Raw genomic sequence first — 63,774 nt, forward strand, 5'->3', positions numbered from 1 at the left:
CCACTTCCCTCTCCCACCTTCTCACCTCCCCCAATCTCTTTCTCCTCCTGTCTCTCTCCCTGCTTCTGAGCTCCTCCCTCTTCCTCACTTTCTCACCACCTCTCTCTTCCTCTCTCTCTCCCTTTCCCTCTCTCACCCTCCGCCTGTCTCACTCTCCCCTCTCTCTTCCTCTCCTGCTCTCTCAACCCCTCTCACCCTCTTTCTCTCACCTCTCTCTCTCCCCCTCTGTCCTCTCTCTCTCTCTGGTCGCTCCCTCCTTTATTTCCTCCTCTCTCCTTCCCCACTCTCTCTTCCACCTCCCGCTCTCACTCTCTCTGCTGCCTCCCTACCTCTCTCCTCCCCCTTTCCCTTGACACCCCTCTCTCTCTACCCCATCTCTCTAGATTCCGTCTCTCTCCCCACTCTCTCTCCCCTTTATCTCTCTCCCTCCCACTCTCTCTCTCTCTCTCTCCTTTCGCTCTTTCTCTCTCATTCCTCCTCCTTGCCCCCCTCTCGCTACCTCTCCCTCTTTCCCTCCCTTCACTCCCTCTCACTTGGCCTCCACCTTCCCCTCTCTCCCCTACTCTCTTCTCCCCACCTCTTTCACTCTCCCCTTCCTCTAGCTCTCTCCACCACATCTCTCTCCCGTCATCATCCCGCCCACTCTCCCTCTTCTGCTCCGCCCTCCACTTCTGGCTTCGTTCCCCTCTCTTCCCACCCCCCCCCCCCTCTCTCTCTCTCATCTCTCTCTCTCTCTCCCAACCGTTTCAGAATCCTACTCTCTCTTATTCCCGCCCATCTGCCCCCCACCTCGCTCTATTCTGCTCTCTCCTACTTCTGGCCTTCTCTCTCTCTCTCTCTCTCTCTCTCTCTCCCCCCGTCACTCTCTCTCCACTCTCTCTCTTTCTCTCTTCCACTCTCACTCTCCCTCTTTCCCCTGTCTCATGGGCTGTATGGGAGTGGCTGTACATAGACCCTCTTCACCCAGTGCTGAAACGGCTCACGGGCAGCTGGTCAGAGGGGCATAGAGTAAACAAAATGACAAGCCCATATTGAACCGTGCTGCCCCCTGTGCCAGTGCCCACTCTGGCGACTCACAGAGTTACACTGCTCACTTTGCCACACTGGATAGTGGATGGAATCCAGTGCATAATACAGAGGAGGGGGATTTGGATGGAATCCAGTGCGTTATTCTTTCCTTCCTTCCCTGTTAGATCTGTTAAACTTCCAGCAGAAGACTGATGGGTGGAATGGTCTCTCCGTATGTTGTATTGTGTTGCTTCACCCACATTGTGTGCCATCCATTTTTATTCATTGGCAGCTTTTGCTTGTTTCTGTTGTGCTCTTTCACAGCTCTCTCTGCTTTCTCCACCTCCCTCTCCCACCTTCCCACCTCCCCCAGTCTCCCTCTCCTCCTGTCTCTCTTCCTGCCTCTATCCTCCCTCTTTCTCTCATCCCCTCTCTCTCATCCGCTCTCACCTACACCCTCTCTCTCTCATCCTCTCCTCCTGACTTTCTCTCCCCTCTCCCTTCCTCCCTCTCTCTCTCATCCCCTCTTTCTCCCTCTTCTCCTCTTTCTCTTACCCCTTTCTCACCCCCTTTTTCCCTGCCTCTGTCCTTCTCTCTCTCTCTCCCTTGCTCTTTCTCTCCTTTCTTTCCTCCTCTCTGTTTCCCCCTTTCGTTCCCACTCTCTCTGCTGTCTCCCTCATCTTCCCTACGTCTCTTCTCCCCTCTCTCCCCCTCTGTCCTCTCCCTTTCTCCCTATCCCCCACTCTCCCCACTCTCTCTCTCTCTCTCTCCCCACTCTCTCTTTCTCCCTTTATCTCTCTCCCACCCACTCTCTCTCACCCTCTCTCTTTCTCTCCCCTTTCGCGCTCTCTCTCTCCCTTCTCTTTCCCTGCCTCACTCCTCTTCTCACTCATTCCTCCTCCTTGCTCCCTCTCCCTCCGCCCTCTTTCCCATCTTTCTCCCCCTTTCTCTCTCCCTCTCCCCCTGCCTCACTCCTCCTCTCCTCTCTTCCTTTCTCCCTCTTGCTCCCCCTCTATCCTTCTCTCCCTCTCCCCGTCTCTTTCACTCTCTCCCTCCCCGTCTCTTTCACTCTCTCTCTCCCCCTCCCTCTTTCCCCATCTCCTTGCCCCACCTCTCTCTCTTTTGCTCTCCCTCCTACCTCTGGCTCGATCCCCCTCTCTCCTCCTCTCTCTCCCCCTCTCTTTCTCCCCCATCTCCCACCTCTCTCTCTCTCTTCTGCGCTTCCTCCTAATTTTGGCCCTCTCTCACTCTCTCTCTCTCCCTTGTCTCTCTCTCTCTTCCACTCTCACTCTCCCTCTTTCCCCTGTTTCATGGGCTGTATGGGAGTGGCTGTACATAGACCCTCTTCACCCAGTGCTGAAACGGCTCACGGGCAGCTGGTCAGAGGGGCATAGAGTAAACAAAACGACAAGCCCATATTGAACTGTGCTGCCCCCTGTGCCAGTGCCCACTCTGGCGACTCACAGAGTTACACTGCTCACTTTACCACACTGGATAGTGGATGGAATCCAGTGCATAATACAGAGGAGGGGGATTTGGATGGAATCCAGTGCATTATTCTTTCCTTCCTTCCTTCATTCCCTCCTCCCACCCTCCGTCCCTCCCGACCAGCTTTCCTCTTATATTCCTTCTTCCTTCTATACTTCCTTCCTCACTCAATTCCTCCCTCCCCTGACCCCCAACCTCAGAAGAGAGAGGAGGCTACCAGAGGGCTGGCCTGGTTTATACCGGGTAGGATTGCCTCATGTCAATTCTGTTGCGATCGGAGGTTCACTTGGAGGGGATACTAAGCTGGGGGGCTGGTGGAGGGGGTTCGGGATTTTCTAAAGAGTAGAGAAGGCGAGGTGTGTTCATGTAGAGGAAGAATGAGCTGGTTTCCAGAGGGTTGGGGGGGGGGGGGGTTTAGGATGGCACAGTGCAGACCCGTGTGATTTGGTCCCTTATCCATTGAATACTTGAATTCTGGGCACAGAACAGTAGATGCACAACGAACGAGTTAACAATAGTTTGGGGACTGAGATTGTGCAGTTCATCTCATGGCTGAGAGATTTCAGATCATTATCTTCTCAAGATTCATCCTTCTTGTGATTTTACATAGTCAGGACACAATGCTTGATATACGAGGTGCTTCATTGATTTAATAAACATCTTTATGAGGCAGTTATTATGGAATCGGATTAAGTTACCAGCGGACATCTGATTATGACACCTTTGGCAGCCGTTACTTTTATTATTGCGCAAAACCAACTAGATTGGATTAAGATGCCGCATTTAAGCAGTGTTTATACTATGTTCAAAAACATTTGACAGCAAATAACTGGACTGCCAAAGGGCAGCCCTTATAACGGGCGGCACGCTAGCACAGTGGTTAGCACTGCTGCCTCAGCACCAGGGTCCTGGGTTCAATTCCGGCCTCGGGTGACTGTGTGGAATTTGCACGTTCTCCCCGTGTCTGCGTGGGTTTCCTCCCCGTGCTCCGGTTTTCTCCCACAGTCCAAAGATGTGCAGGTTAAGTGGGCTTACGGGGACAGGGCGGGAAGTGGGTCTAGAGGGTCAGTGCAGACTCGATAGGCCAAATGGCCTCCTTTTGCACTGTAAGGATTCTATGGATTTAAAAACTACCAGAGGTAGGTACTGAGCACAGCATGATCTCGCCAATTAGCGGCAAGAAGTTTAATAAGCAGATTGTTTGATTTAATCCACCCTCCAATTCCGGCCTCTTGAGCATCCTCTGATTCCCATCGCTTCACCATGGGTGGCCATGCCTTCATCTGTCTCTCTCTGGCTCTCTCTCCTCCTTTAAGATGCTGTGTATATGTTTGTAACAAAATACACAAGATACTGTGAAGCACCATGGGACATTCTGTCAGACTAAAGGTTTGAGATCAATGTAATCGGTTGCTTTTGCTTTTATTGCCTCCCCTTTACCTTCAGTGTCTGGATCATCTGTTTCACACCTTCCCCCCACCCCACCCCCACTCTCTAGAATTATATTTTGCCGTCTTTCGTCTGCAGGTGACCGAGGAGGTTAGAGTTTAGAGGTCACAGCCAATGGCTGCTCCCAGTATGGTGGCCCTGAATGACTCGCAGACGAGAGGGCTGGGACAATGGAGCAACGGGACCAGCGAGCCATGGCGACACCATTATAATTACTACGCGGCCCTACTCAGCCTCCTGATCCTCGTGGTGGTATTTGGCAATGTGCTGGTGTGCATGGCGGTGTCCCGGGAGAGAGCCCTGCAGACCACCACCAACTATCTCATAGTCAGCCTGGCTGTGGCAGACTTGCTGGTGGCCACGCTGGTGATGCCATGGGTCGTCTACCTGGAGGTAAAACCGTCAGCTAGGTCCGCCTGTCAAAACGCCCAAGGGGAGTGCAAATAAGGGCCCCAAATCCCCATTTCCACTTCTCTACCTGGAACCAGTCAGAGCCAGGAGAAGATTTTTTTCTGCATTGCTTCCGATACCTGGTCACGTCTGCCTATTGGCGCCCAACACAAGAGCAAACCCAAAAGCACTCAATGCATTCAGGACAGGGGAAGGCCATTCAGCCCCTCGGGTCTGTCTCACTTTTCACTTGGGTCATCTTGGGATGGTCCAGCACAGAAGGAGATCATTCGGCCCATTAAATGGCAAGTCAGTGGTGTAGTAATAATGCCAGTGGGCTAGTAATCCCGAGGCCAAGTCTAATGTTCTGGGAACCATGGGCTCAAACCCCACAGGGGCAACCTGTGGAATTTAAATTCAAAAGCAGCGTTGTAGTGAGGAGGAGGAGGCTATATGAATAGGGAGGGTTGTAGGGGCTGGAGGGGGTTAGAAATAGGGATGGATGTAGGAGCTGGAGGAGGTTAGAGGTAGGGAGGGTTGTAGAGGCTGGAGGAGGTTACAGAGATAGGGAGGGTTGAAGAGGCTGGAGGAGGTTACAGAGATTGGGAGGGTTGAAGAGGCTGGAGGAGGTTACAGAGATAGGGTTTGTTATAGGGGCTGGAGGAGGTTACAGAGATAGGGAGGGTTGTAGGGGCTGGAGGAGGTTACAGAGATTGGGAGGGTTGAAGAGGCTGGAGGAGGTTACAGAGATAGGGTTTGTTATAGGGGCTGGAGGAGGTTACAGAGATAGGGTTTGTTATAGGGGCTGGAGGAGGTTACAGAGATAGGGTTTGTTATAGGGGCTGGAGGAGGTTACAGAGATAGGGAGGGTTGTAGGGGCTGGAGGAGGTTACAGAGATTGGGCGGGTTGTAGGGGCTGGAGGAGGTTACAGAGATAGGGAGGGTTGTAGGGGCTGATGGAGGTTACACGGAGGGTTGTAGGGGCTGGAGGAGGTTAGAGAGAGTGGGAGAGTTTTAGAGGCAGGGGGATCTTATGGAGATAGCACAAGGAGACATTTGAAACAAGGATGAGCATTATAAAATTGAGTTTGGATGATCATAGTGGCTCGAACCAGTCTCCCCATCAATTCTGATGAGCATATTTGGCAGTGAGTGGCAAGAGTGGATGGGGTAGAATCAATTGGTAATCCTTGGGGTGTGTTCTCCCAGCAACAACCCCACTGTCAAAGTGGTCAGCAGGTAAAAATGTATTTGAGCCCTCTGCTCTGAATCACCGTGCGCCCAAAGGAACAAAATTCTATTCCAGTATTTATCCAGTGTCCTCCCTTTTGATGGTTCCTGTTGAATCTGCTCCCACCGCCCAATCAGGCAGCACCTTCCAGATCACAACTCGCTGTGTGTGTGATTTAAAAACAAGTCCTTCCTCACCTCACTTGCTTTACTGATGGAGCTGGCTTGCACTGAAGATTTACCAGTCTCCGCAATATGCTTCCCCGCTCTGTCGCACGTGAACCCTCGACCTCTGTACGATGGTCACAGATTGGGATATTCATGCAGCCATGAGGCCTCTTCCTGAGGCTCGTGTGGTCCATCCAAGTATGAATCTTGCAATCCCACCTCTCAATTGCTTTCATTAGTACTTCAAATAAAAAAGCAAACATTCTGTCAGCAGGTGCAACGAAGGCCCACAAATGATAAAATATTCATTCATTATCATCCAACCGCGAGGGGAATTAATTTTGTACAATGTCGTCTCCGGAGCGCTAATCGCACTTTTCTCGCACAATTAAATCTGGGGCAAAATTAGTTTTAATGGAAAATTAGAATTACTGTAATATTCCTGCTTGTAGTCCTTGTCAAACTACTTTATATTTCATTATATCTAGATGTCAACGCGTGTTTAATCTCTTGGAACACTCCTCATCTCCAAACTAACCCGAGCTACAATTTCCACGCATTATACTCTTTCCAATAAAGATGTAATGTCTCGATGTGCCGCAGTGACAAACGCATAAAACGACCCAAGTGTTCGGGCAACGTTCTCAAAGTTTGATTAATGTGACTGCTGGAAGCAGAGGATTGTTACAATGATCTTATAACACCGATGTGAAAGAGTGAATTCAACACATTCTCTCCGTGTATTTTGAATGTTCAGAATGTGAACATTTCTAGGCTTTTTTTACTAGCTGGAGTTAATAATTTACTCATGACAAATAAAAATCAATGTAGCTACTGCTGCTAACAGCCAAAAGTTTAGAATTTCAACAACTTATTTTGCCACGGTGTCTTCAATATAGTGAAATGTCCCTGCTCTGTTCAATGGAACGAGTTAGAAAGCCGGGCAGAGAAGTCTCCAGTCTCCCAGGCCCCCTGGTTCTCGGCTGGCGGAGCGATTCTCTCTTCCCGCCGCTTGTCAAAGGGATTTCCCATTGAAGCCACTCCATGGTGCCGGGAAACCCACGGTGAGGGGGTGCCCTGCCGGCAGGACCAGAGAATCCCAATGGTCGCAGAATTCCGGGCCATAATCGGAACCCGGAGATATGAGGGGCTATTGAGGAGAGGTGATCAAAAGCTCAGTGAAAGAGGTCAGTTTTTAAGGAATGTCTTAAATGAGGAGACAGAGAGAGGGAGGGAGAGCGACAGAGAGAGGGAGGGAGAGCGACAGAGAGAGGGAGGGAGAAAGACAGAGGGAGAGATGGGTGAAGAGGTTTAAGGAGGGGATTCCAGAGCTCAGGGCCCCCAGGTAGCTGAAGGCACTGCCGCCAATAGTGGAGCAATGCGAATTGGGGAGTGCTCAAGAGGCCGGAATTGAAAGAGCACAGAGATCTCGGAGGGTTGTAGGGGCTGGAGGAGGTTACGGAGTGATGCAACCATCAATTCACACGAGACAGAGAGTTGAAGTGAACAGCGGCTTTAATCGACTAGAACAGTGCCTGCCTGCGACTGCTCTGCAAATGAGAGCCACCTACAGGGCAGCTGCTCTTTATACCTTCCCTCAAGGGGGCAGAGCCAGGGGCGGAGCCTACAAGGGCACCAACATGATACAATCAGTGTAGTACAGTACAATGGTCCATAGGTGGAGCCCACATGGGCAACAGCGTGATACAATGTAGTACAGTGGTGAATGTAGTACAGTGGTGAATGGTTACTATAATACATTCACCACACAAAGATAGGGAGGGTTATAGGGGCTGGAGAAGGTTACAGAGATAGGGAGAGTTGTAGGGACTGGAAGAGGTTACAGAGATAGGGATGGTTGTAGGGGCTGGAGGAGGTTACGGAGTTAGGGATGGTTGCAAGGGCTGCAGGAGGCTCCAGAGATAGGGAGGGTTGTACGAGCTGGAGGGGGGTTACAGAGATAAAGAGGGTTGTAGTGGTTGGAGGGGGTTATAGAGATAGGGAGAGTTGTAGGGGCTGGTGGAGGTTACAAGGTAGGGAGGCTTGTGGGGACAGAGGAAGTTACAGAGGTAGGGAGGACTGTATGGGCTGGAGGCGGGTACAGTGAGAGGGAGGGTTGTGCGGGCTGATGAAGGTTACAGAGATAGGGAGGGCTATAGAAGCTGGAGGAGGTTACATAGATAGGGATGTGTGTATGGGCTGGAGGAGGTTACAGAGAAAGGGAAGGTTGTAGGGACTGGAGGAGGTTACAGAGGTAGGGAGGGTTGTGGGGGCTGGAGAAGGTTACAGAGATAGGGAGGATTGTAGGGGCTGGAGGCGATTACAGACAAAGGGAGGATTGTAGGGGTTGGAGGAGGTTACATAGAGCTGGAGGGTTGTAGGGGCTGCTGGAGGTTACAAAGATAGGGAGGTTTGTTGAGACTAGAGAAGATTACAGAGATGGGGAAAGTTGTAGGGACTGTTGCAAGTTACAGAGATAGGGAGGGTTGTTGTGGTTGGAGGAGGTTACAGAGATAGGCAAAGTTGCAGGTACTGTTGGAATTACAGAGATAGGGGGGTTGTGGGGACTTCAGGAGGTTACAGAGATAGGGAAGGTTGTAGGGACTGTTGGAAGTTACAGAGATAGATGGGTTGTAGGGACTGTTGGAAGTTACAGAGATAGGGGGGTTGCAGGGACTTCAGGAGGTTACAGAGATAGGGAAACTGGAGGGACTGTTGGGAGTTACAGAGCTAGGGAAAGTTGTGGGACTGTTGGGAGTTACAGAGATAGGGAGGGTTGTGGGGACTGTTGGGAGTTACAGAGATAGGGAGGGTTGTGTTTGGAGGAAGTTCGGCACAAGGAGAGATTTGAAAACAGGGATGAGAATTATAAAATTGAGGTTGGATGATCACAGTGGTTCGACCATTCTCCCCATTAATTCTCATCAACTTAATTGGTCGTGGCAAGTTTAAGTGGGTGGGGTAGGATTACTTGGTGGTCTTTGGGGTCTGTTCTCACCAGCAACAACCTACTCCCAACACCACTCCATCTTCGAACCCACTGCTCTGAATTGTCATTGGGGCAAAGTGACTTCACTTCCCGCAGAACTCATAGAAAGTCAAGGAAGAAAATAATGTGGATGCTGGCGATCTGAAATAATCACAGAAAATGGTGAAAAATCTAGCATCCATGTAGAGAGAACCAGAGTTAACCTTACAGCTCTGAACCCATGTGGAAGGCACTGTCTAAACCCCTCAAGTTCTGGAATGTCAGTATGGCTATCGGGGACTCTGCCATCTTGGAACAGGTTGGGTTTGAAGGGAGGACGCTCTGGCCATGAGCTGCTGCTCCTGATGTTCTTTGTGCTGTTATTGTAGGTGGTCGGTGAGTGGCAGTTCAGCTGGATTCACTGCGACATCTTTGTGACACTGGATGTGATGTTGTGTACAGCCAGCATCCTCAACCTGTGTGCCATCAGCATCGACAGGTAACCGGTAACCGTTCAGTCATATTCAGCCCATCTGCTCCATGCCAATGTTCCTGCTCCACACCAATCTCCTTTCCCAGCCCTCTCTCCATCATTCCCATCACCATCTCCTATTCCTCTCTCCCTCATTGTTTATCCAGCTTCTCCCTTAAATACATCAACACTATTCACCTCAACCACTTCCTGTGGGAGCGAGTCCCATATTCTTCCTACTCCCTGTGGGAATGAGTCCCACATTCTCCCCACTCCCCATGGGAGTGAGTCCAACATTCCCGCCACTCCCTGTGGGAGCAAGTCCCACATTCTCCCCACTCCCTGTTGGAGCAGTCCCACATTCACCCCACTCTCTGGGTAAAGAAGGTTCTCCTGAATTCCCCACCGGATTTTTTTTTTTTAGGGATGTGGGTGTTGTTGGCCATGTCAGCTTTGCCCTTGAACCCGGAGTCACTGTTGAATAATAAGGAGTCGCCCATTTAACATAGAGATGAGTTGAATTCTTTCACTCAGAGGATTGAGGGTCTCTTTCCACAAAAGGCAGTGGAAGCTGAACCTTTGAATATTTTTTAGGCAGAGCTGGATATATTTTTCATTAACAACGGGAGGGTGAAAGGTTACCAGGTCAGTAGGATGCAGGTTTGAGGTCACTATCAGATCAGCCATGATCTTGTTAAATGGGGGAGCAAGATTGAGGGGCTGAATGGCCAATCCTGTCCTTGTTCATATGAACTGAGTGGCCTTTTCGGGTTAGAGTTGACCTCATTGCTGTAGGCCTGTAAAAGAGTTCTCTCTTCTGAAGGCCCTTCAGTAAAACAATTGGAGTTTTTATGGCCATTACTGAGACTCGCTTTTCATCCCAGATTTAATTGGTTGAATTTAAATTGAACCAGTTGCCGTGGGTCAGATTCAAACCTGTGTCCCCCAGGGAAATAGCCTGGGCCTCTGGGATTACCAGGTCTGAGGTTACCACTCTGTCACTGTCTCCCCCTTTTAGTGACCATCTAATTTTGATGGTCCTCTAGTTCTGGTCTCACCTCCCCTACAAGTGGAAACATCTTCTCTATGTCCCGATATATGGAAACCCTCTTTCCTCTCAGCTTCCGGCATTCCTAGGAAATGCAGAAGCCAGTTTGTGCACAAGCAGCAACATGAAAATGACCCAGATTGTCTGGATGAGGGATAAATATCGGTCCAAGGCGAGGGAGAACTCACCATTTGGTGCAGATTTAAGGACCTCCCCACCCTCTCTGAAACACAAGATGAAGTAAGATGTCTTCAACACCAGGTTAAAGTCCAACAGGTTTGTTTCAAATCACTAGCTTTCGGAGCACTGCTCCTTCCTCAGGTAAGACTTCTTACTGTGCTCACCAACGCCGGCATCTCCACATCATGGCTACTCTCTGAAACACAACCAGCCCATCCTTCCCCCTTTGCCAAATGTGTGCATAGTTGTACCATGGTTACTCTCCGAGCCGCCTGTGCGACTAGTTCAGGCAGGGGCGAGTCCAACCCTGGGAATGTCGGCCTTCAAGACTATCAATCCCTCATCTGCCAGCAATGGCACGCACCCCACCCCCCATATGTTTTCCGTCAGGTGAGCCAGGTTGACCGGTCAGGATGTACGTTGGATTCTGTCGGAGGCTAACTGGGCAGGTGGTGGGAAAGGAATAACCTCCGTTGCTGTGAGATTCTGAGGGGTTGGGAAAAATGGGTTTAATTTGCTCTGCCCAGTGGACATTGCCGGTATCAGAGCTCAAATAGGAGCGGTTGGGTTGCCCTGGCTCTGTTGTCATTGGATGCCCATCTGGAGTCAAGCACATTGAGGCTCCGCAAGGGCACATGGCTCACGTGTGCCATTGTCATGGAGTGCCCGCTTAACTGCACAAGAGTGCAGGTAACTAGATCTTTCCTCCCTCCCTTCACCCGCTGACCCCTGCTCAGGCCCACTGCCCCCTTTCATCCCCACCCCACCTTCCTCCTTTATTTAATACTTTCCCTGGGCTCCCTAGTTTTGGGAGGGGTGGCATGGGTTCGGCGAGGCCCAATGGGCAGTGAGATGCAGACTCATGGTTCCTGGCCCTCCTATTGTGCATCGTCCAGGTTTCCTCCACACCCCACATCCCCTCCCCTCATTTCGAGACCAAACAGGCCCTCCCATGAGAGAAGCTGCCCCACTCATGATCTTGGGTAGAAACAGGGGACAGAGTGATTTGGATGTCCTTGTACATGGAACACTGGAAGTCAACATGCAGCTACAACAAGGAACCTGAAAGGTCGATGGTATGTCAGCATTTATTGCAAAGGGATTGGTGTATAAAAGTAAAGAAGTCTCAGTGTAATTACACAGGGCTGTGGTAAGACCGAACCTGGGGAACTGTGCACAGTTTTGGGTCTCTTAGCATACCGCCAACCCTGGCATCAAACCCGAAAGCTGACCCCAACCATAAATCCTGACCCCTAACTCCGAAACCTTAACCCTGACCCTTAACCATTCACTCTGACCCTTATTCCAAACCGGAACCCTAAACCTAACCTGTAAACGCAGCTCCCTACCCCTAACCCTATCCCCAACTCCGAACTCTGTATCGCTAAACCCCCATCCCAAATTCCCTTCCCTAACACTAACACACTATCCCAAACACCCTATCCCCCTAAAGCCCTATCCCTAACTCCCTATCCCTAACTCCCTATTCCCTAATGCCCTAACTCCCTATTCCCTAACTCCCTATCCCTAACTCCCTATCCCTAACTCCCTATTCCCTAATGCCCTATCCCCTAACTCCCTATTCCCTCATGCCCTATCTCCTAACTCCCTATTCCCTAATGTCCTATCCCTAACTCCCTATACCCTAATGCCCTATCCCTAACTCCCTAATGCCCTATTCCCTAACGCCCTATTCCCTAACGCCCTATTCCCTAACGCCCTATCCCTAATGCCCTATCCCTAATCCGAAACCCCAAGGCCAATTCCTTAACACTAAACCCTAAGCAAAACTTCATAACCCTAAACCCCCTAAACCCAACTCGTTAAACCCCGCCCCTCAGCTCCTGAATCCCCCTCCGCTCCCGAACAACCCCCCCCCCCGCCCCCGAACCTTCCCCCACTCCCAAACTCCTAGCTCCCTACCCCCAATCCCCAACTTCCTAAATCCCTAACTCCCTATCCCAACCCCTAATTCCCTAACTCCATCCCAACCCCTAACTCCCTAATTCCCTGACTCCAGCAGTGAAAGCCTGTTTCCCGCTCCACAGGCCAGAGAGTAGAGACCTCAGTGGGGTGGGGGAGGGGTCACACTCTCAGTATAAGGTGTCAACCATTTTGGATTGAGATGAGGAGAACTCTCTTCACTCAGTGCGTGGTGAATCTTGAGAATTCCTGAGCCCAGAGAGCCGTGGTGCTCCGTCGCTGAGTATATTCAAGATCGTTGGCTGCCATGGCATGGGAACTTTCAGGCTGGAGAAGGATATTTGGCCCATTGAACTTGCTTTCCTTGGCTTCACTCCTCGCCTAGCTTGTTGAAGAATGTTTCGCTTCACTCTGCCGGCTCTAACTCGTTTCTTGTTTTGCCACCCTCCCCCTCGCAGATACACAGCGGTTGCCATGCCGATGCTCTACAACACCCGTTACAGCTCAAGGCGCAGAGTCACCCTGATGATAACCACAGTCTGGGTGCTGTCCTTTGCAATCTCCTGCCCGCTGCTCTTCGGGATGAAGAACCACCCGGGTAAGTGGAGGACCAGTGGGATGAAGGGGACATGAGAATTCTCGCTGCATTCCCAGCCACCGGGGACTTCAGTGAATGTTGGGGAGACTGGGAGAAGCTGGGATTGTTCTGGGGGAGATTGAATGGAGGCTTGCAAAATCATGAGGGGGGTTTGAATAAAGTCAATAAGGAGAAACTGCTTCCCAGCAGCAGGAGAAAAGAACCAGAGTTGGGGCTGGGGGGCAGGGGGAAGAGGCCATGCAACGGTCTAATGGCTTCCAGGTTTACTGACAAGTGGGCCTGCCAGCGGCGTGGACATCCCATCCTACCCGCCCGCCGCCATTCCCTCCCATGAGCACCCTCTCAACCCCCACCCCCCGATTCCTATCTGCCTCACTACAGGGTGCAGGCTCTGGGTTGGCAGTAACAGCGGGTTTGGTACATGTGAATGGAGGGTGATGGTGACCTGCTCTGCGATGACAATGTCTGACTCCTGCCTATGGTAACACTCTCCCCCGTCCGCCTGTGGATTCCTTGCATGCATACTGGCCATTCCTTCACAAAGTCCCACCGAACCCCTGGAGTGACGGAGGGTGGGTGAGCGGATGGGGATGGTGAGCAGGTTTGTGCTCGAGTCCCTATTGCTTTGCTGTATGCTGCACCCATGCCAACCTAACTGGGGTCTACCTTTCTGGCCTTACGGGCCCGAGGTAGATCCCCAGGCGGTACATCAGGAATGGAGGTGGCCTGCTGTGATTTCCGCCCTGTGATCTAGGTCCTTTTTGGAGACCATCTTCTGGCGATCAAGCCTGGATGGGTCCGGCTGCTGCTCGGGTGTCCCGGTTCTGCCGACTGCCCAGGGACAGAACGGTGAGGGCACAGGGAGTATGAGGCACTGTGATGTTCTGGCACCTCCGCTGTGGGAGTCACTGGCATGGGCCCCATCACCTCCACCTCCCTTGGGGTGCCTGATTTGTCTGAGCTATTCCATGGGGCGGGACGGGGGTGTGGGCAGAGCTATCGCCACGTGGTGCTGCCAGTCCTGGAGACCCGCTCTCGTTTTGTCTAGGATCTCCATTCTCACGGCCATGGAGCACAGGGAGTGGATCACATCACACTGTGACTGTGCCACCACCTTCTAAGTCTGTGCCACATCAGCCAGTGACTGCACCACGTCCCTCTGTCTGCGCAATGCTGGTTAGTGCCCAGGCAATGCCGCCGCTGACACCCTCTGCCATGGCCTTCTGTGACTGGGCCAGGCTCTGGAGCACCGCTGCAGTGTCCATGTGGCTACAGTTGCTGGATGCTCGCTGACAACCCCGCATGTAGTCCCTGATCAGCAACTGAATCTCCACAATTGAGACACTGTTCGTTACAGAAGCCCAAAACCCGTCTGGACGGCAGCAAGTCCCTGGGGTCGGCCTGCCCTCCAACCGTCCGCCCTCCCCCGTCCGCCCCCCCCCCCCCCCCCCCCCCCCCTTGACCTGTTATACCGCAGCACGTATGTGGTGCGCACCAGATAGTGCCCTGGATGCCCAGCCGAGGTGAGTGTCTGGGATGATGGAGAGTGTTGGAGACAGCTGTGACGGGAAATCAGTGTCATCAATGGACTCAAGCTCTGGGGTGTCATGGGATGCGGGTCGAGGGCTCCCGTTGCTCTCCGTGCCCCCATTGTCGCTGCTCTCCACTTGTGGTTGGGGGCAGGGGGCACAGAAGGGCCCACTTCATCGCCAAGAGCTCCTGCTAGACAGAAGACAAGGCGCATGATTGGACCGCGGCCATGGATGGTTGTGGTGGTGGAGTGGGGTTGTGGGGGAGGTGTGAGTGGAGCGGTGGAGGTGTGGTAGTGGGGTGACACACGTGCCATGGGGAACCGCAACTCAGAGGGGTCTCACCTCCTCGCCTGATGCTGACCTCTGCCCCGTTAACTGCCCTTTCATTGGCCCACCGAACACGCCCAGTGCTCTCTGTTCGGGTGCAGTGAGGAAACGCTGTCTCCCTCCAGTCTTCCCCCTCTCACGGCGATTGTCAGCAACTTTCTCCCGGGGGGGGTTTGGCTAGGGTACCCGGCCATGACGGCCTGTATGCGTGCCGGCATGGGTGAAGGTGGGGTTCGATCTCTCTCTGGGGGGGGGGGTCTCAGGAACAGAGAATTCTGCCCCTTATCTCTGTCAACCCCTTTCATCAATTTAAAGTCCTCAATCAAGTCTCCCCCCTCACACCCCTCCTCAGAGAAAAGAACCCGGCCTGTAAACTCTGGTAACATCTTTGCTATCCTTGAATTACAACTCCTTCAGAGACCCAATACAATTCTATGTTATTATGGAGATTATAAATGTGCTCTGTCCTGTTCTAGATAAAAGGGATGAGACCATCTGTGCCATCGTGAACCCTTCTTTTGTCCTATACTCCTCTATTGTCTCCTTCTACGTTCCCTTCATCGTGACGCTGTTAGTTTATGTCCAGATCTATGCGGTGTTGAGACGCAGGAGGAAGCGCGTGGCCGTCAAGAGGATCAACGTTGCCTTGGAGCAGGAAACCCTGCCGCCCATAAAGGTGAGAAAACTAAATAACAGGCACAGTGTAAGGGAGCTTTACTCTGTATCTAACCTTGTGCCTTTCACAGTAACTTCATTGAAGCCTACTTGTGACAATAAGCGATTATTATTATTATTGTGCTGTACCTGTCCTGGGAGTGTTTGATGGGGACAGTGTAGATGAAGCTTTACTCTGTATCTAACCCCATGCTGTACCTGTCCTGGGAATGTTTAATTTTGACAGTACAGAAGCAACTTTACTCTGTATCTAACCTTGTGCTGTACCTGTCCTGGGAGTGTTTGATGGGACAATGTAGAGGGAGCTTTACTCTGTATCTAACCTTGTGCTGTACCTGTCCTGGGAGTGTTTGATGGGGACAGTGTAGAGGGAGCTTTACTCAGTATCTAACCTTGTGCTGTACCTGTCCTGCGAGTGTTTGATGGGGCCAGTGTAGAGGGAGCTTTACTCTGTATCTCATCCCGTGCTGTACCTGTCCTGGGAGTGTTTGATGGGGACAGGGTAGAGGGAGCTTTATTCTGTATCGTACCTCATGCTGTCCCTGTCATGGGAGTGTTTGATGGGACAATGTAGAGGGAGTTTTACTCTGTATCTAATCTTGTGCTGTACCTGTCCTGAGAGTGTTTGATGGGGACAGAGTAGAGGGAGCTTTACTCTGTATCTAACCCTGTGCTGTACCTGTCCTGAGAGTGTTTGATGGGAACAGAGTAGAGGGAGCTTTACTCTGTATCTAACCCTGTGCTGTACCTGTCCTGGGAGTGTTTGATGGGGACAGAGTAGAGGGAACCTTATTCTGTACCTGGTGGCTCCCCTCCAAGCCACTCACCACACTGAAATATATTGGCCATTCCTTCACTGTCGCTGGGTCGAAATCCTGGAATTCCCTCCCTAACAGCACTGTGTGTGTATCAACACCACATGGACTTCAATGGTTCAAAAACTCTGTTCACCACCACCTTTGGAGGGGCAATTGGGGATGAGTAATAACTGCAGGCGTAGCCAGCGAAGACCACAATCTCTGAACGAATAGTGGAGTCGGACACTTTAGGAACTTTCAAGCGGTTATTGGATAGGCACAATAGCACACCAGAATGACAGGGAGTGGATAGCTTGATCTTGGTTTCGGACAAGGCTCGGCACAACATCGAGGGCCGAAGGGCCTGATCTGTGCTGTACTGTTCTATGTTCTATGTAAATGTAACCCTGAAGTTAGTCATTTTGAAAGCATTTTACTGCTGTATTTAATTTACATAGAACATACAGTGCAGAAGGAGGCCATTCAGCCCATTGAGTCTGCACCGACCCACTTAAGCCCTCACTTCCACCCTATCCCCGTAACCAACCTTTTTTGGTCACTAAGGGCAATTTATCATGGCCAATCCACCTAACCCGCGCGTCTTTGGACTGTGGGAAGAAACCGGAGCACCCGGAGGAAACCCACGCAGACACGGGGAGGATGTGCAGACTCCGCACAGACAGTGACCCAACCGGGAATCGAACCTGGGACCCTGGCATTGAGAAGCCTCAGTGCTCATCACTTGTGCTACCTTGCTGTCCACTTGGATAATGACGTCACTGGAATTGTAAACAATGGATTTTCTATCCTACAACATGTAATATTTGTGCTTACACTGTTGCCAGGGTCAATCATTCCATTATTTTATTTTATTTCAGAATAAGTGCACACATCCCGAAGATGTCAAACTTTGCACTTTAGTGGTCCAATCAAACAGGAGCACCACTGTAAACAAGAAGAAACTGGTAAGAATGGACTGGGTAACATCGGAATACTCCAGGCAGATGGACACATTCCCACTGCAATCTAAATCATAACTAAGATCACATCCCATTCCAAAGGTCATTGATCAAACCCCTTTTCATTCTCTATCACTGTACACAATCTCAATGGATCAAACCCCTTCCCATTCACTCCCATTGTACACAATCCCAATGGATCAAACCGCTTCCCATTCACTCCCATTGTACACAATCCCAATGGATCAAACCCCTTCCCCTCACTCCCAATGTACACAATCCCAATGGATCATTAACTCCCATTGGAGAGACCCCAATTCCCTTCACTTCCATGGAGAGACTGGGAGAAGCTGGGATTGTTCACCACTGAGCAGAGAAGATTAAGGGGGAAATTAAATAGAGTTGTTTAAAATCAGTAGGGGTTTGGATAGAGTAAATAAGGAGAAAGAGTTTCCCGCGGCAGGAGGCTCAGTAACCAGAGGGACACAGATTGAAGGGAATTGGGAAAAGAATCTGAGGGGGAGACGAGGAGAATTTAAAAACATATGTATATTTTTATTCAAGGCATTTTCAGATATACGAAAAGAATCAGAACAATTCAATAAACAACCACACCCCACCTGCTCCCCTGACGCCACCACCTCGCATCCCGCCTTCCCCATTTTAACCCCCTAACCCCCCCCCCACCCCCGCCAACACTATCCCCCACCCCCCCCACCCCCTTGCTTTCCCCTCAAACCTTAAAGAAATCAATAAACGGCTTCCTCCTATGGGTGAACCCCTCTGCTGACCCCCTAAACTCTGAGTCCCGCCACCGAAGCAAAATCCGTTTCCAGGCTTTCAGGGAGGCAAAGGCCAAAACATTGGCCTCTCTCACCCACTGGACTCCCGGGCCTTCCGACACCCTAAATATCGGCACCTCCAGACTCGGGACCACCTCCACACCCAACCTATCAGACATCACGTCCGACAACCCCTGCCAGAACTCCCTCAGTCTTGGACACGTCCAGATCAAGTGGACATGATTTGCGGCCCAACCGCGCACTGCCCACATCTATCCTCTACCCCCGCAAAGAACCTACTCATCCTCACCACCATCATATGCGCCCTATGTACAACTTTTAACTGGATGAAGCTTAATCTCACACACGATGAGCTGATGTTCACCCTCCACAAGGCCTCTACCCACGTCTCAGCCCTCACCTCCCCTCCCAGCTCCTCCTCCCATTTACATTTGATAGCCCCCACCAGGGCTCTCTCCCACTCCATCCCACTTATAGACATCCGGCAACTTCCCCTCCCCTACTTCATCCTTCGACAGCACCTTGTCCTTCAACCCCCGGGGCGACAGCCCAGGCAAGGACAGCACCTCTCTCCTGCAGGTACCTAAAGCCATTCCCTTGGGCAACTCATACACTTCCTCCAGATCCTCTAACCCCGCAACTTGCTCCTGATAAACAAATCACCAAAATGCTCAATGCCTGCCTGCCACCACCCCCTAGCAATGTTCGCCGCTGAATAATAGTTCATCATGTTCAGCAATGCAAGGCACCCCAACCCCACTCCTCGCTCCAAGAAATCCCGCCGCATCCGCAGGGTCATCCCCTCCCCCACAAACTGGAGATCAGCCCATTGACCTTAAAAAAAGCGACTTGTGGGACAAAGATTGGGAGGTTCTGAAATACAAACAGAAACCTCAGCAGCACCGTCATTTTCACTGTCTGCACCCACGCTGCCAGCAACAGCGACAGTACATCCCACCTCTTAAAGTCCACCCTCATCTGTTCCACCAACCGAACCAGGTTTAGCTTGTGCAACTGAGCCCAACTCTGCACCACCTGGATACCCAAATACCTGAAACTTGCCCCCACCACCCTCAACGGCAACTCTCCTGGTCTCCTTTCCTGCCCTCTGGCCTGAATCAGGAACTCCTCACTATTTCCCATATTCAATTTGTATCTACAAACTACAATCTACAAACCACTGCCCGAACCCAAACCGCCCCCACTCCACCCTATCGAAAGCCTTCTCCGCGTCCATCGCCACCACTACCTCCATCTCCTGTCCCTCCGAAGGCATCATAATTACATTGAGTAGCCTCCTCGTATTCGCCGACAACTGCCCCCCTTCACAAAATCCATCTGATCCTCACCTGTCACCCCTGGCACACAGTCCTCAATTTGCGATGACAGCACCTTCGCCAATCACTTGATATTGGGTGGTACGACCCACGCTGCTCCAGGTCCTTATCCTTCTTTAAAATCAGGGAGATGGAAGCCTGCAGTGATGTAGGGGGGAGTTCCCCCCTCTCCCTTGCTTCATTATACATCCTCACCAGCAGTGGCCCCAGGTCCACCCCAAACGTTTTATAAAACTCTCCAGGGAATCCGACCGGCCCCAGAGCCTTCCCTGCCTGCATTGTCCCCATAACCACGCGTTACTTCCTTTAGCCCAATTGGGGCCCCTCCTCCACTTTGGAAAACTAACCCATTCAGGAACTGCCGCATCCCCTCCTCCCTGGTTGGGGGCTCCGACTTGTAGAACCTCCTATAGAATGCCTCAAACACTCCATTCACCCTCTCTGGGTCCATCACCACCTTACCCTGATCATCCCTAACTCCACCAATCCCCCTCGCCGCCTCCTGCTTTCTCAACTGATAGGCCAACATCCTGCTCGCCTTTTCCTCATACTCATACACTGCCCCTCCACAGCTGTCCCACCGCCTTCCCATAGAAACTAGCCCAAACTCCATCTGGAGCCTCTGCCTCTCCTTCAACAACCTTGCCTCCGGTGCCTCTGAATACCTCCTGTCCACACTCAAAATCTTGTCCACCAGTCTTGCTCTCTCCTCCCAGGGTGGCGACTGTGACCTCCTCCATGCTGTTCAGCTCCACATAGCCCTGAATGGCAGCCCTCACCCTCTCACACAGTGATGATGTGCATAAATAACCATGTATGCAGTGACAGAAAAGACCTCCAACCAGCAGGTTGCAGTAGAGAACAACCATGTGATACTGTTACCTCAGGGAATCTGGGGATAGTCTTTGTACATGTATGTAGTGATAGACAAGATCTCCAACCAGCAGGTGGCAGTAGAGAACAACCACATGATCCTGTTACCTCAGGGAATCTGGGGATAGTCTTCGTAGTGGAGAGTCACAATTTGTAGTAGCTCTTAGGTTATTTTGTTTTACCAAGTGCACCACTGCAATATTTTATGAAAACATGGATTAACAAGCTTAAACAGCAATCACACGAGTAAGTAAAAACAACTTATATTTAGCCTTCCCCACCAGATCAAAATGATTTTAATTTTACAGTCACCTCATGAAAATCAGAACTAATAATGGCATATTGCCGAGATATGTTGTCATTCTTACCAGGGCAGTTGCAAGAATACCAAATTTCAAAGGGAGCAACAATTTATATGGCATGGCATGGTAAAAGGGTGCTAATTGGTTTGCAAGTGGAATCAAATTGAAGTGTTGCCATGGAGATTGTGCCAGAGGACCATTGTCCCCCATTCTTATAATTCAAAGACGGCACAATGTCTGGTCATGTTCTCTCTGCTTGCAGAGGTATGTATTATGATATATATATATGTATATATATAGGAACAGCTTTGTCTAATCACAAGTGATCAAATGTGGTTCCTTCCTTTAAAATCAATCACTAGAAGAATGTGCTTTTAGATGTTTCCCTTCCAATTATTGGAACCTTTGAAGCCTAATGCGGTTCACTTATACTTGATCAAACCTGCCCTGATGAATGCATCCTTTTTCAGCAATGCTCAAGCAACTATAAGTAATCGTGTCCAAATGTTCTAACGCAATTAAATGCTTAAGCAGGATCTGAAGACCTATAAAGATATGATCCCAGATCTTCACCATTTCAGGTGTAGCCGTTTAATTGGCAGTAATAGAAAGAGATTACCTTTACCGAGGGAATTATTCCCCAGTTAAGTACTGGCATTCCTCTCGCACTATCTAGATGATCAGTCATGCGGCAAAGCAGTCATATTACTGGTTTATTAATTCAGAGGCCTAGGCTAATGGTCTGGAGACGTTCAAATCCCAGCAAGGCAACAGTTAGTTAAAAACACTCTGGAATAAAACAATGGTGACCATGAAACTGCTGGATTGTCATAAAAACTCACCTAATTCACTAACATCCTTCAGGGAAGTACATCTACTGTCTTCACCTAGTTTGGAGTGTGTGTGACCCCCCCCAGGCCAACTGCAAAGTGATTCATTCTTACCTGATATGGCTTTGGTCACTCAATTGTACCAAACTGCAGCAGGAATCACTCTGGGAGTGCACATTCAGCACACAAGTATTACAGCAGTTCAAGACAATTGCTAAACATCATCTTTTTAATTTGGGACGAGCAAAAAATGCCGGTCTTTCCAGCAATTTAACAAGTTCCCATGAAGGTGGGACTGGTCCCAAGCACAAACAGCTCATTTAACAACTACGCAGGACAAGCTAATTAAAACTTCCCTTTATTATGAATCACATCAAGTCTTTTACAAGTTTATGCACTCCTGGTAGCACAGCTGCACTTTAGATTGTTCGGCTGAGTGCTATAGACCGGTTTGTTCCTTTTGATTAAGAAGCTGGAGCAGTTGCGGAACATCATCCATTGGAGATGAGCTGACATCGTTAACCACCTGCTCCGCTCACCACCACCGCCAGAAAGAGCAGCTCTTGGGTTATTTATAATAGTTAGTAGTTTTTGATAATATTCTTATGGTTATAATAATAATAATAATCTTTATTGTCACAAGTAGGCATACATTAACACTGCAATGAAGTTACTATGAAAAGCCCCTAGTCACCACATCCCGGTGCCTGTTCAGGTACACTGAGGGAGAATTCAGAATGTCCAAATTACCTAATAGCACGTCTTTCAGGACATATGGGAGGAAACCAGAGCATCCGGAGAAACCCACACAGACAGGGGAGAACATGCAGACTCTGCACAGACAGTGACGCAAGCCGGGTATCGAACCTGGAACTCTGGCGCTGTGAAGCCATAGTGCTAACCACTATGCTACCGTGGGTCTCTAACTCACATAGATGTTGAACAGTAAAACTTTAACTAGTCAAGAACTAGACATTCTCTCGTGCACTTATTTCAACCGGCCAAGCACCAGAACGTAACATGGTACCAGGATTAAAGACCTAACAATATATCAGGATTTGTTTTGAAGATCTAAAAGACAAGGTAACCAGAGAATAAAAAAACAAAAAAGAATTTCTACTAACCACATAGAGTACTGACGAATATCACTCAATGCACTGCAAGGCATCGAAGTCCGTTATGGAAGGTCTGAAGACACCACAGCAGTTTCGAGTCACTGGTATTGTAGATGCGAATTGAGCAGCAATTCACACTCTACGTAGCAGCTCAAGGTCTGCAGGCACAGCCTGATGAATGGGAAATAGCATTGCTGCTCACTGTAGGAGGTCCACAGGCGATAGAAATCTTTGACATCTTCACATTCGATAACAAAGCTGATAAAAATAACTTTGATGAAGTAGTGAAAATATTTGATCAGGACTGCACACCAAAGAAAAACGAGACATTCGAGCAGTATGTTTTTCGCACGCATAAACAGCAGGCTGGTGAATCGTTCCATAGCTTTTGAATGGACTTGAGGTTAAAGGCTCAGACATGAAATTTTTCAAACTTGCAAGCGGCGCTGATCTACGATCAAATTGTGTTCAGGATTAGCGATGACAAGGTTCAGGAGAGATTGTTGAGGGAGAATGAACTCCAACTCGACGATGCCACTACAATCTGCCATGCCAGCGAGCAAGCTGCGCAGCAGATTTGCACTCTAGACCTGAAGAATTTTGGGGCGAAGATCGGGGATGCAGCCAATGCCATTAGTGTTGCAACACACCCCAAAGAAACATGTGGTCCCAGGAGTGGTGGCCATTTTAAGCGAGTAGGCGCAACCACAATTTTAAGCAAGAGACGTGGAAACAAACATTTGCAAAGGCAATGTCCAGCATGTGGAAAAATCTGTTCTAAGTGCAAAGGCAAGAATCAATCTGCAAAACAATGTTTCTCGAATAAAAAAAAATCGGAATACCAAAATCAATCAACATGATCGATGAGATAAATCTCGAAGACACATTTTTCATAGATATAACTAGTGAAGATATGCATTGTAAAGGCATGCAATTTAAAAAGGATTCCAAGCAAATTTGCAGTAACAGCAATGCAAGTGTTCAAAGAGATAACTGGACAGTTCCTCTGATGATTTATAAAACATTAACCAATGTCAAACTCGACACAGGAGCGTGAGTCAATCTTATACGTTTATCCGATATGCAAGAAATTAAAATTACACCGCACATTTTAAATACAAGTGTACTTTTAAAGGATTACAATGGCAAAAGTACTAACACACTGAGAGTATGCGAACTAGAGGTCCGTGTAAAGAATAAAGTTCATAAAGTGAATTTTTCCATTGTAGAGGCTGAGCATGAATCATTACTGAGAGTGGAAGCATGTGAAGCACTCGAACTAGTTAAAAGAGTCTACAGTGCAGATTGTTCTGTTACTACGCAAAGTACATCAGTGGATGCAATCCTGAAGAATTTCCTGAAATTTTCAAGGATTCGGAGTGTTACCATTCACCTATTGTATACAGTTAAGTGAAAATGCTCAAGCAGTCATACACACAGCAAGGCGAGTACCAACTCCATTAAGGGAACGACTTAAGAATGAACTGGAGATAATGACAAATCTGGGGGTGATAAAACATATTGAAGAACCAACAGATTGGGTGAACTCCACGATTTGTGTGAAGAAATGGAACAATGACAGAAGAATCTTTATGGATCCCAAAGATCTCAATTTAAACAAAAAAAAGGAGCACTATCCTATTCCAAAAAGAGAAGAAATCACATGTGAGATGTCAGGAGCGACATGCTTTAGCAAACTAGATGCATCGCAGGGTTTTTGGCAACTCAAGTTGGATGAGGAGAGCACAAAGCTGATCACCTTTAACACTCCATTCAGGGGATACAGTTTTCTCAGAATGCCATTTGGTATTATTTCAGCATCAGAAATTTTCCATAGGGCAATGGAACACATCGTAGAAGGACGTCAGGTGTCAGCGTATACGGAGACAACATTATTGTTTGGGGCTCAACAAAAGAAGAGCACGACGAAAGGTTTATCAAAGTGCTGAGAAGCATCAAAAAGCATGGTCTGAGGTTAAATAAAGCCAAATGCCAGTTTGGTGGTGACAAAATCACATTCTTGGGAGACAAACTTTCTTCTAGAGGTATACAACCTGACCAAGAGTAGATAAAGGTGATTTTAAACATGCCATGTCCAACAGACAAAAAAGGAGTCCTCAGGATACTGGGTATGATAAATTTCACAGGAAAATTTATTCCTAATCTTTCAGTGAAGGCAACGTGCTTGAGGGAAACAATCACAAAAGGTGATTTCTCCAATGGTCTGATACACATGAGCATGAGTGGCGAATGTTACAGGAAGCATTGAGAACAGCTCCAGTGCTGACATTTTTTAACCCCAACGAAGACGACAAAGATATCAACAGATGCGTCGAAAGATGGGTTGGGAGCAGTGTTATTATTTTATTTTTTTAAAATAAATTTAGAGTACCCAATTAATTTTTACCAATTAAGGGGCAATTTAGCATGGCCAATCCATCGAGCCTGCACACCTTTTGGGTTGTGGGGGTAAAACCCACGCAAACACGGGGAGAATGTGCAAACTCCAGATGGACAGTGACCCAGAGCCAGGATCGAACCTGGGACCTTGGCACCGTGAGGCAGCAGTGCTAACCACTGCTCCACTGTGCTGCCCGATGGGAGCAGTATTATTGCAGCAGGACAATAATGAAAATTGACTTCCAATTGCCTATGTTTCAAAGGCAATGACTGACACAGAGTGTAGATATGCTCAAATAGAAAAGGAATGCTCAGGCTTGATAAATGGGTTAAACAAATTCCATAACTATGTGTATGGCCTACCGGCATTCTTAGTGCAAACTTTCCATAGACCACTTGTGGTGATAGTAAAGCAAAATCTAAATGAGATGTCACCAAGGATACAACGTATGATGATAAAATTACAAAGATAGAATTTCGATCTCATCTACATGCCAGGTAAACATATTGTAGTAGCTGATGTACTCTCTCTCTCTCAAGCTACGGGAATGGAGGAAGAACAACACTTGGATGAGGATGTGCAAGCACATATGAATCTTGTGACAGAATCCCTTCCAGTCTCAGATGAGAAATCAAAACTAATCAGAGTCGAAACCAATAAAGATTAAATCTTTCAGAAGATAATAAAATATCTGACTTGAGGGCTGGCCAAAACGATCCTGCTCCAAATTTTAGAACATTAGAGCAGAGCTAATTGTAGCCAATGGTTTTTCGCTAAGGCAAAATAGAATAGTCATTCCAAACTTGTTACGATCCGTGATTCTGAAAAAGATTCATGAGGGGTACTTGGGCATGGAAAAATGCAAACGATTAGCCAGAGAGGCGGTATACTGGCCAGGCATCAATCAAGATATTCAAATCTTGATCGAAAATTGTGCAACTTGTTAGAAATTGCAATATAAAAACAGCAAAAAGAATCAATGCAAATGGGCAAAATAATTGCGACTCCATGGCAAAAAGTGGGAATGGATCGGTTTTATCCGGCAGGAAAAGAATGCCCGTTCGTGATCGACTAGTTCTCTGACTTTCCAGAGGTGGTACAACTAGCAAACTCATCAGCTAGGTGTGTCATCAATCGTAGCAAAGACGTTTTTGCTCGCCATGAAATACCTCAAATTGTCCTGAGCAACAATGGCCCATGTTGTAGCAGTCATGAATGGACAGAGTTCGCACAGAGCTATGATTGTCGACATTTTACTTCTAGTCCTCTTTATCCGCAATCCAATGGGAAGGCTGAGAAAGCTGTTCACATTGTGAAGCAGCTACTCAAAAAAGCTATGGTCAGCCAGGAAGATCCATATCTCGCGTTACTTAGATAGAGGGGAGCACCATTGATTAATTATCTCCTCTGCAGTTGTTGGCGAATCGACAACTCAGAACAACCTGACCATATATTTCGCTGGAACAAACAAATCCAAAACTTGTGAAGAATCTCACATTTCAGAAAGGAGGCAAAAGAGGTGGTATGACAAAATGACAAGAAGTCTGCAACCATTAGCAAAGGATGACACAGTCAGGGTAGAAGATCCTGATGGAAACGGATGGTTGAAGTGAGCAAAGGTAATACAACCATCAGGTCCGCAGTCATATATCATCACCAATGACGGGCAAGTTCTAAGAAGAAACAGGAGAATCTTGCTGAAGGTTCAGCAATCCATTGTTTCAGAACCACAGGATGATGTAGAAAGCAATCTAAGGACAACTGAACAAATGCTACCTCAGCACACAAAAACCGAACAAGCTAAAAATGTACAAAACAAGAAAAATAGCAAGAATCATCTTCAACAAGTGAAAAGCCTTGTTTTGTTTTATGGTTGTGTTTGATGTGTAAGTATATAATCAAGCAAACTCATAGGTTCAACCAGTGCTTAGAAGGTCGACAAGACATCTTCTCAGACACAGAAGAAAACTGGACATTAACACTGCAATGAAGTTACTGTGAAAATCCCCTAGTCGCCACATTCTGGCACCTGTTTGGGTACACAGAGGGAGAATTCAGAATTCTCAGCTGGTACGGGAATTGAACCCACGCTGCTGGCCTTGTTCTGCATCACAAACCAGCTGTCTAGCCCACTGAGCTAAACTAGGCCTTATATGATGATATGCATAAGTAATCATATAAATAGTGACAGACAAGACCTCCAACAAGCATGTGGCAGTAGAGAACAGCCACATGACACTGTTACCTCAAGGTACCTGGGGCTAGTCTTCAACGTTGATAGTCACGATTTGTAGTAGCTCTTAGGTCATTTATAATAGTTAGCAGTTTTGATAATATTCTTATGGTTTTCTTACTTACCCATGCTATTGTTGAACAATAAAACTTTAACTAGTCAAGGACTAGATGTTCTCTCATGCACTTATTCCAACCGGCCAAGCTCCAGAATGTAACTCACACCTCCTCATCCACTAGCAGCCCCACATCCAGCCTCCACTGCAGGCAGTGCCCTGCCCATCCCCCCACCCTCCTCCCAATTCAGGGCCACCTGCAAATCCACCCAGTGCGATAGGTGGTTGGAAACTACAATCACTGAATACCATGAGTTGGCCACCCCCACCAGCAATGTCTTGTTCAACACAAAAAAATCAATCCGGGATTACACCCGGTGCACATGGGGAAAGTATGAAAACTCCTTCATCCTCAGCCTCCCAAACTTCCACGGGTCCACCCCCCCAATGCACTCCATAAACCCCCTCAGCTCCTTCGCCACTGCCGACACCCTTGATGACTGACGGTATTAAAATCCACCCCCATAATCAACCGATGCAAGTCCAAGTCCGGAATCCTACCCAGCACCCGCCACATAAATTCCATGTCATCCCAATTCGGGGCATAAATATTTACCAGAACGACCGCCATCGCCTCCAACTTCCCACTATCCATCACATATCTCCCCCTCCCCCTATCGGCCACAATGTGCCCCACTTCAAACGCAACCCACTTATTAACCAACACCGCCACCCCTTCATCTCAATATCCAACCCCGAATGAAACACTTGCCCCACCCTCCATTTCTCAACCTCATCTGATGACCCAGCTTCAGCTGCGTCTCCTGCATAAAAGCCTTGTCGGCCTTCAAACTCCTCAGATGCGTGAACATGCACAACTGTTTAAGTGGCCTATTCAACCCCCTCACATTCCACGTGACCAGCCTGGTCAGGGGGCTTTCCGTCCCCTTCCCCTGCTAATCAGCCATTTTCTTTTTTGGGCCAGCTACTGGCCCACATCATGTGATCCTCCAGGCGCGCCCTTGAATGTCCATCATCATCGATCCCTTCCCAACTGCGCCACACCAACCACACCCATGTCAGCAATCCCACACCCCCCCAAACAAAGAACCAATTCCATAACCCCCCCCCCCCCCCCCCCCCAACTTCACTCCGGTTAACTAGCCCGCCTAGCTAGCATGGTGGCCCCTGCCCAATGCTTCCAACCACCCTTCCTCCCTCCAGTTCCCCTACCCCCCCCCCCACCAACTCAACCGTCAGCCTTTGAAGAGTAACAAAAGGCACACTCGCCATTACTGTTCCCCCATAAGAACCTGCCCCAGAAACCCACCACCCAAACACTTTAAAGCACACAAAACTCCTCCAAAGTTCAATGGCCCCCACACTCCTCCCAGTCCATTGTCCCTCATACATTCCATCACCTCCTCTGGCATGTCGAAATAAAGCTCTCACTTCTGGAAAGTTATCCACAGGCGGGCCGGGTACAATACCCTGAACTTCACCTCCTTTTCAAAGAGGGCAGCCTTAATGCAGCTAATCCCGGCCCTCTTCTTCGCCAGCTCTGCACCCAAGTCCTGATACACCCGCAGCTCAGTCCCTTCCCAGGTACATCTCTTAGTCTTCCTTGCCCATCGCAGGATGTTCTCCTTGTCCTGAAAGCAGTGAAATTGCATCACCATCGCCCTTGGCGGCTCGCCCACCTGCGGCCTCCTCCTCAGCGCCCTGTGAACTCAGTCCACCTCCAGAGGCTGATTGAAAGCCCCCTCCCCCATCAATTGCTCCAGCATCTTTGCCACATGTACAGCGGCTTCCGCACCTTCAATGCCTTCAGGCACCCCGGCAATCCTTAAATTTTGCCTTCTAGAACGATTCACCAGATCCTCCACCTTCTCCTCAGCCTCTTCTGGTTCTCCAGCATTATTCCGACCTCCGCCACCAATGACGCCAAATGGTCTTCGTGCTCCCCAACTGCCTCCTCCACCTTCTGGATTGTCAAGCTCTGGGACCCCAGCCTCTGCTCAACTCGCTCGATCCCAGATCTCAGCAAATCCACTGGACAGGCAGCGCACCTCCCTTGCCCTCCGCCATCATTTCCTGTGGTGCACCACGAAGACCCTCCTTTTTTTTGTTTTGCATCATTCCTTATCTGCGGATCCATTCACCAGCCACACCGGAGGAGTAGCACCTTCCCCAGGTACTCCTGTATGTTTTGCCCTCAAATAGTTTGCCCTGCAGACAGGAATAGACCCAAAAAAACAACTTGAGTGGGAGGCACCAAATGTGTGACTACTCACTCCATGGCAGCCACCTTAAGTCAAGAAGAATTATTTTAAAACCACAGCGAGTTGTTGTGATCTGGAAGGTGCTGCCTGAAAGGACGGTGGAAGCAGATTCAATGGGAACTTTCAAAATGGGGAACTGGATAAATACTGGAAGGAGAAATATTTGCAGGGTCCTGGGGGAAAGCGGGGGATTGGGATCTGGGGACTAAATGGAGAGATCTTTCAAAGAGCCATCACAGAGAAGATGGGCTGAATATTCTCCTCTTGGGCAGTGTTTTACTCTGAACAGGTTAAATGCCTACACCTGCCATGCAAAATGTCGATTTGGAGAAATGGATTATTTCTTGTTCCCATGTCTTCCTGGTCCTCGTCTGGGATTTGAGTGTGTGTTCCAGGTCCATGATATGGGGTGTTGTTTTCACCCATTTTCTCTTCTTTTGGTGTCCTAGATGCTGGTACGAGAAGCAATCGTTTGTTCCGAGGAATCGGAGAGAGTCCGCTTTGTGGGGCCGCCCGAGATGTCAAGGCCAACAGGAACTGCACTGAGCTTCCAGCTCGGCAACACTTCCAGCTCCTGCCCGATTGCCGGGAAACAGAAGGCCTCTGCCCCCATAGAGGTGTCCGCGGACCGGGAGCCCGATGGCCAAACCAGGTTCTTCAGGAGGACTGCCTTTGAGGTGCAGGATGAGAAACAGGCTCCAGCTGTCAAATCAGCAGCCAAAGGCAAACTGTCCCACCAGAAGGAGAAAAAAGCAACACAGATGTTGGCAATTGTCCTAGGTTAGTCTAGAAAGATCTAGAACAATGGACGGGGAGCCACTGATTTATAATCATCTAGAACAACACAGATTCACGTTGATCAAGAAAATTGTGTCAGGGACCATTGAGTCACAGTGATCTAGGTTAAAAGGCCAGGTTTCAGCAGTGTTGCATCAATCTAGAATAATAGGCTACATTGCAGCAATGTTGCAATGATCTAGAACAATAGACTATAGCTCAGCAGTGTTGTAACGGTCTAGAACAATAGGCTACATTTCAAAAGTGTTGCCATGATCTGGAATAGTAGGCTAAGTTGCAACAGTGTTAAAATGATCTTAAACAACAGGCTACATTGCAGCAGTGTTGCAATGATCTAGAAAAATAGGCACAGTTGCAGCAGTGTTGCAATGATCTAGAACAATAGGCGAAGCACAATGGCTTTACAATGATCTGGAATAATAGGCTAAGTTGGAACGGTGTTGCACTGATCTAGAGCAATAGGCTAAGTTGTAATGGTGTTTCAGTTATTAGAACAATAGGATAAGTTGCAGCAGTGTTTCAATGGTTTGGAACAATAGGCTAAGTTAAGTTGGAATGCTGTTGCATTAAACACAAACAAAATGCTGAGTTGCAATGGTGTTGACGCCAAGTTGCAGCAGTGTTGCAATGGTTTATAATAGGCTACGTTGGAACAGTGTTTCAGTGATCCAGAACAATAGGCTAAGTTGCAACAGCTTGAGTTATTTAGAGCATTAGGCTAAGTGTCAGCAGTGCTGCCATGATCTGGAACAATAGACTACGTTTCAGCAGTGTTTCAATGATCTAGAACGACAGACTACGTTGCAACTGTGTTGCAATGGTCTCGAACAATAGACTAAGTTATCATGGTTTTGCGGTTATCTAGACCAATAGGCTAAGTTGCAGGATTGTTGTGGTGATCTAGAACAATAGGCAAAGTTGCAATGATCAGGAACAATAGGTTAAGTTGGAATGGCGTTGCAACGATCCAAAACAACGGGCTAAGTTGCAATGATGTTTCAGTTATCTCGAACAGTAAGCAAAGCTGCAGCAGTGTTGCCATGATCTAGAATAATTGGTGAAGTTGCAGCAGTGTTGCGATGACCTGGAACAATAGGCTAAGTTGGAATGCTATTCCAATGACCCAGAACAATAGGCTGTGTTGCAATTATTTGAAGTATTCTAGAACAATTGGCTAAGTTGCAGCGGTGTTGCAATGATTTAGAACAATAGGCTATGTTGCAACAGTGTTGCAATTATTTAGAACAATGGGCAAAGTTGCAGCAGTCTTGCAATGATCTGGAACAATAGGCTAAGTTGCAGCAGTGCTGCAATGATCTGGAATAATAGGCTAGGTTGCTGCAGTGTTGCAATGGTCTGAACAATAAGCTAAGTTGCTGCAGTGTTGCAATGATCTAGAACAATCGGCAAAGCTGCAGCAGTGTTGCAATGATCTAGAACAATGAGCTAAGTTGCAGCCGTGTTGTGATGATCTAGAGCAGGGGTGTCAAACTCAAATACACCGTGGGCCAAAATTTAAAAATCGGGACAAGTCGAGGGCCGGACTGGTTCAATGTTTTTTTGCAAAACTTATTGAAATGAACTTATTGAACCTGGAACTAATAAAGCTTAGGTTATTGCCTATAAAAACAACATTAAATATTAAATAAATAAAAAAATTAGTTGCATTTATTTCTTATTGCTTTATCTGGAGCTTTTCCAGAATAACTTCTAATGAAAACATTTTTCCACAGGCCAACACTTTGTGATTCACACTATACCTGAATAAACTCGGCATCAGCCATATCATACGCCATAGGCGCTTCAATTGCTGGGGCCAGCTTTAATAGTAATTAGATATTATTAGGGCAGCACGGTGGCCTAGTGGTTAGCACAACTGCCTCACGGCGCTGAGGTCCCAGGTTCGATCCCGGCTCTGGGTCACTGTCCGTGTGGAGTTTGCACGTTCTCCCTGTGTCTGCGTGGGTTTCGCCCCCACAACCCAAAAATGTGCAGAGTAGGTGGATTGGCCACGCTAAATTGCCCCTTAATTGGAAAAAATAATTGGCTAATCTAAATTTAAAAAAAAAATAAAAATAAAAAAAAGATAATTAGATATTATCTCGCGGGCCAAAGATAATTCCACCGCGGGCCGGATTTGGCCCACGGGCCTTGAGTTTGACATATATGATCTAGAGCAATCGGCTGAATGCAATGACCTGGAACAATAGGCTAAGTTGTGGCAGTGTTGCAATGTTCTAGAGCAGTAGGCTAAGTTGAAACAGTGTTGCAATGATCTAGAATAATATGCAAGTTGCAACATTGTTGCAATGATCTAGAACAATAGGCTAAGTTGAAATGGTGTTTCAGTTACCTAGAACAATAGGCCAAGCTGCTGCAGTGTTGCCATGAGCTAGAACAATAGGATACGTTGCAATGATTTGAAGTATTCTAGAACAATTGACTAAGTTGGAATGTTGTTGCAATGGTTTTGAAGTTATCTAAAACAATAGGCTATATTGCAGCAGTGTTACAATGATATAGAACAATAAGCCACATTACATATTGTTCTAGTCATTACAACACTGTTGCAATGTTGCAGCAGTGTTGCAATGGTTACGTTGGAATGCCGCTTCAATGATCCAGAGCATTAGGCTACGTTGCAACATTTTTGGAGTTATTTAAAACATTAGACTAAGTGTCAGCAGTGTTGCCATGAGCTGGAGCAATGGACTATGTTTCAGCAGTGTTACAATGATCTAGAACAACACACTAAGTTGCAACTGTGCTGCAATGATCTAGAACAATAGGCTAAGTTATCATGGTTTTGCAGTTATCAAGATCAATAGGCTAAGTTGCAGCATTGGTCTGGTGATCTAGAACAATTGACAAAGTTGCAATGATCTGAAACAATAGGTTAACTTGCAATGGTGTTGTAATGATCTGGGACAGTAGGCTAAGTCAGAACGGTGTTGCAATGATCGACAACAATAGGCTAAGTTGCAGCGGCGTTGCAATGATTGAGAACAGGCTACATTGCAACAGTGTTTCAATGATTTAGAACATTAGGCTAAGTTGCAACAGAGTTGTAATGACCTTGAATGATAGGCTATGTTGCAGCAGTGCTAGAATCATATAAAGATGTAGACTATGTTGTATGGAATCACAATGTTCTAGCATTAGATTCTATACTGGTGATACCAGAGTCTACGATTGTGTGCCAAGGTCGTAATGTGAATTTCAGTAAAGTACTAGAAACTGTATGTGATTAGTGAATATCCTGTGGCCACATGGTCGAGGAGCTTGGTGATGACAAGTGGTGACTCATGCACTGACCACCCTTTTCCTCTCTCTTCGTCTGATTGGCAGGCGTTTTCATCATCTGCTGGCTACCATTCTTCATCACCCACATCCTGAACGTCCACTGCCAGAGGTGTTACATTCCGCCAGCGCTCTACAGCGCCTGCACCTGGCTGGGGTACGTCAACAGCGCCGTCAACCCCATCATCTACACCACCTTCAACGTGGAGTTCCGCAAAGCTTTCCTGAAGATCTTGCATTGCTGACTCCGGAGCAGGGACCATTACAGAATCACCAGCAATGGAGAGCCAAGTGGACCAGATCACAAAATCTGCAATGTCACATCCCTGCACGAGGGGTACCAACTTTCAGGAATCCCAGACTATCAATATCTTGTCTCTGCTCTCCTCACAATGCCATAACAGGAAGCACAAATTATAACCTCCTCCCAGAGATGGAGATACGCGAGGGCGGTGCACACTGGCACCTTCAGAATGTGACAATAAAGGATGAGTGTTCACACCTCAACATTGTGTAGTTAACATACAAAGTCTCTCAACACCGATAAGCCTTCCATCGCCACCTACTCCCGGGTTTAGTTGTTGCATCCCTCAGTAAGGTTCCCATCTCCTGGCATCCAAGCGGAATAATTAAATTCTGTTCTTGATTCCCCTGCCTCCAGGAAACATGACATACGGGTCACGTGGAGATGAGCAGAGAGACCTCATCGCCAATCTAAAGGCGGCAGGTCCACTTGATTTGTGTGTGTTCATTTGGCATGAGCATCGCTGACATGCATTGCCCATCCAGCACGGTAGCATAGTGGTTAGCACAATTGCTTCACAGCTCCGGGGTCCCAGGTTCAATTCCCAGCTTGGGTCACTGACTGTGCAGAGTCTGCACGTTCTCCCCGTGTGTGCGTGGGTTTCCTCCGGGTGCTCTGGTTTCCTCCCACAGTCCAAAGATGTGCAGGTTAGGTGGATTGGCTATTCTAAATTGCCCTGAGTGTGCAAAATTGCCCTTAGTGTTGGGTGGGGTTACTGGGTTATGGGGATAAGGTAGAGGTGTGGGCTTGGGTAGGGTGCTCTTTCCAAGAGCTGGTGCAGACTCGATGGGCCAAATGGCCTCCTTCTGCACTGTAAATTCTATGATAATCCCTTGGGCAGCACGGTGGCGCAGTGGTTAGCACTGCTGCCTACAGTGCCGAGGACCCGGGTTCAAACCTGGCCCTGAGTCATTGTCCGTGTGGAGTTTGCACGTTCTCCCCATGTCTGCATGGTCTCACCTCCACAACACAAAGATGTGCAGGTTAGGTAGATTGGCCACGCTAAATAGCACCTTAATTGTAAAAAAAAAATAATTGGGTACTCTAAATTTATATTTTTAAAAAATTAATTGCCCATCCCTAACCGCCCCCTTGAGAAGGTGAATACAACTGGTGTCTCACTCGGCCATCACAGAGGGGCAGTTATTGTAGGTTTTGCGTTGAGCCACACCAGAAAAGTTTGGCAGATTTCCCTCCCTATTCTTAGAATTAATAGAATCCCTACAGTGCAGAAGGAGGCCATTCAACCCATCAAGTCTGCTCACACCCCTCGAAAGAGCACCCTATCCAGGCCCACTCCCCCACCCTATCTCCGTAACCTCCACATCAGTTTTTTTTGGATACTAGGGGGCAATTTATCATGGCCAATCCACTTAACCTGGACATCCCTGGGTACTAGGGGGAAATTTATCATGGCCAATTCACCTAACCTGCACATCTTGGACTGGGGGAGGAAACCGGAGCACCCAGAGGAAACCCACACAGCCAAAGGGAAAATGTGCAAATTCCACACAGTCACCTGAGGTGGGAATTGAACCCGGTTTTTGGCACTGTGAGGCAGAGGTGCTGAATGCTGTGTCACCATGACGCCCAACTGGATGGGTCTATTTTTACAACCAAATGATCATTCCATGGTCTCTATCACTTCTTTCTTTTGAAAATATTTCATTAAGGCGTTTATAATTTTAACAGTTTTAAAAATCAGGTTTCAACAAAAATGAAACAATATAACCCCCCCCAGCATCAAACCCCGGCCAACACTGCTTACACAAACAGGACCTCCTTCATCAGCCCCCCCCAGCATCAAACCCCGGCCAACACGGCTTACACAAACAGGACCTCCTTCATCAGCCCCCCTTTCCACTGGACTGCCTAACCTTATTAAACCCCACTCCCCCCCTCCCCCCCCCCCCATCCCCTGCTGCCAGCTTAATTTTTCTCCATAAATCGATGAAAGGCTGCCACCTCTGGGCAAACCCCTGAAGCAAACCCCTCAAGATGAATTTAATTTTCTCGAGTCTGAGAAACCCCGCCGCGTCACTAACCCATACCCCCGACTTCTGTGTCCCTCCAACCTAGTAAGATCTGTCTCCGGGCCACCAGGGAGGCAAAAGCCAGGACATCAGCCTCTCTCACCCCCCTGGGCTCCCAGGTCTTCCGACACACCAAAGATCGCCACCTCCAGACTTGGTGCCATCCTCACTTTTAATAGCTCTGACATGACGTCAGCAAATCCCTGCCAGAAACCCCTCAGCCTCGGACACGCCCAAAACTTGTGGACATGGCTCGCAGGAACTCCCGCACAGCGCCCACACCCACCCTCCACCTCCTCAAAGAACCCGCCCATCCGGGCCACCGCCCGCGCGCCCTGCAGACCACCCCAAACCATATCAGGCCGAGCCTGGCATGTGACAAGGATGTATTATCCCTCAGAACTGACCCCCTCTGACAGTGCAGAACTCTCTCACTACTGATACTCCGCCAGTGCAGCTCTGGAGTCTACAACCCCTAAACCCATGGTCCTGAGGGTAATCTCTTATTCAGATCACATATTCGTGCCACATAAGTACCAGCTTCATCAAGGGAGGATCTAACCATTCGCCCTTGACATTCAATAACATTACCATCACTGAATCCCCCACTGTCAACATCCTGGGGGCTACCATTGACCAGAAACTGAACTGGACTGAGTCACATTAATGCTGTGGCTACCAGAGCAAGTCAGAGGCTGGGAATCCTGCGGTGAGTAACTTCTGACTCCCCAAAGCCTGTCCACCATCTACAAGGCACAAGCCAGAATTGTAATGGAATATTTTCCACTAGCCTGGAGGAGTACAGCTCCCACAACACTCAAGAAGCTCAACACCTTCCAGGTCAAAGCTTGATTGGCACCCCTTCCAAAAACATTTACGTCCTCCACCACCGACGGATAGTGTGTACCATCTACAAGATGCACTGCGGGAACTCACCAAGGTTCCTTAGGCAGCACCTTCCAAACCCACAACCACTACCATCCAGAAGGATAAGAGCAGGAGGTACCCGGGAACCCCACCACCATGAGGTTCCTCTTCAAGTCACTCACCATCCTAACTTGGAAATATATCGGCCGTTCCTTCACTGTCGCTGGGTTAAAATCCTGGAATTCCTTCATTTTTATAAAAAGTATTTTTATTAAGGTTTTGCAGATTTTTCATAATAAAACAGTAGTAACCATAATAACAAAACAAACTAGAGTGAACATTAACATAGTGCAAAAAGAGTATATACAAGAACAATTAAATAGATATTACCCCACGCGACTCCCCCCCCCCCCCCCCCAAACCATGGATTGCTGCTGCTGACATTTTAATTTTCCCCGATAAAGTTGACAACGGCTGCCACCTCTGAGAGAACCCTAGCGTAGACCCTCTTAAGGCAAACTTTATTTTCTCGAGGCTGAGAAAACAAGCCATGTCGTTAACCCAAGTCTCTACACTTGGGGGCTTTGAGTCCCTCCACATTAATAAAATCTGTCTCCGGGCTACTAGGGAGGCAAAGGCCAAGACGTTGGCCTCTTTCGCCCCTTGAACTCCCGGGCCTTCTGACACTCCAAAGATCGCTATCTCTGGACTCAGCACCACCTGTGCATTAAGCACCTTGGACACTGCCCTCGCGAACCCTTGCTAGAACTCTCTAAGCTCCGGGCATGACCAAAACATGTGGACATGGTTTGCAGGGCTGCCCTTGCACCTCATACAACTGTCTTCTACCCCAAAAAACTTGCTCAATCTCGCTGCCGTCATGTGTGCCCAGTGGACCACGTTACATTGAATTAGACTGAGCCTGGCACATGATGAAGAGGTATTAATCCTGCCCAGGACCTCTGCCCACAGACCCGCTTCCAACTCCTCACCTAGCTCCTCCTCCCACTTGCCCTTGAGCTCCTCCACCAGGGTTTCCTCCGCCTCCTGTAGTTCCTGGTAGATATCCGACACCTTCCCCTCCCCCACCCAGGTGCCGGAGACCACCCTGTCCTGTATCCTCGGTGGTGGCAGCGTCGGAAAGACCACTACCTGTTTTTTCAGGAAGGTTCGTACTTGCAGATATTTAAAGGCGTTTTCTGGTGGCAGATTAAATTTGTCCTTTGGCACCTTCAAACTGGGAAAGCTTCACTGGAATTCCCTCCCTAGCAACACTGTTGGAGTACCTACACCTCAGGGACTGCAGCGGTTCAAGACGGAATCTCACCATCACTTTCTCACTGGGCAATTAGGGATGGACAACAAGTGAAAGAATAGACAAATAATAATTTTACAAGATAATCTTTAAGTATAAAAAAGTATCCATGCTAAATTTTAGTCCTCTGTGTGTCAATATTATAATATATATCTGCAACATTGGGGTATGACGTCACATTTTGACAGAGACCAAGAGAAGATGGCCAGTCATCACTGACCCACGCGAATAGCTTCATTCCATATCAAGGAGGTTGTATGCAGCACATTAAAGTTAAAAAACTTGGACTTGAAAAGGATTAAATACTTCATCCAATTGGAGCACATGTTCAAAAGGACAATCACAATTTGAATCGACACAAGGCCTGTGAAGTACGTGTCGCACTGGAATCAGTGGATTCACTGTTCTACTGCAGGAATTGCACCAATCAACATGCACAATGCAAGATCCCAAAAACAGCAATGTGATTCTGAGGCAGATCATTTATTATTTTGATGATGAGGAAGAGATTTCTTTTTGAAATATTTCTATTCTCCTTTTTCCCATTTTCTCCCGAATTTACACCCAACAAAAAACAATAATCAGTAACGAATGTAATGTCAATCCCCATATCAATAACAACAATCCCATCCTCCCACCAAACCCCCAAACATTAGCCCGCACGTTAACGTAAGCAAATAACAAAAACAAAATCAGGAATCACCCATAGTCACCATTAATATATACAGTCCCCCTACCCCCCCAGCCACCGCCCCCCTAATGTTTAATGTAATCCAATTCTCAAAAGTGCATAATGAATAACTCCCATGAACTGTAGAACCCCTCCATCCTGCCCCTGTTTAGCACAGGGCTAAATCGCTGGCTTTGAAAGCAGACCAAGCAGGCCAGCAGCACGGTTCGATTCCCGTAACAGCCTCCCCGAACAGGTGCCGGAATGTGGCGACTAGGGGCTTTTCACAGTAACTTCATTTGAAGCCTACACGTGACAATAAACGATTTTCATTTCATTTCAGTTCAAATTTGAGTCAAGAATTCCAGCAGGTCCCCCCGCCACGCCAGGACACAGGGTGGAGAAGTTGATCTCCATCCCAACAGGCTCCACCTTCGGGCGATCAACGAGGCGAAGGCTACAACATCTGCCTCCCATCCGCTTCCAACCCTGGCTGGTCTGATACCCCAAATACTCCTGAGTCTCCAGGTCCAGTTTCCGTGCACCACTTTAGAGATTACCCTAAAAACCTCCTTTCAGTGATCTTCCAGAACATATGAACCTGGTTTGCGGGCCCCACCCGCAAGATTCACACACATCTTCTACCCCCTCAAAGAGCCGGCTCATCCTTGCCATCGTGAGGTGTGCTCTATATACCACCTTCAGCTGTATCAGCCCCAACCTCGCACATGAGGTGGAGGCGTTCACCCTCTGGAGTATCTCACACCAGAATCCCTCCTCCATATCCTCTCCCAACTCTTCCTCCCTCTTTGCCTTGGTCACTTCCAGCAGTGCCTTCTCCTCTTCCAAAATAGCCCTGTAAACCGACAGCACTACCCCCTTCTCCAGTCTCCCTGTCGTCTGCATCTCCTCCAGCAATGTAGAAACCGGCTCTACCGGGAAGCTCTGTATCTCCTTTCTGGCAAAGTCTCGAACCTGCATGTATCTAAACACTTCCCCCTGTTCCAGCCCATACTTTGCTCCCAGCTCCTTCAATCCTGCAAACCGACCCCCAAGAAACAAATCTTTTATTGTCCTAATCCTTTCTCATCCCATCTCCGTAAATTTCCATCCCACTTCCCTGGCTCAAATCTGGCTCCCCCGAATTGGCCTTGACCCTGCCCCCAACCCGAAGTGCAGACGAAACTGCCTCCAAATTCTCAACAAAGCCGTTACTACCGGACTCAATGAGTATTTCCCCGGGGCCTTTGGGGGCGGCGCTGTTGCTAGCGCCTTCAATCGAGGAAGAAATTTTAATTGGCCCTCGGCCACCATCGCTCCTCTTTGACCCTTTGGCCAGAGTGGCCTCAGTCATCATCTCCTTGCCTCTGTACTGACCCTCTGCATTACAGCACTCCCTCAGTACTGACACTCCGACAGTGCAGCACTCCCTCAGTACGGACCCTCTGACAGTGCAGCACTCCCTCAGCACTGACCCTCTGACAGTGCAGCACTCCCTCAGTACGGACCCTCTGACAGTGCAGCACTCCCTCAGTACTGACCCTCCGACAGTGCAGCACTCCCTCAGTACTGACCCTCTGACAGTGCAGCACTCCCTCAGTACTGACCCTCTGACAGTGCAGCGCTCCCTCAGTACTGACCCTCTGACAGTGCAGCACTGCCTCAGTACTGACCCTCCGACAGTGCAGCACTCCCTCAGTACTGACCCTCTGACAGTGCAGCACTCCCTCAGTACTGACCCTCTGACAGTGCAGCACCCCCTCAGTACTGACGCTCTGACAGTGCAGCACTCCCTCAGTACTGACGCTCTGACAGTGTAGCGCTCCCTCAGTACTGACGCTCTGACAGTGTAGCACGCCCTCAGTACTGACCCTCTGACAGTGTAGCGCTCTCTCACTACTGACCCTCTGACAGTGCAGCACTCTCTCAGCACTGACCCTCTGACAGTGCAGCGTTATTTCAGTATTGACCCTCTGACAGTGTGGCACTCCTTCAGTACATTTGTAAAATAAATTTAGTGTAAAGAATTTAAGGGGCAATTGTGCCCCTTAATCCACTGAACCTGCACATCTTTGTGTTGTGGGGGCGAAACCCACTTAAATACGGGGAGAATGTTCAAACTCCACACGGTCAGTGACCCAGAGCCGGGATTGAACCTGGGACCTCGGCGCTGTTTGGCAGCAGTGCTAACCACTGTGCCACCATGCTGCCCACTCCCTCAGCACTGACCCTTCGACAAGGTTGCACTCCCTCAGCACTGACCCTCTGACAGTGCAGCGCTCACTTAATACTGACCCTCTGACAGTGTGGCACTCCCTTAGTACTGACCCTCTGACAGGGCAGCACTCCCTCAATACTGACCCTTCGACGGTGCAGCACTTCCTCATTGCTGAACCCTGGTGTTGTTCTCAGGTACCTGGAATAGGAGTATGGATCCACAGCCTCATTCCTCAGGGGACTGAATTCTCCCCCCTTCCTTCCTGACGACCATTTAGCCATCACGGCCGGGGAGGGTGACCATCTCCAATGATCATCGTAACATCTATGTGGATGTAATGTTTGTTGGCTGGTTTTTGTGCCTTACCCATCCCAGTGGTTGCTCCTTTCCTCCACATTCACTCAGCTTTGCTTTGATGGGTCGGGGGCCAATTTCCTTGTGAGGAGGACGATGTGTTTGAAGGAACTGGGCTGCACCTTTTCCAAATTGACATGTTTGCTCCTATCATTTGGTCAGAAGAGTTCATCTCGTTAAAGCTGTGGGAGCAGTCAATTGACAGGGTCATATGATTGGATGGTTAGTTTAGATTGTTGACCTGGGTAAGTGGATCATGTGAGGAAGCTTTTCCTGGGTCAGAAATGGCTTTTCAGCCAACAGGGCCTCACTGCAGAATAGAAAATGGTGGAAACTTCCAAAAGGAAAGATAGTATCCACGTCGAGCAGAAACGGTGGAAGTGAGCGAGTGAAAAATAAATCGAGTCAATGTGTGAGCTTGATGACCTGTTCATCAGAACTGGTAAAAAGGTTAGAAATGGAACAGTTTGAGAGCGAGCAGGAAATGGCGGCAGAAGAACAAAAAGGAAGATTTGTGATTGGTGGGGTGGTGGAAGAGGTTAAGGGACACAGAAGTGTCATGGGTGTGGGGTCATGGGATTTGGCTTTGGGTAAGTAAATAGTTGGGTAAGTAAATGAGTCAAGAGGAAGTGTGAAGGGCAGAGTTTACTAACGGGGTATCCGCAAGCGAAACTGTCTCAGAAGGCCAAACAGGGGCTAGAGATTAGTCAGAAATTTGTTCCTTTGTCACATTACAAGCTCCAGGTCTCCCTCAAGTCCTGGAACTTATTTGAGTCCAGAAGGCTGCAAATAAATAAGTGTCTGATTGAAAGATGAAGTACTGTTTGCTTCCTTGAGCTTGTGATTCTGTTTCATTGGAATGGTAGGCAGAGGCCCTAGCAAGAGAGAGAATTAAAATGGCGGGTGATTGCTGTTTGGAATGGCAACAGTTTTGTGAGCTGGAAGAAAATCTTCATCCGCCTTGTCCCTTCATCATAGCCCTCCCCCTCATTTAGTATTTTTGATGCTTTTGTGGAGCGTGTGGAGTCCAATACTCTTGAAGCAATGTTTCCTTTGTGTTTTGGGATTTTTGAATTGTTATGATAAGCAACCTCTTGTCCTTCCTTACTTCCACTAAAGAGATCAGGGGGACTCTGAATGACTGTGACCCCTGTCAGCTCGGAGTACTAGGCCAAACTCGTTGTGAATGTTTCATTGGGATAACCCGGCCAAGATGGAGAAGGCCATTTGCACCCTTTGCCCCTGTGCTGGCTTGTTTTCAAAGAACTATTTGATTAGTCGATTAGGTGGATGCAGGAAGGATGATCCCAATGGCAGGGGTGTCCAGAACCCGGGAATCGGCGGGGGGCGAGAATCGCGCCGGTCGGATTCTCTGGCCCGCGATGGGCCGAAGTCCCGCCGCTGATGGGCCGTTCCCGCCGACGGGAATCAGAGTACCTCTTGGGGGGGGGGGGGGGGGGGGGGGGGTGGGTGCTCTGACCCCGGGGGGGTGCCCCCACGGTGGCCTGGCCCGCGATCGGGCCTGTGCCGCGGGGGCACTCTTTTTTTTTTTTCTCCGCCGCCGCCACGGCCTCCACCACGGCGGAGGCAGAAGAGACACCCTCCACCGCGCATGCGCCGGAGTGATGTCATCGGCCGCTGACGCTTCGGCGCATGCGTGGACTCGCGCCGGCCGGTGAAGGCCTTTCGGCCAACCATGGCGCCAAAGGCCGTTGGCGCCGGTCGGCAGAGCGGGAGCCACTCCGCGCGGGCCTAGCCCCTAAAGGTGTGGAGAATTCCACACCTACCCTGCCGGGTAGGGAAGAATCCCCGCCCAGGAGTCACAGTCTGACAATATGGGGTCGGCCGTTTAGCACTGAGATAAGGGAAACTTCCTTCACCCAGAGTGGTAGGCCTGTGCAATCTGTTACCGCAGGAAGTGGTTGAGGCTAAACATTGTCAGTGGAATTCTCCATTCGTGAGACTTGACGCCGGGGCAGGATTCATGGACTTCCACAACAGCAAACCTGGTGGCACACTTGGACCAATTGAGCGACTATTAAAGGGCTAGCACTGGTGCCACGTGGAGCAAATCGATTCCAATGAGAAACGGTGCCGGATTCGCTGGGTCCGTGATTGACACATGGGAGGCTGACGAGCTGCAGTCGCATATACATACTACACTCCCCGCGCACACCATCCCAGCCAACAAGATGGCACTGGGGCACGCCTATCCTGCTGATAGGTTGGCTGTGACAGAGGGTACCTGGGTAGCAGCCTGGGGGGACATCTATACGATCTATGGCCCTATGTTCACAGTTGGCAGTCAGCGGCGAGCGCGGCTGCCTTGTCGGCAGCGGCAATGGTGTTTCGTGCCCATCCACCCTGACCCCACAGCCCACCTCCTGGCCACCCTCCCCACCCCCCCCCCCCCCCCCCGGTCTTTGCAGAAACCCCTCGGCCAGCAGCACAAAGTCACCAAACTATGACGATGTTGGACACTTTCCTGACCCCCCCCTCGCTCCCTCAGTAGCAGGATGTGAGGAGGGGGACAGTAGAGAGGTTTGGGTAGTTATTAATTTATTGTGAGGTTTCTGTTTGTTCTTACTCTTGCGTTGGTTTGTGTTTAATGTTTATCCAAACACCTTAACAAAAATATATATATTTAAAATTAATAAGTCAAGCTGCTGCTGTACAGAACCTCAGTTAGGCCACACTTGGTATATAGTGTTCAATTCTGGTTGCCACACTACCAGAAGGATGTGGAAGCTTTTGAAGAGGGTACAGAAAGAGATTTACCACGATGTTACCTGGTCTGGAGGGCATTAGCGGGCATTAGCTATGAGAGGTGGATGAACCCGGATTGTTTTCACTGGAACAATGGAAGTTGAGGGTTGACGTGATAGAAGTCTACAAACTTATGAGGGATGTGGACAGAGTGGATAGTCAAAAGCTTTTTCCCAGGGTGGAAGAGTCAATTACTAGGGGGCATGGGTTTAAGGTGTGAGGGGCAAAGTTTTGAGGAGATGTGCAAGGGACAATTTTTACACAGAGGGTATTGGGTGCCTGGAACTCGCTGCCAGAGGAGGTGATGGAAACAGGTACAATAGTGGCGCTTAAGGGGCTTCTTGACAAATACATGAATAGGATGGGAATAGAGGGACATGGACCCCGGGCAGCATGGTTGGCACATGCTGGGAAGGCTGAAGGGCTTGTTCCTGTACCGTACTTTTCTTTGTTTGAAGGGCCAAATGGCCTCCTTCTGTTTCTAGTCCCGCTCTCCAACTCCTTGCTCTTCCCCACTAGCCCTGTATACCCTCCCTGAAATCCTCGCTGATGGTGCTGTGTTGATTCTTTGATGTGCAATATGGTTCATGTTAGTTGGAACTGGAACCTGACCCAGAAAACGGATTTGAAATCTAGCGGGGGGGTTGCTGGTGACATTGGGTGCCTCTGTGTATTAAATCTATAGATTCAATTAACTTTGCAAAGCACTGTATTGATATATTACTCAGGCTATTGAGCAGCTTTACACAATTAATTTGACTTGAAATGTTATTGATTGTCGGACACGTTCTGCTCAGTCATTCAGGTTACTGGCTTGACTGAAAGGATAATTCTTCAGTGGGAAAAATCTGACTCTTCTGAATGACAATCTAGATTGTTGAGTGGGAAGAATGTGGGGCTCATTCCTGCTGTGGGGGTTGGGAGGGGGGGTTGGAAGCGTGGAACTCACACACATGGTGGTGGAGGGGCGCACGGAAAGAATATGGGGCCTGCTCCTGCTGTTTGGGTGGGGGGGGGGGGGAGAGAATGTGGAACCTGCTCGCGGTGGTTGAGGGGAGAGAATGTGGGACCTGCCTCCGCTGTTTGTCTGTGGGGTTGAGGAGAATGTGTGACTCGCTCCCACTGTTTGGGTGGGTGGGTGAGGGGGTGGGCGAGAATATGTGACTTGCTCACACTGGTTGGGTGGAGGGGGCGAGGGAGAGGGAAAAGGTGTGACTACCTCCCACTGTTGTTTGGTCAGGGGGGAGGATCGGAATGTGAGATCCGCTCCCGCTGTTTTGGGGGGGGGGGGGGGGGGGGGATAAGGGGAAAATGTGGGACCCGCTCCCACTGTTTGGGTGGGTGTGGTGGCAGGGGGTAAAGAGAATATGGGATTCGCTCCTGCTGTTTGGAGGGGTTCGGTGGGACTCACTTCCACTGTTTGGGTGGGAGGGAGTATGTGGGATTCGCTCCTGTTGGGTTAATGGGAGGGAGGTCCAATTCCGATTTGGGGGGCAGCATCATAACCCAGGGAACTGATTGACAATGGCATCGTGTAGAAATATCCACTAATCTGATCAGGATCAGCTTCGTCTGAAGTTGGTTTTGTGCCTAATACCACTCGTTAAGTTTTGAATTACATCACCTGTGCTATGAACTTGGGAGTAAATGCTGATGCGAGTTTTGGTACAGTAATGTGATTGAGCAAATGCTCGAGTGTTCCATTAGCATTGGAATATCTATCCTTCAAGTTTATTCAGGGTAATGAAAGCACATTATTTTGTTTTTTGTGATAAGTGGTTCAAGTTATAAAACTAGGCAAAGAAACCAGATGCAAAGAAGCCAGGTTCGATTCCCGGCTGGGTCACTGTCTGTGTGGAGTCTGCACGCCCTCCCCCTGTGTGCGTGGGTTTCCTCCGGGTGTTCCGGTTTCCTCCCACAGTCCAAAGATGTGCGGGTTAGGTGGATTGGCCATGCTAAATTGCCCGTAGTGTCCTAATAAAAGTAAGGTTAAGGGGGGGGTTGTTGGGTTACGGGTATAGGGTGGATACGTGGGTTTGAGTAGGGTGATCATGGCTCGGCACAACATTGAGGGCCGAAGGGCCTGTTCTGTGCTGTACTGTTCTATCTATGTTTGATATCGGAACATAAAAGGTAGGAGCAGGTGTTCACCATTCGGCCCTTCAAGCCTGCTCCCCCACATCCTTTGATCACCTTCGCCCAAGAACTATATCCAACTCCGTGAAAACAGACAATGTTTTGGCCTTGACTGCTTTCTGTAGAAGCAAATTCCACGGGTTGACCACTCTCCTCTTCTCTGTCCTAAATGGTCTACCCATATTCTGAGACTGTGATCCATGGTTCTGGACTCTCTCTGCATCCTTCCTGCGACTACCTGTTGGAACTTTATAGGTTTCCATGAGATTCCTCCTCATTCTTCTGAACTCCAGCGAATATAATCCTAACTGACTCAATCTCACCTCATATATCAGTCCCTCCATCCCAGTGGTAACCTTCACTGCTCTCGCCATAGAGCAAGAACATCCTTCCTCGGATAAGGAGACCAAAGCTGTACTCAGTATTCCAGGTATGGCCTCAACAAGGCCCTGTATAATTGCAGCAAGATATCACTGCTCCTGTACTCGAATCATCTCGCAATGAAGGCCAGCATACCATTTGCCTTTGTTTGCAGGTGCAGCAAGTAAATAAGAAGGCAAATAGAATTTTGTCCTTCATTGCTAGAAGGATGGAGTTTTAAAACAGGGAGGTTATATTGCAGCTGTGTAGGGTTCTGGTGAGGCCACACAAAGAACAGTACAGGACAGGAACAGGCCCTGCGGCCCTCCAAACCTGTACCGGGCACGATACCACCCTTTGCCATAACCCTCAGCACTTCCTAGTGCAGTATCTCTATATACCCATCCTATCCATGTATTTGTCAAATGCCTTTTGAACGCTGCTAATGTATCTGCTTCCACAACCTCCCCTGGCAACGCGTTCCAGGCACTCGCCACCCTCTGTGTATTTTTTTTTAAAAAACCAGCCCATCCCCTCTAAACTTTGACCCATGACCTTAAACCTCTGCCCCCCTGGTGACTGATCCTTCCACCCTGGGAAAGAGTGCCTGCCCATCCACTCCATCCATGCCCCTCATACCTGAAGTACTGTGTACAGTTTTAGTCCCAAGGATGTGCTGGCACTGGACGGTGTACAGAGGAGGTTTTTCAGGTTGATTATGGAGTTGAGAGGATTGGCTTATGAGGAGAGACTAAGTAGACTGGGACTATACTCATTGGAATTTAGAACAATGAGGAAGGGATCTTATAGAAACATATACATTTATGATGGGAATAGCTAGGATAGAAGCAGGAAGGTTGTTTCCACTGGTGGGTGAAACTAGAACTAGAGGGCAGCACGGTAGCATAGTGGTTAGCACTGTGACTTCACAGGGCCAGAGTCACAGGTTCGATTCCCTGCTGGGTCACTGTCTGTGCCGAGTCTGCATGTTCTCCCCGTGACTGCGTGGGTTTCCTCCAGGCATTCCGGTTTCCTCCCACAATCTAAAGACATGCAGGTTAGGTGGATTGGCTGGCCATGCTAAATTGTCCTTCCTGTCCAAAAAGGTTAGGAGGGGTTATTGGGTTAGGGGGATAGGGTGGAAGTGAGGGCTTAAGTGGGTCGGTGCAGACTCGATGGGCCGAATGGCCTCCTTCTGCACTGTATGTACTATGAATGTGGGACTTTCTCCCCGTGTTGTTTGGTTGGTTACGGGGCGGAGGCTGTGGGGGCGGGGGCTGTGGAATGTGAGACTCGCTCCCACTATTGTGGGTGGTGGAGGAGGGAGAATATGGGACCCGTTCCACTGTTTAGGTGGGGTTGGGGGGGGTGGATAGAGTGTGGGACTGGCTCCTGTTGTTTGGGTGGAGGGGAGAATGTGGCTCCCACTATTGTGACTTGTGACTTCATTATTGGTGGGAAGGTCAGCTCGTAAAGAGGTCCCTGTCACTATTCCATGGAGGGTACTTTGTTGAAATAGGAATTGGGTGCAGCCAAGAGCATCATCAAATGAAAGGTCACCTTGAGCCATTTGTTTGCACCTTCAGCAGAAATGCAGTGGAGTAGCTTGAGGGTTGTCCACTTTGGACTTCCAAAGAATGAACAGCTAGAAACCATGGAGTCTTGGAGTTGACATAAAAAACATGAGCCGGCCGCGGTGCAGGGAAATCAAAGGCCAATCGAATTCTGAGGCATTTGAGAGGGGAAAAAAGGAGGAAGATGCTGGGCGAAGGGGAGAAGGCCGGGAAAGAAACCAGGTGAATTGCCCAGAGGGACGGGTTGAATGGCCTCCTTTGTCCTGCAGAGATTTCTGAAATTGTTGTCTTCCATCAAGTAGGTGTGGAAGCAAAAGGATAAAATCATGCTTCATCTGTACCAAGTTGACTTCTAACTCAACTCACCGAGTATCCTGTCATTTGGGAGGTGATTGCAGTCACCGGGTGAGGTAACCAGTTGGCCGTTTAGGCTTGTCCCTTTTTCCACAGTATTTTTCTGTTGGGCTTTGTGGGTCTGGGAATGGAAGGGAGCTCATCAGTGTCTATATTCACTTTGCTCTTCATCAGGTTTTGACTTCCTGTTTTGTTTTTTTTCTCCCCCCACCCTCCCCCTCAGCTAATGAGCATGGAATTGGAAGTTGAAGGAATTCTGGGAAGATTTTCAGACGCCATGAGTGGTGGCGGGCTCTCCGAAATGGCACCTTTGGTGAAAGCTGAGCGGCGGCGCTTTGAATGCATGGCAGTTCACGTGGCAGTCATTGGGACTTCGAGGGTGGGGAAGTCTGCGTTCATTAATTCAGCGCTGGGTTTCAAGAATGGCGAAGACGGTGCTGCCCCAACCGGCTCGGCCCAGCAGGTGGAGAAGCCAGTATCTTATGGCCGCCCGGGAGACCCCAGCTGCGTATTCTGGGAGCTGCCAAACATCGAGGTGGCCGGATTCTCGCCAGGGGGCTACCTGAGGGCACTGGAGGTCGACAGGTACGTCGGCTTCTTCGTCCTGTCATCGGGCCGCTTTTCGCAGGAGGCTGCGGGCATTGCCAATGAGCTCCGGCGGAGGGGTAAGCAGCTCTACTTTGTCCGCACCAAGATTGACTTGGACACGCATGGCTACAAGAACAAGGAGTTTGCCGAGGATGTCCTGCACCTGGTCACTGTGGACCGCTTTGCCCACTTGGACATTGAATACGCCACCGCGCGTTTCTTCTACGTCTCCTGCCTTGATGCTGGGAGGTTTGACTTTATAGCGTGCATTCAGGCTCTGCAGAAGAATTCCTCACCCCCGCTCCAGAAACATGCCCTGTTGCTATCCCTTCATCATCTGGCCAACAAGCTGGAGCTGAAGAGCTCCCTGAAGGAGTTGATTCCGCTGTCGGCGGTCTACAGCTGCGTCATCGACCCAGTCCCGGTCGAACGGTTGCCTTACGGGGTGAATGTCAACTTTCTGTGCAATGAGATCCGATTTTACCGAACCATGCTCGGGCTGGACTACAAAGCCTTGAGCAGGAGCGCCAGGTCCATTGGCCGGCCTACCTTCATCCTCTCGGACGAGATCCAGACCAGGATGGCGAAGGAGCTGACTGAGAAGTCCGTCTCAGAGGAGCTGCTGAGATGGACGGAGAAGAACGTGCTGGTTTCCCCCAACAATGCAAAGTGGATACCGCTGCTTGAGACCCTGCCAGGTGGGAAGCTGTCCGGAGCTTCCACCATCCGCTTGTTGGATGCCATGCTGGAGCAGTTCATGGATGATGCCTACCGGATTCAGAGGAAGATGGTGGACGTAGTGAGGGATGACTAATGTTTCCTGGAGGCCCAACAATCTAACGACATCAGTACGAATGGAGAAGGGAGGGGAAGCCTCAACTGCAGTATCAAACACCAACATTGGTGTCCTATCCCATGGACTTAATTCCCTAGCCTTTCCCATCATCATCTTATGGTGTAACCTCATTGCAGAGACATTCCATGCTTTGCCAGTCCAGATTGCTCATGTACAATGGAGAAAAAGTCTAAAAGTGTTATCTGTTTCATCCCAAGACACTTGCTTGTTGCGATAACTACTAAAATATGATTGGCATGGAGATTAAATTCGACTTGGTAGTAAGGCATGGTCATAGAACCAAAAGTGAATTATTATATGCAAGACTCATATTTCACTGCAACTGGGCTACTGTGCTGGCTGGATATGTGTTGTTTTGTCGAGACATGTAACTGTAACCTCAATGCAACATAGCGAATGACCCTTCATTGTTTGAATGTGTAACATGATCCAGAAGTCGGGTTTTTTTGTTTTGTGGTTATACCTCTGCTTTATGTCCAGCATTTCAACATCCTTTCCCAATTCATTAAAAGTAATAATAGCTCTTACTGGTAGATAATGTAACGGCAAAGACCATTCTTAAAATCGGCCAATGGCCACCTTTGGAAACCCCAGTATGAACTGATTTGAGAATGGCTATCGCTCTTTAAATGAGTGAATGTGAGATTTTGGCAAAAACCTGTGGTTGGAGATGTCTCTTCAATTTTTTTTTTTGTGTTGAATTAAACCCATTGGACAATTGTCACATGTATGTGGGCAGAGGGAGTTGGTGGGTGAATACACCAGCAAAATTAGATTTGAAACGGGAATCCTGAGGGTGGACAAGACTTCACACCAACGCAGGGGACTATTTCTTGTCCAAGTTATGGCTGAGTTGCCACTTTATTTCGAGTATTTTCCCCAAAGGGATGTTAAGATCCACATGGCAGAGACCATGCCCAATTGGTAATTGAATTCTCCACGGTTATTTATTACATAATATTTCAGAATTTAAATGATTTATATACAGGGACTGTTGTCAGACTTTCCTCGATGGCTTTTGTGTGAAGCAGTTTTGTTGACTGCCTATTTTTTAAAATGGTTTCAACATTCAGTGGACAAATACAAGTTTTGTATCCAGCAGTTATCAGCTTTTCACTTTGTCCTGTTCAAAAGTCTCCTGTAACTATTGTTTCCATAAATGCCTTGTATGTGGGTCATCAAAGGCTGTTTTGTATTGGTGTTCGTTTATTAAAATTGAATCATTTGTTATGCTGCATCTCATGGTGATGGTTGTCATTGATTATATTTTCTGACCTGTATTGTTCTGTTAACTGTGCAGTGTTATGGGCCATGGTTTAGAGAACTCCAAAGTGTATCGTGGAGTTCACCTGACCCACAACTTTTAATAGATTGTGGTATGGGGAGCACACGGCCCACTCTACAGATGTGGTACAGCAGAAATGGAAAAGTATTTTTTAAAGCAAAACAATGTTTATTCTGTGAACTCAAGTTAACCTTTTAAAAACATACAGTGAACATCTTGGCCACCATCAATTCAAATACAACCCCCAAAGAATACAACGCTAAGGAATCCTTAATAACTTCCCAAACAACATCCAGAAAAGACACCTTTTAACAGAAGCACATTAGGTTTACATTCACTACCGAAAACATTTATAATTCTGAATTCGCCAAATGATCAAGAGATGGTCTTTTCATGGCAGAGAGATCAACAGTACACCTGCTCTGTCTGGCTTCAGCTCCAACACCGAAAACAAAACTAAAACACACCCTGCAGAAAACAGCCTAAAAAGAAAGTAAAAAGCTGACAGACAGCCCAGCTCTACCCACACTCTGTCATCACTGATAAACACTCATTTCTTAAAGGTACTCTCACATACAGCATTACGTACTCACAAATGTTTCCCCACCCCTGGGTAACTTGAAACCAATTTGCAGTGCAGAAGTTGGCTTTCCTGTCTGTACTGGCTGAGATTCTGAACTTTGTTCGTCGTCTCCTTCAGAGATCATAGAGGTGTGCAGCACAGAAAAGGTCGTTCGGCCCATCACATCTGTGCTGGTCAAAAGTAACCACCTAACTATTCTAATCTCCATTTCCAGCACTTGGCCCATAGCGGCATCGTAAATGCACATCTAAATGCTTCTTAAATGTTATGAGGGTCTCTGCCTCCACCACCCTTTCAGGCAGTGAATTCCAAACTCCCACCACCCTATTCCTCGCATCCCCTCTAAACCTCCTGCCCATAACTTAATAATAGAATCTCTGCATAGGGCGCACATGACTGGGGCTAGGCTGAACCAGTTCTTTGGGAGAGAGGACAGATGTGTCAGGTGTTCATAGAATCATAGAATTTACAGTGCAGAAGGAGGCCATTCAGCCCACCGAGTCTGCACCGGCTCTTGGAAAGAGCACCCTACCCAAGGTCAACAACTCCACCCTATCCCCATAACCCAGTAACCCCACCCAACACTAAGGGAAATTTTGGACACTAAGGGCAATTTATCATGGCCAATCCATCTAACCTGCACACCTTTGGACTGTGGGAGGAAACCGGAGCACCCGGAGGAAACCCACGCACACACGGGGAGGATGTGCAGACTCCGCACAGACAGTGACCCAAGCCGGAATCGAATCTGGGACCCTGGAGCTGTGAAGCGATTGTGCTATCCACAATGCTACCGTGCTGTCCTACCGTGTTCTGGGAGCCCAGCAAACCACACCCACATGTTTTGGGTGTGCCCTGTGCTGGAGGACTTTTGGAGGGGCATCGCGGATACGCTGTCAAGGGTGGTTGGTTCCAGGGTTGAGCCAGGATGGGGGCTCGCAAATTTTGGGGTAGCAGTGGAGCCGGGAGTGCAGGAGGCGAAAGAGGCTGGTATTCTGGCCTTTGCGTCCCTGGTAGCCCGGCGGAGGATTCTTTTGCAGTGGAAGGATGCAAGGCCCCTGGGCGTGGAATCCTGGATCAGGTGTTTCTGGGAGTTGTGATCGGTATTGGACACTAGGTCACGGGTATTTCTTTCTCAGACTCCTTTTCCCAGCCTATTGGTGTCATGATGTCCCTTTAATCAGGAGGTTCCTCCAAGTAGGTCCCATCTGGCAAGGGTCTCCCAGGCGCTGGCGTTGATGTTGTATTTCTTGAGGTAAGCCTCCCATATTGCGTTCGGGCTGGGGGGAGGTCAGGGAGTGTTTCAGGGGCCTCTTGAGATCGGGACGCTACAATGGGAGCTCCCCACTGTACAAAACAGGGCTATATGTGCCCTCGGCTGCGTATTCCATGTTCAGGCCCCTTATTCAAAGCGAATTGCATTGATTAGTCATGTGTTTTTTGGCACTGAAATCTGGAAAACATGCTAAATGCGCTCCCCTTTGGGAGAACCATGCCCCATGTCTCCTGGTTCTTGACCTCGTTAAGGGCATCAACAATGTTGTTGATATCCGTCTATGGGAGATGATGGGCAGGTGGCAACCGATCCACTCTCAATGGGGTGTCAAACGGGTGTCACTCAATACGCCTTTGCTCATGGACTTAAGAGACCGATTCTGCCACCCGCCCCACCCCCATGAATTTGACAAGTGACATTGTGGATTGCTTGATTTTTTTTAAAAACAGTGGTGCCTGTGGTGGTGCACACCAGCCAGCAAGGGTTGTCGCTATTCCCCTCTTCCACCAGCTAGTAAAATAAAGTCTCCATAGTCCCCAGATGATGGTAGGCTGCTTTCCCCATTTTGAGGAGGAGCTGACTGGTCGTGATTTGACCTAAGGGTCACCACACCTCAGGCTAGGTTGAGAAGGCAGGGCCTTCATGAATAACCTCATCCGGTGGGCGAACTGATCTCGTGCTGGTGGCCTCGCTCCTCATCACGCACCAGCCAACTGAGCTAAACCGGCCCCCAACAGTGCCTCCCAGGCTTAACAGTCAATTGGTTTATCGGGCCTTCATGTCTTGCCTGCAAACGCATCGTTAACGCAGAGTCTCGGGCATCTACTTCGCAATACAGAAGGTCCTTGGGCATGTGACCCTCTTCCATTCTGTGGATGCGCCCTCCCTCCTTGCCCTCTCTACCCAAGAGTGCTAACTTGGGGAGTCCTCTTAAATTCAGAACTTCCACTTTCCCCTCCCATCCAGCAGAGGGCAGCAGTGCAAAGCTTCTGATTGGCTGTTCCGGGGAGATTTGCATACGTGCAGTACGGTCAGCGTAAGTTGAAGGTGGTTTGTGAAGGGGCTGTTCTCGAGTGACCGCTTGACCCGAAACACTACTTACATAGTGTCTCCCACCCATCCTCCTCCTCTAACCAAAAAAAAAAGTTCTGTCCGTTAGATTGCTAAACTAACAAGTTTTTTTTTGTTTTTTTTTAGTTTTCAGTAGTTGGGAAGTTAGTTCAGTGGGAATAGAGGCTATGGCAGTTGAATATTCCTCCTGCAGAATGTGGGAGGAAAGGGTCACCTCTGGTGTCCCTGTTGACTACATCTGCGGGAAGTGCACCCAACTCCAGCTCCTCGAGAACCGCGTTAGGGACCTGGAGCTGGATGAACTTCGGATCATTCGGGAGGCGGAGGGGGTTATTGAGAGGAGTTATAGGGAGGTAGTCACACCTCAGGTAAAAGAAGAAGGTAGATGGGTTACCATCAGGGGAGGGAGAGGGAACCGGCAGGCAGTGCAGGGATCCCCTGTGGTCGTTCCCATCTATAACAAGTATACTGTTTTGGATACTGTTGCGGGGGACGACTTATCAGGGGTAAGCAATGGGGCACAGGTCTCTGGCACAGAGTCTGTCCCTGTTGCTCAGAAGGGAAGGGAGAAGAGGAACAGAGCACTTGTCATTGGGGACTCCATAGTTAGAGGAACAGACAGGAGGTTCTGTGGGAATGAAAGAGACTCACGGTTGGTGAGTTGTCTCCCAGGTGCCAGGGTTCGTGATGTCTCTGATCGTGTTTTTGGGATCCTTAAAGGGGAGGGGGAGCAGCCCCAAGTCGTGGTCCACATAGGTACCAATGACATAGGTAGGAAGAGAGATGGGGATTTGAGACAGAAATTCAGGGAGCTAGGGTGGAAGCTGAGAGCTAGATCAAACAGAGTTGTTATCTCTGGGTTGTTACCCGTGCCACGTGCTAGCGAAGTGAGAAATAAGGAGAGAGAGTAGTTGAACACGTGGCTGCAGGGATGGTGCAGGAGGGAGGGTTTTGGTTTCCTGGATAATTGGGGCTCATTCTGGGGTAGGTGGGACCTCTACAAACAGGATGGTCTTCACCTGAACCAGAGGGGTACCAATATCCTGGGGGGGGGGGGGGGGGGGGGGGGGGGGGGGGGGAGATTTGCTAGTGCTCTTCGGGGGGGGTTTAAACTAATTCAGCAGGGGGATGGGAACCTAAATTGTAGTCCCTGTGTACAGGATGTTGAGAGTAGTGAGGTCAGGGATAGGGTTAAAAGTTCGAAAGAGGGCACTGGCAAGCAAGACGCTGGTTTGAAGTGTGTCTACTTCAACGCCAGGAGCATCCGGAATAAGGTGGGTGAACTTGCAGTATGGGTTGGTACCTGGGATCTCGATGTTGTGGCGGTTTCGAAGACATGGGTAGAGCAGGGACAGGAATGGTTGTTGCAGGTTCCAGGATTTAGATGTTTCTGTAAGAACAGAGAAGATGGTAAAAGAGGGTGGGTGGGGGGGGGGAGGGTGTGGGGTGTGGCATTGTTAATCAAGGAAAGTATTACGGCGGTAGAAAGGACGTTTGAGGACTTGTCTACTGAGGTAGTATGGGCCGAGGTTAGGAACAGGAGAGGAGAGGTCACCCTGTTGGGAGTTGTCTATAGACCTCCGAATAGTTCCAGAGATGTAGAGGAAAGGATTGCAAAGATGATTCTCGACAGGAGCGAGAGTAACAGGATAGTTGTTATGGGGGACTTTAACTTTCCAAATATTGACTGGAAATACTATAGTTTGAGTACTATAGATGGGTCAGTTTTTGTGCAGTGTGTGCAGGAGGGTTTTCTGACACAGTATGTAGACAGGCCAACAAGGGGCGAGGCCACATTGGATTTGGTACTGGATAATTAACCCGGCCAGGTGTTAGATTTAGATGTAGGTGAGCACTTTGGTGATAGTGATCACAATTCGTTTATGTTTACTTTAGCAATGGGCAGGGATAGGTATATACCGCAAGGCAAGAATTATAGCTTGGGGAAAGTCAATTATGATGCTATTCGGCAAGATTTAGGATGTATAGGATGGGGAAGGAAACTGCAGGGGATGGGTACAATCGAAATGTGGAGCTTTTTCAAGCAACAGCTACTGCGTGTCCTTGATAAGTATGTACCTGTCGGGCAGGGAGGAAGTTGTCGAGCAAGGGAACCGTGGTTTACTAAGGAAGTTGAAGCACTTGTCAAGAGGAAGAAGAAGGCTTATGTTAGGATGAGACATGAAGGCTCAGTTAGGGCATTTGAGAGTTACACGTTAGCCAGGAAGGACCTAAAGGGAGAGTTAAGAAGAGCGAGGAGAGGACACGAAAAGTCGTTGGCGGATAGGATCAAGGAAAACCCTAAGGCTTTCTATAGGTATATCAGGAACAAAAGAATGACTAGAGTAAGATTAGGGCCAATCAAGGATAGTAGTGGAAAGTTGTGTGTGGAATCAGAGGAGATAGGGGAAGCATTAAATGGATATTTTTCGTCAGTGTTTACACTGGAGAAAGACAATGTTGTTGAGGAGAATACTCAGGTTCAGTCGATCAGGCTAGATGGAATTGAGGTTCACAAGGAGGAGGTGTTAGCAATTTTGGAAAGTGTAAAAATAGATAAGTCCCCTGGGCTAGATGGGATTTATCCTAGGATTCTCTGGGAAGCCAGGGAGGAGATTGCAGAGCCTTTGTCCTTGATCTTTATGTCGTCTTTGTCGACAGGAATAGTGCCGGAAGACTGGAGGATAGCAAATGTTGTCCCCTTGTTCAAGAAGGGGAGTAGAGACAACCCTGGTAATTATAGACCTGTGAGCCTTACTTCGGTTGTGGGTAAAATGTTGGAAAAGGTTATAAGAGATAGGGTTTATAATCATCTTGAAAAGAACAAGTTGATTAGCGATAGTCAACACGGTTTTGTGAAGGGTAGGTCATGCCTCACAAACTGCTGTTTGTCATTTTTATAAATGACCTGGAAGAGGGTGTAGAAGGATGGGTTAGTAAATTTGCAGATGACACGAAGGTCGGTGGAGTTGTGGATAGTGCTGAAGGATGTTCTAGGATACAGAGGGACATAGATAAGCTGTAGAGCTGGGCTGAGAGGTGGCAGATGGAGTTTAATGCGGAAAAGTGTGAGGTGGTTCACTTTGGAAGGAGTAACAGGAATGCAGAGTACTGGGCTAATGGCAAGATTCTTGATAGTGTAGATGAACAGAGAGATCTCGGCATCCAGGTACATAAATCCCTGAAAGTTGCCACGCAGGTTAATAGGGCTGTTAAGAAGGCATATGGGACGCAATTCTCCGCACTCACGACGGTGTGGAGAATAGCGGGCGTCGTAAATTTTTACGGCCCCGCTGGTCTGACGCCCTCCCGCTATTCTCCCCACGCCCGCCTCCCGACACGAATCGCTGCCCGCCGTTTTTTTACGGCGAGCAGCGATTCTCAGCTGGCCGATGGGCCGAATTCCAAGGCCTTTACGACTGTTTTTATGAACGTCAAACACACCTGGTCTGACCGTTCGTAAAAATGGCCGTAAAGTCCCGATCTGGTGAACCATGGCACCGATCGCGGGCAGCGGGTACTTACCCCGCGCACTCTTTATCCTTCCACCGCCCCGCTGTATCCATTCGCGGGGTGGCTGAGGGGCATACCGGCCCGCGCATGCGCGGGTTTTCACGCAAATGCGTGATGACGTCATCCGCGCATACGCGGGTTGGATTCGTCCAATCCGCGCATGCGCGGCTGACGTCATGTTACGCGTCAGCCGTCGCAAACTCTGGCTAGCGGGCTTAACGAAAGCCTGCGATGCCAGAGTTCACGGCCGCGGGATGCTAGCCCCGACCGGGGATCAGAATCGGTTCCCGGTCGGGGGCGGAGGCTGGCGTCAAACCCGCCCGTTTTTGACGCCAGCCTCACGATTTCTCCCGGGTGCGGAGAATCACGCCCCATGGTGTGCTAGCCTTTATCAGTAGGGGGATTGAGTTTCTGAGCCACAAGGTCATGCTACAGCTGTACATAACTCTGGTGCGGCCACTCCTGGAGTACTGCGTGCAGTTCTGGTCACCACATTATAGGAAGGATGTGGAAGCTTTGGAAAAGGTTCAGAGGAGATTTACTAGGATGTTGCCTGGTATGGAGGAAAGGTCTTATGAGGAAAGGCTCAGGGACCTGAGGTTGTTTTCGTTAGAGAGGAGAAGGCTGAGAGGTGACTTAATAGAGACATATAAGATAGTCAGAGGGTTAGATAGGGTGGACAGTGAGAGTCTCTTTCCTCGGATGGTGATGACCAACAAGAGGGGACATAGCTTTAAATTGAGGGGTACTAGATATAGGACAGATGTCAGAGACAGTTTCTTTACTCAGAGAGTAGTAGGGGTGTGGAACGCCCTGCCTGCAACAGTAGTAGACTTGCCAACTTTAAGGGCATTTTAGTGGTCGCTGGATAGACATATGGATGAAAATGGAATAGTGTAGGTCAGATAGGTTTCAAATGGTTTCAAAGGTCGGCGCAACATCGAGGGCCGAAGGGCCCGTACTGCGCTGTTATGTTCTATACATAAAGTGCCTAATTTCGTACACCTCACTTAAATCTGCGCCTCCACCTGTGTCAAATAACATGGGAGGATGGGGGGTGGGATCCTTTTAGAGAAATCCCTTTCTTGAAGGGTGAGATTTAGTGTGAGATTCTGGCCTGTAGATTGGATGCAGTTTTGGATGGGAAGCTTGCAAGTTTTGAAATGGTTCTGGAGGTTTCTGATGACTAAATCTCAAATTATTTTGTATGTTTTCCAGCAGAGTGTTATTGCCAAGTTAATGAGTTCCTCTGGGCTGTCTGTATGCCTGCAGAATGCATATACAACACCAGTAGCACACTTACATCTTGACTTCCCAAAAGGGGAGGAATCAACATCGTGTCGCAATCAATAGCCTTAAGATTGTAAGATTGTTATCGTTTTCCTGAGCGCGGTGTGTTTCGGGAAAATTCTGAAAAATCTATGCATGTTCCCTCAAAAGCATGATTAGACTTCATCATTTCAAAGAAAATGCTTTGTTTTAAAGACAAAGGCATCACCACCACCTGCTTCCTCTTTCCTCTTTCACCCCCCCCCCCCCCCCCCCCCCCAATTCCCAGTGGTGGGGCGCTAATCACTCCAAACCAGCCAGATATCCCGTTTGTATGTGTGACACCAACTGCTCTACTTGATGCTAGAACAGTCGTTCTTTTTAAATCTGAGATCAATAGATTTATGTTAAATTTGACATATTAAGGGACATGAGCCAAAGGCAGGTCTATGGGGTTAGGCCACAGATCAGCCTTGATCTCATTTAAAGGGCAAGATAGGCTTGAAAGGCTGAATGGCCTATTCCTGTTCCTCTGCTGCTTGGTATTTGGCCGAGGCAGGAGACTCCCACAAGGACAGTGTAAACGCCCAGTTAAGTATCACTGAAGAGGGATAACGTCCCGAACCTAACTCATGGGAGTCCCTTGCATGTGACTATCCAAAATGGCTGGAGGAGATTCACGCAGGAAGGTACCGAAAGCAGCGAGAGACCCGCTTCGGGAGACCAAGTCTGAGAGTGAGCAAACCTGCAGAGGAGTCTGCGGATCGCACACGTTGGACCCGTCGACCATCTTGGATCCCGCTGAGCCAGAATGGAAGCAAGTCACCCCTTGCTCCTGAGGGAGCTGTCTAAATTGGAGATGGTAAATCAATCGAGGAATAATCTTCTTTTTAAATTATCGAATAGCAATGTTATCCAAACAAACATTTTTAAATGTTCGTCCCCTTCAGCATTTCATTTCAATAGTTTTGAAAATGTTCTTGGCACCACGCTTGCCAAGAAGGGTGATCCAGAATGTTCACTGGTTCTTCTGTCTCAGTGCCATGATGTTGGAACAATAGAATTTCTACAGTGCTGAAGGAGGCTATTCAGCCCATTGAGTCTGCACCGACCCTCTGAAAGAGCACCCAACCTGTGCCTGCTCTCCTGCCCTATCCATGTAACCCCACCTAACCTGCACTTCCTTGGATACGAAGGGGATATTTTATCACGGCTAATCCACCTAAACCCACACATCTTTGGAAACCGGAGCACTCCGAGGAAACCTACAGGCCAGAATTGAACCCAGGTCCCTTGCGTTGTGAGGTAGCAGTGCTAACCACTGTGCCTCTGTGCTGCCCAACACTGTTCTGGCTATAATGGAGCCTTCAATGCATGTTTTCCTGCAGGGAAAACACAACTATTCAAAAAAGGATAGTAAATCTAAACTGCTGGAAGAGTGAGGCCTTTAGAATGGAAACTCCAATGGGAAATTTGATGGATCTTCATTAACCAGCGAGGGGTGGGGAGGGTGGAAGCTGGATGATCATGTGTGGGCAAAAGCATTGGAAGGGGACTGTGTTGAGAGGGGCGATGAAAAGCGGGGATAGGGGACGGTGGTATGGAGCAGAAACCTGACATGGAGGAGACAGGCCGTTTTGGAGTCAGTGTAAAATAACTCAGTCCTTTCAAAGAAAACCACCTAATGGGCCAATTTAATCACACAGGAGGTGTAATTGTTTAAAAGCTTGTTCAAAACATCTGGGTTGGATGTTGGAAATTTTAATGAGTTGTCGCTTCTTTGTCGCCATTTCAAAATAAATTTAGAGTATCTAATTTGTTTTTTCAAATTAAGGGGCAATTTCGCGTGGCCAATCCACCTAACCTGCACATCTTTGAGTTGTGGGGGTGAAACCCACGCAGACACGGAGAATATGCAAACTGCACATGGACAGTGACCCAGGGCAGGATTCGAACCCAGGTCCTCGGCGCTACAGTCTCCGTGCTATCCACTGCGCCACATGCCGCCCTTACTTCTTGGCCTGTTTGCTAAGATTGAGTGTGAGGTCAGTGTAATGCCTGGATCTGGTATGTCTCTTTTGTGGGGACCATGAATTGGATTCAATTTGAATTGGTTTTTGGAACAGGCAAGGAGCTGGAATAGGGTTTGCCCCTGTTCGCTCTGAGCTCTGGCTTTGTAACTCTGATAAAGGAATGCTTGCACAGCAGCTTAGAAAGAGGGAGGCAGCCAGGAACATAGAGAAAGTAAATGACGGAGATGGGAATCTGGTTGGAGATTCAGCAGGGGTGAATAAGGCGTTTAGGGATTTCTACAGTAGGCTGCATAGGTCGGAACCCCCTACGGGGCTGGAGGGGATGAGGCACTTGGGGCGGCTGAATTTCCCAAAGGTTGACGGGGAGAAGGTAGAAGAGCTGGGGGCCCTGATCGGGTTGGAAGAGATAATGGAGGGTCTGAAGGCCATGCAGGTGGGTAAAGCCCCGCGGCTGGACAGGTATCCAGTGGAGTTTTACAAAACGTTCTCTGGGATATTGGGGCCGGTGTGGATGTTCAATGAGGCAAGGGAAAGAGGGGTGCTGCCTCCGACGATGTCACAGGCCACGATTTCGTTGATTCTGAAGCGGGACAAGAACCCGGAGCTGTGTGGGTCCTGAAGGTCGATATCCCTGTTGAATCTGGACGGCAAGCTGCTGGCCAAAATTTTGTCTTCCAGTATTGAGGATTGTGTTCTGGACGTTATTGGGGAGGACCAGATGGGGCTTGTTAAGGGTAGGCAGTTGGTGGCCAATGTAAGAAGGTTGTTAAATGTGATCATGATGCCCCCAAAAGGTAGGGAGGTGGAGGTAGTGATCGCAATGGATGCAGAAAAGGCTTTTGATTGGGTAGAATGGGATTATCTGTGGGAGGTATTGGGACGGTTCAGATTTGGGTAGAATGGGATTATCTGTGGGAGGTACTGGGATGGTTCAGATTTGGGTGGGGCTTTATTGACTGGGTCAGGTTGCTGTATCAGGCTCGTACGGCAAGTGTACGGATGCAGGAGGGGGGGGGGGGGGGGTCCGCCAAAACTAAGAGTTAGACTCCTGAGATTGCACTGAAAGTCGAGTCCTAAAAGGAGAGGGGCGCAGAGGTCTGGGAGCACATACAATTGAAAATTAGTATACTCGGCGCCCTGTATCGCTAAGGTTGCAGTAGTCCACCCTTGGATTAGTACTGAGTGCAACCCAGAGTGGAGAGAGATTGTTTGTTGCATCAGGAATATCGGGAGCGAGCAGCGTCTTACCAGTTCCGGGTGAATAAAACTCTCTGTGCTCCCGGAGTTGAACAGGCAAGGTGTCTCGTACCCGTGTTGCTCGTTCTGGGTGAGTGTGCTTAACACTCAATTTGGCTCTGTTTCGTTCCTTAGCTTTGGAGTCGCCAGGTATCGTTAAGATACCGCCACAAATTTCAAGTTCAAGTTCAAAGCAATAAAACCATACACCAATTAGTAAGTTCAAACAAGTTCACCTGAAGAAGGAGCCGTGCTCCGAAAGCTCGTGTTTGAAACAAACCTGTTGGACTTTAACCTGGTGTTGTAAGACTTCTTACTAAGTTCAAACAAGACACATTTATTATATTACAGTAATCTACTAATCATGCATATAAAACTATAAGACTAGGCTAATCCTACCACTAATAGGCCAAATACTTATCTCGATAAGGGGACTGCCGGATCAGGGAACAACGGCTTCTAGCTTTGTCCTGGGTCCGCAGGCTTCCAGTAGTTATGGTCTAAAGGGGTCAGGAGTGTCTATTCCCATAGCGTGTGTTGTGACACTTACTTGTTGGCGGCTGCTTTCCAGACCTCTCCTACACAGCGGTTCTTCTGCTGCAACGGTGTTCTGCTGGGAGGGCTAGCTGGTCAAGGAGAGGCTGGCCGAGAGAGCGAGCTGTGGTCGGGTCTCTGTTTTATACTCCTCTCAGGGTCTTGCGCCCACCTGGGCGGACCCTCTATACTCTCGTAATCGATGGGGGGGGGGGGGGGGGGGGACCTCGCCCATGTTCTCTATTTGAGTCATCTTCGTGTCTTTCAAGATGTGGGCTGGGTTTTCACTGAACGGTAGGATCCTAGGAAATACAGAGGATTAGAGGGACCTTGGTGTGCATGTCCATAGATTCCTGAAGACAGCAGGATAAGTAGATATGATTAAGAAGGTATATGGGATACTTGCCTTTATTAGCTGAGACATAGAGTATAGGAGCAGGGAGGTTATGATGGAGCTGTATAAAACACCGGTTAGGGAACAGCTAGAGTACTGTGTGCAGTTCTGGTCACCATACTACAGAAAGGATGTGATTGTCCTGAAGAGAATGCAGAGGAGATTCACCAGGATGTTGCCTGGGCTGGAGCATTTCAGCTACCATGGGAGGCTGGGGTTGTTTTCCCTGGAGCAGGGAAGGCTCTGGAGTGAAACTGATTGAGGTGTACAAGTTTATGAGGGGCATAGATAGGGTGGATAGGAAGGAACTTTTCCCCTTTGCGGAGGACTCCGTAACCAGCGGGCATAGACATAAGGCAAGGGGCAGGATTTTCAGAAGGGATTTGAGGAAAATGTTTTTACCCAGAGGGTGGTTGGAATCTGGAACTCAGTGCTTTAAAGGATGCTGGAGGCGGGAACCCTCACGACACTTAAGAGGCATTTACATGACCATGTGAAACACAGGAGCATACAAGGCTGAAGGAAAATAGGATCAGGGTAGGTGCTTGATGGTTGGCACCGACATGATGGGCTGAAGGGTCTCTTTGTGTTGTGGTTAAAAAAAAGAATGACTCTCCCAGTCATCTAATGATTTTAAGACGTGA

General features: G+C 48.8%; 2 protein-coding genes across 2 annotated transcripts; both read left to right on the forward strand.

Moving 5' to 3' along the window:
- The first annotated feature begins 4,048 nt into the window (after positions 1 to 4,048).
- LOC119974508 (D(2)-like dopamine receptor) lies at positions 4,049 to 34,044 on the forward strand. Its single transcript, XM_038813446.1, has 7 exons — positions 4,049 to 4,338; positions 9,091 to 9,200; positions 12,783 to 12,922; positions 15,258 to 15,457; positions 17,132 to 17,218; positions 29,893 to 30,223; positions 33,590 to 34,044. The coding sequence occupies exons 1-7, from the start codon at positions 4,060 to 4,062 to the stop codon at positions 33,784 to 33,786; spliced, it is 1,344 nt and encodes a 447-aa protein (XP_038669374.1). The 5' UTR covers positions 4,049 to 4,059; the 3' UTR covers positions 33,787 to 34,044.
- A 7,569-nt stretch (positions 34,045 to 41,613) lies between these two features.
- LOC119974636 (interferon-inducible GTPase 5-like) lies at positions 41,614 to 51,173 on the forward strand. Its single transcript, XM_038813700.1, has 2 exons — positions 41,614 to 41,752; positions 48,716 to 51,173. Exons 1-2 carry the CDS (start codon positions 41,711 to 41,713, stop codon positions 49,892 to 49,894), a joined length of 1,221 nt encoding a protein of 406 aa, XP_038669628.1. The 5' UTR covers positions 41,614 to 41,710; the 3' UTR covers positions 49,895 to 51,173.
- Positions 51,174 to 63,774: the final 12,601 nt, after the last annotated feature.

The sequence above is a fragment of the Scyliorhinus canicula genome, chromosome 12 (genome assembly GCF_902713615.1).
Source record: "Scyliorhinus canicula chromosome 12, sScyCan1.1, whole genome shotgun sequence".
Lineage (NCBI taxonomy): Eukaryota > Metazoa > Chordata > Chondrichthyes > Carcharhiniformes > Scyliorhinidae > Scyliorhinus > Scyliorhinus canicula.

What these genes read in the sequence shown, in the direction of transcription:
- LOC119974508 (XM_038813446.1), top strand. Translation starts at nt 4,060, where the DNA reads ATGGCTGCTCCCAGTATGGTGGCCCTGAATGACTCGCAGACGAGAGGG. An exon ending in CATGGGTCGTCTACCTGGAG is followed by an intron (nt 4,339 to 9,090) that starts GTAAAACCGTCA and finishes CTGTTATTGTAG; the next exon opens with GTGGTCGGTGAGTGGCAGTT. An exon ending in CGGGATGAAGAACCACCCGG is followed by an intron (nt 12,923 to 15,257) that starts GTAAGTGGAGGA and finishes GTCCTGTTCTAG; the next exon opens with ATAAAAGGGATGAGACCATC.
- LOC119974636 (XM_038813700.1), top strand. Translation starts at nt 41,711, where the DNA reads ATGTGTGAGCTTGATGACCTGTTCATCAGAACTGGTAAAAAG. An exon ending in TCATCAGAACTGGTAAAAAG is followed by an intron (nt 41,753 to 48,715) that starts GTTAGAAATGGA and finishes CCTCCCCCTCAG; the next exon opens with CTAATGAGCATGGAATTGGA.